The 58,818-nt window shown below is 43.1% G+C and overlaps 2 protein-coding genes across 2 annotated transcripts in view; both read right to left on the bottom strand.

The window, feature by feature from the left end:
• LOC115654979 (pancreatic triacylglycerol lipase-like) overlaps positions 1-6,016 on the bottom strand; it is a 19,666-nt gene extending 13,650 nt beyond the window's left edge. The window contains exons 1-4 of the mRNA XM_030569915.1: positions 5,968-6,016; positions 5,063-5,217; positions 3,953-4,078; positions 291-425 (exon numbers count right to left, since the gene is read on the bottom strand). Of these exons, the coding sequence (XP_030425775.1) occupies positions 291-425; positions 3,953-4,078; positions 5,063-5,217; positions 5,968-6,016 (465 nt within the window). The remainder of the gene's footprint in view (positions 1-290; positions 426-3,952; positions 4,079-5,062; positions 5,218-5,967) is intronic.
• A 26,844-nt stretch (positions 6,017-32,860) lies between these two features.
• LOC115654861 (inactive pancreatic lipase-related protein 1-like) lies at positions 32,861-58,327 on the bottom strand. The gene is made up of 12 exons (XM_030569704.1): positions 58,279-58,327; positions 57,602-57,756; positions 56,499-56,624; positions 52,806-52,940; positions 50,900-51,008; positions 47,284-47,403; positions 46,893-47,012; positions 44,748-44,866; positions 43,697-43,826; positions 42,559-42,670; positions 34,219-34,386; positions 32,861-32,924 (listed from the first exon to the last, which is right to left on the bottom strand). The coding sequence occupies exons 1-12, from the start codon at positions 58,325-58,327 to the stop codon at positions 32,861-32,863; spliced, it is 1,407 nt and encodes a 468-aa protein (XP_030425564.1).
• Between the last annotated feature and the right edge of the window lie 491 nt (positions 58,328-58,818).

The raw sequence follows: 58,818 nt of genomic DNA, 5'->3' as shown, positions 1-58,818 counted from the left end.
TCGTGGTTGAGAAAGGGTAATTTGCCGTGTTTATTACTTCTCTATCTTTAAAACTACCCAACCCTTCACATCCACAAGAGTACATAAAAGTAATCGCAGCATGAAAATATTCAAACTCTGTGTATTATGGGGGAGTTGATAGGAGTTCAAAGAAGGAGAACCGTCTTTTGCTGGGAGGAGTCTTTTGCTGGCTATATGACAATTCATTGTGATTGTCTATTTAGATTAGAATAAATTTCAGCAGCTCTATGACTATAATCCTATTATGGAACGAGAAGAAGTCCCCTTACCTTAAGCACATTTACAAAATAAGCCACTTCAGCACCCACGACACGGATATTGTTTGCTGCCTGGGAATATAGGCACCTTGACCCACCGCTCCAGTCTACGCTGATGCAGTTCACGTCTTCCACTTCAAACATTCTCTGGTGCAAATGTAGATTTGAAAAGAACAGAAGCAAATATTATCAACCCCGGTTCAGCTTGCTGATTACTTAACGCAGTCAGAGACTTACAAATGTCATATGAATTCCCTGCACATTTTTTCAAGTACAGCCCCTATATTACACCAGGGCTCTATTCATATCTTGATTCTTTATGTAAATGATGCGAAGACACAGCCTGTAAATTATAAATTCAGTTAGAAGCATATATTTTTCCATAATAATTAAAAAGTTGGATAATTAAGAGCTTACATATGTTCTGTATTTATCAAACACATGGATTTTTGTTTTCAAGAGGATACATAAGTTTCTGCTGTCAGTTTACATTGGTTTCAAGTTTATGGTTTTGTTTTAGTATCCACACAGTAAAGCATCTGCTCAGCTATCTGTCACATAATATTAGATTTTGCTTTTCTTGCTCTGACCTGTGGAATGGTTTGCTAAAGACACTCTGTTTTAACAGCTGTGATATAGTTTGTATATTATGTTATGCTCTGGATTACGTGGCGGTAATGCCAATGAAAGCAAGTAAAGTACTTCTTGTTGTGAATAAGGATGGCAGAACCTGGCTGTACGTCAGTGGTTCTCAAACTGTGATCAATGGACCACAAGTCTCTTTGGTGATCTGGAGATTGAGGTCATTTAGAACCAAACAATGGGAAATTTGAAGGAGGAGATAAAAGCTGGAGAGAGGAGGAGGATTCAGAACAGGGAGAAGGTTAGTGAAGTCCTGTGTTTGTGTATTGTTGCTTTTGGAGCTGCAAAAGTGTGGTTTTCTACAGAGCTGTCAACTAGAGGGCTCTTTCTGGTAGCATAAAGATAAAGAAATAGCATTTTACTGCTGAATGGAGCCCAAAAAGGCTCCACATGTCTCCTGCACTGGGCTAAATCTTGGGAGTTGGGGAATGCTGGCCAATCAGCACCCTTCTCCCCAGAGGTGAAAGTAAACCGGTACAGGCCAGTACGGAGGACCGGTAAGAAAAGGAGACTGCCTGAGGGAGAGAGAAGCCTGCCCCCTGCATAAGAATAGTTTAAACTCAGCTATTCCCTGAGCAGTTCAGCCCCCCAGGGTTAGGAGTGGTTTCTGGCATCCTTGTTAATTTCACTCACAGCTGGGGGGTGGGGGGAGGGTGTGTTTGACCATGGCAGGGGCAGTCCTTTTCTGCTCCCAGGATGAAGGGATCTCTCCAGTACTAATATACACAACAAATACAAGCATTTGGCTGCACAACTTAAATCAAGAGCTAATAAAAGCAGATGGAAGGAGAAAACTCACTGTCACATTGGTTTCCCGTCTCCTCCCCCCTCCTCCTCCAGCCAGGCTGCAGACAAGGCTCTGAATTCCTTCCCCCCTCCTACGCCCCGTCAGCAGGGGTTCTCCTCTAGGCTGTAGCTTGCAGTAGGGAGACTGGCTGAGATGCCTGCTGCTGCCTGCATAAGGACAGTTTAACCTCAGCTGTTCCCTGCGCAGTTCAGCCCTCAGCGTTAGGATCCGTTTTTGGCATCTTTGTTAATTTCATTCCCACTTGTTGGGGGGTGTGTGTGTGTGTGTGAGAGAGAGAGAGAGAGAGACCATGGCAGAAGCAGTTCTTTTCTGCCCCCGGGATGAGGGGATCTCCTATACACAAAAAATGCAATCAAAATCAGGAACCATTTCCAAGTTCAAATCTATCCCATTTCCTCCCCAGCAGAGGATCATAGTTGTGATGTCCAAACTGCTTGCAGATCCTCTTTGAAATGTTACTGAACTGAGTAGGAAACAGCTGAATTTAAGCCGTTATTATGCAGGAGGCAGGCTTCTCCCTCCCTCAGCCAATCTCCCTGCTGCAAGCTAGAGGGAAGCCCCTGCTGCTGCTGAATGCCAGGCAGGAAGAAAGCATGGAGCCTAGTGTCAGCAGCCTGGCTGGAGGAGGAGGGAAGACACGGAGAAAAATGTGACAGTGAGTTTTCACTTTTTCAGGCTTATTCTAATAGTAAAGTTTTATTACAGACAGTACCGGTATTAGTAATAGTAGCTTTATTTTCCATATCTATGTAATGCAATGGGAGGGATCCATGAAGTATGTAGAAGAGGTGGATTGCTTGTGATTGGACCATATGGGTAAGAAATGTAAATTACTTTCGCTCCTGCCTAACCCCCAGGGCTCCCAGCCGTTTCTGCAGCTGGTAGCTCCGGGGGTGATTTAAAGGGCCCGGTTCCTAGCTTCAGCTGAATCCCCGAGCCCTTTAAATCCTGATTTAAAAGCCCCGGGATTTAAAGGCCCACCTCTTCTTATAGAGGCCATGCCTCTTCCAGTCAATGCCTCTCCCCATCCGCAGGACTCTGGAGTACCGGTAAGTCCTTTAAGTTACTTTCACCCCTGCTCTTCCCCCAACTGGCCAATGGGTGCCAGAGACTCCCAAGGGATGAGCAAACTGTTGTCCCTTGACGAGTGTCTCCCTTCCTTGCCGCTGGGACTGTGCCCCTTTCACCACCTGCCCCATCAATTTCCCCCATCCACTGATGCAGGTGAGTCACAATTGGTGTCAGAAAGAAGAAGAAGTAGCAGAATTTTACCAGATAGCAAGTCAGCTCTTCGAGGAGAATTGATTTTTTATAAATTTTCTAAATTTGAGTTGTTGATATTAATGCCTGTTTAGAAACAGAAGGATTATAACCAGTCATAGCAGCAGTCTGTTTAGACCAATATAAAATATATTTAAAAAATCTGTCTTAAGTGCCAACTTTCAAAACAAAGACTAGAATGTGATTTTCAAATATTGGGCTCCAGGCTTCACTGGAATTAGCTACTGACTCGAGACAAAGGAATAAACTGCACAGCTTTGCCCTGACAGCTCACCCATTCTGATTGCAAATGCTCACTTACAGAAAAACATCTTGTATAAATGTGAAAAGAGGAGATGGTTCCGAAGATGAATAAAAATTCATCGGGGGCAGATGGTTGGAACAGATATATTAGGAGCCATGTCATCTCCCCAGCTATCAGGCCCAGTCCAGTGTCATAGGCCATCCCACCTCTCCTCAGTGGACCTTGCACACTCAGAGCCTTCCTGTCCCATGACAGCTTAATTGAGCTCATTATCGGCAGAACTGGGAAGCAACAAACTTGATCTCTCCCCGTTTAACAAACTCTGGAATCTCCTTAATTTCTAAGCCACATTTTACTGCATTTTTTTTTTGTATATCAGAGAAAAAACATTAATTGGACCAAACTCTGTCATCATTTATGTCTATACAAACCGTTTGACTTCAACACAGAGTACAATTTGGCCCATTTTGTTTAAGATTTTTCCTGGAAGCAGAGCTAGAACTGACTAGATTTGAGGTGAACAACATTTTATGTCCTAATATTGTAAAGATGGATGTGGACAGCTTTCCTCTTCTTGTCAGCCCAGATGGCACGATATGCATTGGTTAGACATAGAGAAAACGATTAATTTACAAGGATACCTTCATAAATGTGAACTAAGTGATTTGAGAATCACAGAATATCCAGATAGTACCATACCTTGCACATGTCCGACAGCCAGGTTTCTTCTCCTTGGCCTAGAAATCCATGGGTAATAAAACGTGTTATTTTGCTTAGATCGAAATTTGAGTAGCCAATCGACGCTGGATTTATTGCAGTGATCTCCTGTTGTAGATATTAAAATAGTAAATGTTTTAGCTATTTCCTATAAAAATCTTGTCAAAACAGCAATGTGAATAGAAAACAACACTGTTATTATGTAAGCCCAGATCCTGCAAGTATTTACATATGCACTTAACTTTACACATGTGACATTAGGTCTGTGTATGTTTGTGGGACAGGGGCTGAGGAGTTTCACCATTGATTTCAGTGGAGCCAGGATTTCACCTTTAATGTGTCCTTTCCATTTCCCACCAAACAAGTTCCAGTGCTACAGATTTTCCTAACATTTCTCAATAGACACAGGAAAAATGTGAAGTGTGGCTAGGGGTGACTTTTATGAGGGAGCCTTCAGTCTCTCGTTTGCATAGGGTTGGGAAAGTCTTTAGGGGTCTATTCAAAGAATCACCTGTTGCAGCCACCAGTAAGAATTTTGTCCCTTGTGACTTAGTGAAACTTGTGGCACAGTCAGGGCCGGCTCCAAGCACCAGCATTCCAAGGTGGTGCTTGGGGCGGCATTCTGCACGGGGCGACAGTCCCTGTTGTTTTGCCCCCAAGCAGTGCACCGAATTGCCGCCCCGGGCAGCGGGGACAGTCCGTGCGCCGTTAGGGCAGCAGATGCATTTCCGCGATGAGGGCAATTCGACAGCAGATTCTATGTTAAGCTGTCTGGGGTAGCTTCAGCTAAACATAGAAGCTGCCCCCGAATTACCGCCACCGTGGAAAAGCACCTGCTGCCCTAAGGGCGCATGGACTGTCCCTGCCGCCCAGGGGGGCAATTCAGTGTGCTGCTTGGGGCAGCGAAAACTGTAGAGCCAGCCCGGGGTACAGTGGACAGGAAATTTCAGAGGGGCTGGAAAATGTTGCCTCCTGACCACATTGGAGAGTTGACCATTTCTCTTACTGGCCTTGGGAATGCCAAGAGCACTAGAAGGTGATGATTCTGTGTGTACGTGTCACTTGCAATATTTAAACAGCAATAGATCTTACTTGAAAGTCATTAGGATTCTTTTTTGTGTAAAGAAGGAAGCGGGTGTTTATCGTTTCTGGACTCCATGGTAACTTTGCCACTGGTCTTTCTGTAGTTCCAGCCCATGGTTTATTATCTGTGAAGCACCCGAGCCTTTCAAAACAAACTTCTTCACCTGTAGCACACAGATCAAATTATTAGGATGTGAATGAGCAAAGATGTGGTAGGTTCTAGTTGTCACATTCTGTCCCAACAGCACCTTTCCTCCAATGGTGTCTCGGTGCTTTCTGAACACATCAACCTGCATTCAGGCCAGTTACAACTGCAGGCATTGCCTTTGGCAGACATAGCAACTGCTCCCCCTGGGCCACAATCCACCCCAGTGGTGCAAAGGCCTTCTGCACAGGCCCACAGAATAGGGGTAGCATGCAGTGGGGAGTATGTATTTCCCCCTGACAAGGTTTGATCTACTCTCTGGGGAATATTCCTCCATAGGCTCTCCCTGGCTCTGCACTGTCCCTTGTCCTGGGCAATTTGCACAATGTGAACCTAATTGATTGCCAGCCAGATTGTGCCCATGCTAATCTGGATGCACAAGGGAGGAAGTAGGAACAAAGATCCTTTCACTTTATCTAATGGCCCTGTGGAGAAGACCAGGATATCAACATTGTGGGGGGAAAGAAATCTTTCCATACTTCCTGTTTTGTAAACCTGCTTGTTAACCTGCCAGGTTCAGAAACTGAGGCTGGGTCTTCCTGAGGGAATGGCAAATCATACCTCTCACCTTCCTTATAAATGAGCTGCAAACTCACATAGTCATTACACATAGAGCCTTCGTCACATAAAGCAAAATCCTGGCAAAGGAAAATGATTGTGATCAGAATAGAAATGCTGTATTGAAATCGACATAAATCCTATGCCTCACCTCTGGCTGTACCAAGTAGAAAAAGTGCAAGAATCCAAATTCCAAGCATCTAGAACAAGTCAAAAGGGAAAAGCTTAGACTGGCTAATCCATGTGACAGGCAAAGCTTTGTATCGATTGCTTTTTCTCATTATAAATCTGTAACTGTACCACACAATGACAGTGTCTCAGCAGCAGCTTTTACTAAATAAGATTAAAAAGTGACTTACTGTTCAATGCTCTACCTGGAGTCTCCAGGAATCGCTAAACAAACTTTGTGTGTGCTTTTATAACCTGACTTATCCTTGAGGCTTTTCTTCAAAAGGAAACTCCCAGAAAGATGGAAAATGGCAGGTGTGTACTTCATTTGTAGATTATCATAAACACACACAGCAGCTCCAGCACATGCATCAGGTAACTTGTTTTTATCATGTTAAATTTCTGGAGCAGAAGAATGTGTTTTGTTAAATGTGCATTTTAGAAATGCATGTGCCAATGCATGACGCTTTCAGAGTACTTAAAGAAAAATAGCTTTACTAAATAAACAGATCTTCTGAATTGGGTTCTGCTGCCTTTATGCACGTGGCTCTGCAATAGTCCCATTAAAGAATAGAGGATTATGCATAGCTGTATAGATTTTAAATCCATATAGGATCATTGTCTTCATCATATCTGACCTCTTGCATAACACAGGCCAGAAATTTCACCCCGTGACAGTGCAGAGTACAAAGAGTCCTGTGGCACCTTATAGACTAACAGACACATTGAAGCATGAGATTTCATGGGTGAATACCCACTTCCTTTTCACCCACGAAAGCTCATGCTCCAATACGTCTGTTAGTCTATAAGGTGCCACAGGACTCTGCCGCTTTTACAGATCCAGACTAACACGGCTACCCCTCTGACACAGTGCAGAGTGCAGTATTTAGTATGAGTAAAGGTCATAGACCCTTAATGATAAATAATCCATATACTAAGCAAGTGGTTCTCAATCTTTCCAGACTACTGTACCCCTTTCAGAAGTCTGATGTGTCTTGTGTACCCCAAGTTTCAGCTCACTTAAAAATGACTTGCTTACAAAATCAGACATAAAAATACAAAAGAGTCATAGCACACTATTACTGAAACATTGCTTACATTCTCATTTTTACTATATAAAATAAATCGAATGGAATATAAATATTGTACTTATATTTCAGTGTGATACTTGAGCTTGTTTTTCACTCATGAGCCTTGTCATTCTGGGGGGCAGTGAAGCTACAGCAACAATTAGGTTTTTCCCCACATTGAGTCTCTTTGTCTTGATTCCAGTCATAGAAAAAAATGAGACGTCAGAAAGAAATGTTGACCCAAAAGGTAACAGACATCCAAAGCATTGTTCCCAAGGTCAGTGTATGCTTTTTGTACTGAACACCAGAACTGCATTAGTGTGGAGTCATTAAATTCATTTGCAGACCACGGTCTGAGGACAGCTCAAGATTTTCATGCTAAGTGGCAGAGAGGTTATTGCTGCTAACATCTGACAAAATGAATGGGTTTCATACCTGGTCGAGTCTGAGCTGAGTTGTGTTGAATGTTGGGGAAATATGACTTGAACTCAGATGGCAAGTGGGCCAAATGATCTATATATGAAGCTTCCAGTGCTTTTGTAGAAGTAGTTGAAGCTGGTTTCATTTTAAGCTGAGAAGTCTGGAACTCAGAAAGCTTTCTTTGAAAAATCTTCTACTGGCTTTCCCACATGCCCAGGGTGTTTTTGTCTTCAAATGTTGTTCAAATGTGCCGGCTTCATAGTGTTATTTAATAGAGTTTCTCTGCAAAGGAAACACAATGAGATGTGAATCCAAAAGCAATATCTTTCTCTCAGAACTGACAATGGATTTTTTTTCCAGTAATTTTCAATTTCTTACAATGTTCACTGTTGTCATTACTGCCGCTTCCCACTCCTCATTTTATAAATCTTCCCATTTTTAAAACACAACTACATACATACCATGACAACTTCAACATCAGTAAATGACCTCAGACTTGTGTGTAGTACAGTGTTTTACATTATCATCTAATATATAGAGCAGTCTGTATGAAATTTTAGTTTGTACTGAGTTTGCTAGTGCTTTTTATGTAGCCTGTTGTAAAATTAGGCAAATATCTAGATGATTTGACATACCCCAGGGAAGATCTCTGCATGCCCGCGGAGGTACGTATAAACCTGGTTGAGAAGCACTGCTCTAAACTGTTATCATATGTCATTTATTTTGGTGGTGAACTTTAAAATATAAAAAATACAGATCTGAATGTGTCAGAAATAGTTTTCTTGTTTGACATATTTTGTAATTCAAAGGATGTTAATAATTTTAGATATATTTACTTACCTATAAGTTTCCTGATGCTATTTACGGTATACACCCAAAAGACCTATTGAAGGGACTTTGAATGGATTACCAGATCAAGCCTATAGTGTGGTTTGGTTCATTAATGGAGAAACCTTATGCATCTGGTCAATGAATGCTGTAACATCCTGAGGTTTTTAGACAATGTCTGCATCACACATTCATCCACCTCAACATGTCCCATCTTACCCTTGTTGCACCTCCAACTGCTGCTGTAGAAGTGGTCATTGATGTTATGGAATTACAGAAGAATTGTGTGACCTGTCTCTAAAACAGACATGAGGACTCTGGTCTGTGCAGGATCTATGTTTCTGACCGTGAGGTGGCCGAGAGAAAAAGTGGCGTGAGGCACTTGGGGATTTTAAAAAATGGCACAAAATTTATGGGATGGCAAAAACATATGGGATATTGGAAAGGAAATTGTGAAAATATGACCCCAAGATTCCATAATTCCCCAAACTCATTCCTGGCATCCCACAATGGAATAGGGAAAAGATCCCAAGGCGCTGAGCCCCAGATGGTGTGCAGGACTGTAAACTGAAAAAAGTTCTGTTTGCCAAATTAAGTTATGCCCTTAGAATGCTCATATTTTACATACTAGCAGCATTATAATAATAATACCACATAAGCCTATGCCTGCTTCATTCTTGACTGTAAATTAAGACTTTTAACTTCATCTGTCTTCACTTGCTCGTGTCTAGTGGTCTGGTTGCATACAGCAGAATTGAGATTTAGCTCTGGTTAAATCATTTGTTGCAAATAGTACCCTGCTCCATTAGGTTGCTATATAGCATTGATAAATTGCACATCACACGTTTAACTGTAAATTTTGCTGTCATTGTTATTAAAAATAAATCCCTCCCGTCGCATTGCCTTGCGGCTGTTGTAATCTGGAGGGGTTTGTATCATTGCTGAGGAATTCTGTAGTTCTGTCTGTAAAGGACATAAGTTTCAGGAAGTGACATTCACACTTGTACAAAGGCCCAGCACCAGGCTTCTGCACCACTTGAGTCTCACTCACATCCTATAGTATTGCTCAGATGTTCCTATCTTTAAATATCACTGGTCTACAATTTTTGAGAAGTCATCAGCTTCAGAGATAAAATGTGATATTCATTATGTATTTTGATGTGCTGAATTCAAATATGACAATTAAAACAACTGATTGGCTACTGTTTCTAAGATATTTAAGTTTTTATATTTTATGTCTATGTATATTGTGTAGATAGTAGAGTTTTAATCATAAACTGTAAACCTAGGTCTTTTCATGTGTTTATGGTTGCTTTACATGATAAGATTTCACCTGTCCTGTTTATGTAACACTTGAAAAATCAGCAAAAGGGTTATATAAATAAAATTTATGATGAAACAAAAGGCAAAAAACTATTATGTACATAGTTTAGTCCTATTCAGTGTCTACTCGGCGTTTCTTGGCTTGTCTCTTGTATTCATTAAATGGAGCATCCCTTGTTACTGTCCAGCAATAGTCTGCAAGCATTGATGGGCTCCATTTGCCCTGGCAGCCTGCCAGGAGATTCCACTGCTGTAGTCTGGAGTCCAACAGCTCTGCCTTACTCTTGGGTAGTTCCAAATCCCTGACAAGGTCATTCAGTTCACCTTGTGTTATGAGGTGTGGTTCAAAGAAGGAGGATGGGAGAAAATGTGGGTCCTGTGACACTGATGGTTCAGGACCAGAAGTTTCATCCTCTTCCTCGTCTGACTCAAGTGAGAATGATTCTGGTGCATCAGGAACTGGCAGTCCATCTCTGTGGGGTACTGGGTGTATAGCTGATGGAATGTTTGGATAATGCACAGTCCACTTTTTCTTCTTTGACACACCTTTCCCAACTGGAGGCGCCAAGCAGAAATAACAATTGCTGGTATGATCTGTTGGCTCTCTCCAAATCATTGGCACTAGATTTCCTTTTCCTGTTCAACCACTGGTGAAGATTTCTTGCACAAGTGTTGCAGCATATGTGTGGGGCCCACCTCTTGTCCTGATCTCCAATTTTGCAGCCAAAATAAAGGTGATAGGCTTTCTTAAACATTGTGGTTATACTGCACTTTTGTGATGCAAAAGTCACTTCACCACAAACGTAGCAGAAGTCATCTGCACTGTTCACACAAGTACGAGGCATCTCTGCTCACTTTGGCTAAACAGAAATGTGTCCCTTTGCAAAATCAAACACTGACAAATAAGAGAGCACGACACTGTATGATTTCTAGAGCTGATCTAGGGCAATTTGTTCAGCAGAGTGATGTAAGCTTCGTTATGATTCCATCATCCATGACTTCTAGGAATAACATGATGCAATTCATATCATGTATGATGCAATACCAGCTTCAGATTGCATCATTCATTGTTTTGCCTAAAAAGCAAGTACTGTCCAAACCAAGTCATAGATTTGTTCATAGATCCAGTCAAAGATGTATTTTAGTCATTTCTGGTTTCAGTTGAGATCCCTTCCCTTTATAACTCACTTATCCTCCGCCATTCCCAAGTCAAGGGTGGCATATACTGACCCAATAGCATATCTTGAAAACTAGAGCCAATCAACAATTTTAAGCATCATTTTCGTTCTTAGTGACCCAGAATTAGTAAAGTTGGACTACATTTATTTCAGAAGCATTTTGGCTGTAGAGCAGTGTATCCTAGGCTGGCTGCTTGCGGTTACCTGTTAACATTTCCAGTTATTAAGTTCATGGTCTGGTTGGGAACCCCAACCCACAATACTCACACTCCATGCTCTACTGACTGAGCTAGCTGGGCATGCTAAGGATCAGGGACCCCACAGCCTCATGCTAATTATGTAAGTTCATGTCTTGCAGGGTGTAGATGTGTAGGTTTCTTGCATTCCTGATAAATAAAATATTGTTAAATAAGCTCTCTGGGTTAAAACAGAAGGGCCTGAAGTGGGCTCAAGAAGTTCATAGAAGTTGTGCTGGTCCTCTGGATCAGGCTGAAGTGGGAAAGAAGAGTTTGCCAGCCTCTTTGTGCCCATGAGGTGTATTCTTAGAACTATCTGACCTTCCAGGAGCTGATATCCCCCAATCTCTACCTGTGAGAAGGAATGAAAGGACACCAGCTGTGCACATACGTATCAAGCTGACAACAACCACAGAAACAAGAGGTTTTTTTAATGACATTTGGACTTCATTCAGGGCTTGATTCTGCCAGTCTTACTCTGAGTAATACCACACCCTGTAAGTAGGCCCATAGGGTGGTAAGGGAGAGGTTTCAGATGTGGAGAGCTGTTGGGACTTGTGCGAGTTCCTATTAAATGATCACATGAATGATAAGAGGGAGCAATAGCCCCTCTCATCAATTTTATGAATCAGTGCGAGAACATGCAGCTTGATTCCTATTTTAACTGATCTGATTCTCCCATTCTGAATAACCATAAACAATAATCATTAGCAAATGTAGTTACTGACCTAATCTACTTGGCCCAAGTTCAGGCAGGTTCAAGCTGCTCATCCACCCTCCATGCTGGCTCAAATTAAAGCAGCTCTGAGGTGGCTCTAAGTTACATTGGGAACTGTTATGGTTCTTGAGACAGGGTAACGGTAGCTTTAGAATCTTCTTACCCTGCCTCTCTTCCCTCAAACTGCTTTGAATGTAAGTGTGGCCTGGCTGATGATTTGGGTTACTGTGTTTAGCTGCAGCAGCCCTTTAAAGTCTCAGTACATTCTCATCAAGACACTATGGGTCACTACCAGTTTATGTTAATATTCTGCTTGTAGAATAATCTTGGGGAGAATTTAGTGCTCACAAAAATAACAATGAGAAAATAATAATTTTATTTACAGAGCTTGTAAACATCTGCCTGGGCACTTGGGTGGTCTGCAACCCCAAAGAACAAATTCAACTCTGGTGTTACTCCTAACCAGGAGCTTGAGAAGCCCACTCTGGGCTCTGAGTCACGCTAACATTGTTCTTATGTCATCATCAGTAATACAGATTCTTCATGCCAAATTCTGCCTTTAGTTTTTACCTGTGTAACCACATTTTGTTTTTAAATTTTGCTCTTAATGCCTGAGCAATCTCATTGCCTTCAGATTCTGCCCTCAGTGACTCCTTTTCAATCCCCATCTTGAAACTTTTCCTGAGCTGCAAAGACTTATATATGCTTACATTTAAGTGAGTGAGCAGTTCCCTTGACCTCACTAGGACTATTCCTGTATGTAAAGTTAAGAGCTGTGATTGTCTGAGGCCAGGTCTACACTCCAGCGTTTTCTATGTCTGTGACGATCCTAGTGTTGTGAGCCGAATATACACACAGTTATATCCTCAATACTGCACTTTTGTCATTATAGCTTATTTTTCTTGTAGGGCAGTTTTATTGGTACAAATAGTGGCCATACTAGGGGTGCTTTTCCAGTACAGTACACCACTATAGCTATACTGGCAAAGCACTCTTAGTGTAGAAAGTCTTAGCTAACCAGTCTGCTACTGATGCATGAGCCAGAACAGACTCCAGCTCACACTCCCATCACCTTGTAGTCCTGCAGAGCTAACAGGAATAAAAAAGTTGTAAAAGTATATTTTTGTCATTATTGTTAGCAGATGTGATTTTTTTATACACTCAGGGACTAGAAGGAGCTATGGTGACAGAGGGGATTTCCAGAGTAGAATGACACTTCAAGAAAGATTAAAAAAAAAAAAAAGACTATTCTCTAAAAAAAGTCAGAGAAATCAAATCACTATTGGGGAAACCTAAAATCAGCAGTAGGGAACTGTGGGAAATTTTTGAGGAGGAAGGGCACAAATGCAGGACCAGTCATAATCAGAATTTTAAAAGGAAGAAAAGTTCTAAAGATGTTGTTCAAAAGTGGGAGAGATTGAGGGGGGGCGAAGGGGGAGGACCACGATGGACTGAAATGGATGTGAGAGGGTTCCACACTCTAGCACCCGCTACAGGAACTACGTTGGCAGTGTTTTGCTTTCCTTTGCACTCCTGTTAAACTCTGATTTGTAGCACTCTTGAACACGGGCCTTCGTAAGCTGAGACTAAGGGTTGGTCTAACGGGTGGTAATTTTGTATGGCCTTTGTTAATAGATTTTAGTTTAGGGTACTGGGTTTATTTTTTTTAAACTCCTTTTACTTACATTTTTATTCCCATCAATTCCAAAAGGTTTGAAATGCATTTCGATTGCTATCTAATAGCAGTTAGCTATAAATACCTAAATGCCTGCAGGTCATTTACCAGGTGTAAGAAAATGAAGGGAACAGGTAAAAGATTAATATGTTTGGGATTTATACTGTGTACTTTAGCAATTTATTTACTTTGGTTAAAAAAGCTCCACTGCCTTGAACTCTTAACAGCTACAACCTCATCACTCATAACAAACTGTGCAGATCTTAAAGAAACCATGTTAATTTAAAATCTGTAAAACCACATTTTTAAAAGCCTATGCCTATGAGCAATTTGTCCAAGTTTGTTTGTTTTTTTAAATACTAGTTAAAGCCATTATAAATATTTTTGCAAAGCTGGATGCCTTGCTGGAAGATATAAGTTTTTGGGCTGAGTACAGAAGTAACTGGATGAAAACATAAGGTCTGTGTTATACAGGAGTTCAAACTAGATGATCTAATGTACTTTGGGCACCTAGGAAATAAGCATTCCCTTGACATGTCTGAACCCCTGATGTTTGAGTACTGAGACCTTATGGTCCTGCAAACCCTTACGCACACAACTTTACGTTTGGGAGCTCAGATGTTATATAGTGATGGGTTCCATAGAAATACCTGGATGGCTTGATAGTTCAGTCATTAGAGAGACAAGACTAGTCACATTGATTTTAATGGGAGAACTGATGTGTGTAAAGTTAAGCACATGAGCAAGTGTTTGAAGGACTGGGGCCTAAAAAACAGTCTTGCATAAGTGGGGTGCACTGCAAGGCCCAGAGCCGTAGGGTTGCCAGGTGTCCAGTTTTCAACCTGAACAGCCGGTCAAAAAGGGACCCTCCCCAGCCGGGTGAAAATGAGCAAGTGAGTGAAGGTGGGGGAGAGTGAGCAACAGAGGGAGGGGGGATGGAGTGAGCGGAGTGGGGCCTCAGAGAAGGGGCAGGGCAAGGGTGTTTGATTTTGTGTGATTAGAAAGTTGGAACATTGGACTGTTGTGGAGTTTTTCATGTAACATTGGGCTACAGAGCAGTATTGCCAACCTGAAGCATTAACAAATCAGGCCCATCAGACTGTCTTAAATATTGAGATGTAGAAAATCTGAAAATTAAATAATAAAAATTTAAAATTAATCTTGGGATTTTTATTTGCTTTCTGGTATTCGAATGTTTAGCTTTCATATTTTAAAACTTTTTTCTGCCATCATGATGTCTAGAAATTTACTTTGAAAGAAAAAATGAGGGGTGAGATTCTCAATTAATAACTGGATTTCAGCAGCTGAGCTCTAAGAAAGTCACTAAATATTATAAAATCACAAGTGTTGGCAATACTGAGAGAGGACCATCTATATAGTTCAGTGTTTCTGGGCTTCTTGGAAAATATGAGTGGTCACAACTTTGACCTCAGCTTAATCAGATGTTTTTCCTGGCAATTTCTTTACATTTTAAAATAAATTTTGCAGGAACACCTGTGACACTTATTGCTGATTCTGGGTTTCTAAAACAGTGTTTGTGCTCAGCTGGATATCTGTGCCTTCCTGATATGGTCTGAACAAAATAAATAACAATCTAGTAATCAAGCACAACACAGCAGTGGATTCAAACAGAGAAATTTGCAATCTTGTTGCCTATGGCTGTGTATATTCTAAGGCACGCATGGTATGAGCAGTCCAATACAGGCCTGAGGGGTTCTGCAGCCAGGAGGCACACATGGAAGGCTGCATGGGACATAAGGTGAACATGGCAGGTGTTAGGAATTAATTATCTTATTACTATGCTGTGGCTATCCTAAGGAGCACAGGTCATGGCAATTCTGACACAATGCAGATTCCCTGCACAAAGACCTAGGAAATACTCCTGCTACAGACCAGATGGTTGCTGCTTGAAAAAAGCTTAGATTGCTACTTTTGATATTTTAAAGGTATGTTTTTATTGAAGTGCCATGTTAAAGTGGATTGACTAAACCATGCCACCCCCGCACCCCTTTTGCTAGCTCAAGTAATAATAACCCCTTGCAAGACACCCAGTTTTTGCTTAGCTACTTCTGCTGTCTTCCTTAGGTCCTGGAGACCCATTTTGTGGGCTCCTGGTTCCACCTCCTTATGGATACAGCCCGTCAGTTTCCTCCACTTTCACATGTTTTAATAGCTTTGTGTGTGTGTGCTTTAGCCCCCACTGCCTAGCAGGAAGCCAGGAGATACTAACACCAGCCACCCATGGAGATATTTGGCAAGAAAACAAGGCAGAAATAGAGAAACTCAACACCCATCAGCCTGTATTTGAAACTTTCTGCCCATGGCAGTGGCAGGGTGTAATCCTGCATTCCTGCCACCATGTGGTGCTGTATGAGGCTATAAATCTGTACCACTGGCCAGACCCATGCTCCCTTCATTCCAAAATGGTGTCCCCCAGCAGGAGGTAGATGTTGCTGCTTGTTCTGTGTCCCCTGGATCCTGAGAAGACGCTGAGCAGCAGGGACACGTGCCCCAAGGTAAGAGAGTGCCTAGGTCTCTGGTTCTGTACTATGGCAGGTAGGAGGGTGGTTTGGGAGCAGATGTGCCACATGCACCTGCCCTGCGCTGATTGCACCTTGGAGTTCTTTAGTAGCTTTGATGGAAAGTTTGTGATGTATTTTGGGTGCCCTTTGGGGTTGCCCCTTTGAGGGTCCTTCACCTCAGATTTTCATTGCCTCCCAGTTAGATTGTTCCAGCACAAATTCTTGGTATACTAGGGCTTCATTCACATTTCTGTTTTTCTGTCTGTTTTTCTTCAAAGTGTTGTATTCTCAAGGTACTGGTCTGACCCCAAATGCTCATGAACAACCACAGGAAAAGCCAGGAGTCGCTCTCTAGGAATAGAGGATTACGGGTAATGTAGTAAGTGTCACAGTTCAGGGCAGCTACACTCATAGTCCTCCTCTATGGGCCAGCAAGGGCTGAACCCACTCTTAGGCTTCTGGCTTCCCTGCCATCACTTTTCTTTAGTAAAGACACACACCTCTCTCTCACTCTTGACTAGGCTGTTCCCAGGCTGCCTGGTTCCTTGCCTACACTGAGAATGGCAAATCAGATTGCCTCAGCAGGCCTGCTTTGCCTTTCCTCACAGGCTGCAAACAACATCAGTTAAGTAACCGCACAACTTTCTCAGCAAGTACCTTTATCCTTATTCAAAGCAATAACAGATCCTACGTGCTTGCTAATAAGCCAATCAGAAATCACCCCAACTCCAACTCGAGCTCTGGCCAGTGAACAAAACCCACCAATGGGTTTTTATGGGGTTACAGGGTTCATAACCGCGTTGGCTCAGACCTGTGAGTCCTTCCTTTATACAGTTGGGCCTCTCATCTTGTCTTGATGTAAGAGGTGATGAGCAGGTCTCCTCCTGAGGGGGGAGTTTCAGAGATTGTGTCTGGAGGTGGGGAATTTGCGTTCCCTCCACCCAGGTATTTCCTAGGGAACCCTCTTAACTCCATAACCCGACGAAGTGGGTATTCACCCACGAAAACTCATGCTCCAATACGTTTGTTAGTCTATAAGGTGCCACAGGACTCTGCTGCTTTTACAGATCCAGACTAACATGGCTACCCCTCTGACCCTTAACTTTGTTTATCCCACCAGTTCCTTCTCATCTGGCCCATTATTTTAAAATAGCCATTTGAAGCTTACATAGGGTTTAAATTAGTTATGTGTGCCTCCTTCATTCACATTGCTGTCTGTCTGTCTTCTAAGGGTTGTATTCCCAGGGTACTAGTGTGGCCTCAAATGCTCATGAACAACTACAGGAAAACTTGTTACATACAATCCCACCATAACAGAGAAACCTTTGCATTTTTAATATAATGAACTCCTAAGACACTTAACCTTACTTTGGTGGGGTTTAATTGAATTCAGTGAGGTTTGTCCAGGATGTGCAAGAAATTGCCACGTCTGTGACACTATTAAATTAGACAAGTTTGGCAGTATCTCATCAGCTTTTTTGGAGGTCTGTGGCTAAAAGAATTATTCTTATTTAAATGCAAATCAGGGGCAGAATTCTGGTCCTTTGCTCTGGTGTGCAAGGGATGAAGATCATGCACACAGAGTTCTCCTCCTCTCGTACCATCAACTGACTCCATTGTGTAGAAGCTAGGTGTGGTGGCAGGTTTTGCCATCAGGACTTCACAGGGTTAGTGCCACACTGTGGTATAAGCCTGTGCAATGGAGGGGGGAGGAGTCAGGGTCATGGCCCTGCTTCTTCTCCCTAATTGCTAGCTGGGCTAGCCAGGCCATTTAAGAGCAGCTCAATGGCTGTGCCATCAGGAGCTTGGCAGAGTCCAGAGTGTCTCCTGGAACTTCTACTAGGCCGGTGCATCTCTGTACTACCCATAATATAAAGCTATGGCCGGGGTTGGCAACCTCTGGCGCGCAGCTTGCCGGGGTAGGCACCCTGGTGGGCCGGGCCAGCTTGTTCACCTGCCACGTCTGCAGGTTCGGCTGAACCTGGCTCCCACTGGCTGCGGTTTGCCTCTTAAGGCCAACGGTGGGGGTGGGGGCGGGGGCGGGAAGCTGCGGCCATCACAACCCTTGTCCTGCACCACTTCCCACAGCCCCCATTGGCCTGGAACTGTGGCCAGTGGGAGCTGCGATTGGCCGAACCTGCAGATGCGGCAGATAAACAAAGTGGCCAGGCCCGCGAGGATGCTTACCCTGGAGAGCCGCATGCCAGAGGTTGCCAACCCCGAACTACGGCTTAATGCTACAGCTTAGTCCCGTCATTTCTCCATAAGTGGGGAATATTTTACTTTGCGAAGTATTTGTGCGATTGCAGCATATAATGGGTAGTTCTGACTTTCACTGAAATGGTGACTTGTTTTTGTGTGTATCTATTCTTACCTTATACATATTGTCTGTGTTAAATGTAATGATGTATTTTAATGCATTAAAACTGGAAGGTAAACTGCATAGGGGTTTTCTGCAGATGCTCCTGGCATATGCTTAGGGCTGTTTTGAGATTTTGTGCTGTCTTAAACACATTAAAGAGAGACAAATAATCCTGTGGATCCTTATAGATTAACAGAAGTATTGGAGCATAAGCTTCGTCAGACTATAAGGTGCAGTAGGACTCTGTCGCATTTTACAGATCCAGACTAACACGGCTAGCCCTCTGATACTTGACATTAAAGAGAGAGAATCTTGCAAATGCAACACAATGGAAAACATTTGTATTTGTCTGTGAGCCTGTTTGAAAAGATTGTGTCAATATTACAACATTTATCAGTGCGCCTATATATATGTACTGTAGCGCCTGCCCCTGTCTCTTACAAGGGAAGTGGACTTTGGATAAACTGAAACAAATGACTTCTTGCTTGAAAAACCCAACAGTGTGTTTGCACAGAGCTGAGAAAACAAAGAAAACTATCTATTTAAGAATTATTTTCTATCAATAGCTGTGTATGAAAACAACCCCAGAGAGAGGACTGATGTGGGGAGGGATAGCTCAGTGGTTTGAGCATTGGTCTGCTAAACCCAGTATTGTGAGCTTAATCCTTGAGGGGGCCATTTATGGTTTTGTGGCAAAAATCAGTCTGGGGAATGGTCCTGCCTTGAGCAGAGGGCTGGACTAGATGACATCCTGAGGTCCCTTCCAATCCTGACATTCTATGAACACAGGAACCATAGTTGATGGGATTCAATTTAGCAAGGTGTAAGTAACTGTGGAATTCCATATTTCACATTTCCATTGCCACAATATGTAGACCTGGAGGAAAAAAAACCAACTACATGAGTCAATATTTCACTACAAATGTGTTTTCCAAAGTGGGTAGGAACATTGGTTACATTTATTGGCTCATCTGATTCTGCCAGCCAAGACCCTGCTCATTTGGGAGGAGGAGTACTCCACTTACATCACAGTAGTTCAGCCAAATAGTATAAAGGGGTGACAAGAACTGATGGAACACTATATATTTTCATCAGTGTGCAGTGCTATCTTCTCTTTTGTTGAATGCAGGGTTTGTATATTCAGGGCCACACTGTATGATGATCGTGTTAGAAATGGGTTTATCTGGGTACTTCCAAACACTGAGGAGCTTGTGTATAACCACTAATAAGTCTAAGCTCATGTCCTGACCTGTCTCTTTGAACAAAAATATGTACAAGTTTTGTTTCCCTGATAAAGCTCCTGGAAATACCTTCCTGGAAAGTAACACATCTGGGCGTAACTTGCACTAACTGGCTGACGGACACTTAAAATGTTGCCTGTAGGGTGGTACTTGTGGAAAGTCATGTCACAGAAATGGTAACCTTAGGGTTCTTTTTTCTAAAAAAGTATTTAACAAGGATTTATACAGAGTGCAATAAAGGAGTATCCTTTAATGCTCTGCGTGCCCTTGTCTATTTTTTTTGATCAAGCCAGGTGAAATCGAACACTCAGCTCTCTGGCATTTTCCTGTCTGTCTGTAACATGATCTCACTGAAACCCCATATCTGACAAACTCCAAAAATTCAAGGAGTGTTCCAGGCATGAATAGGTACAACCCTGTTGATTTTGCTGCAAATCAGAGCGCCAGAAAAAACTGATTTCATGGAAAATCAGGGCTCCAAGACTGCCTCCTGCTGCAGGCAGAAGAATCTCATTGCAACCCTCTGCTGCTGCCTAGACATATCAGAGGCAACAGCTTAACTTACTGTGCGGGTTGATTGTCTATAGCCTGGACTCCAACAGAAATAAGAGAGCCTTACAGAGAGGGCTAGGGGGTGGAAGGAGAAAGAGGGTGAGAGATCCTGGCATGGAGGGAGATGCAGGACCCAGGGATGGTGGGAGCACAGAGACCCTGGAATGGGGGGAGGTGAGAGAGGATGTGAAGAGACACTGGTGTGTGTCAGAGAGGGGAATGTGGGCTACCTAGAGTCCCTGGCATGGGGCAAGTGGTAGGGGGGAGCTGCATGGAGTAAATGAAATGGACAGGGCTGCCCAGAGGATTCAGGGGGCCTGGGGCAAAACAATTTTTGGGGCCCCTGCCATAAAAAAGTTGTAATACTATAGAATACTATATTCTCGTGAGGGCCCCTGCGGGCCCGGGGCAAATTCCTCACTTGTCCCCCCCCCCCGGGCGTCCTTGGAAATTGAGGGGGATGGGAGCTTGTGGGAGAGAATGGAGGGATTCAAGGAGCTTCTAGTGTGCGCAATGAGCTCAGTTTACAGAAGTTACAAAATGTGCACACACACCCCAGTCTAGAAATACGCTGGATCAAACAGAAGCATCAGTCCACTCCATCAACTTGAATACACAGCGATGACATGAGCAACTGACATCAATCAATCCCACACAGAGTCTCCAGAGCTGCTGTACTTCACTGTTGTGTATGCAGTTAAAATTGCTTTTTGGGTGAAATCCATCTCCAAGCAGAAAGCCAGCCTAATGCCTGGGCACCCTTGAGCTCCCATTTAAGCTCTGTTTGAAGGGTTTAAGTGGGACTGAAGTGGGCCTTGCCCTTGTATGCTAGCTCTTTGCATAGGGGAGAATCTCACCGTTTAGGAGCAAACCGCAATGTCAAATTTGGTTCTTTTTATAAATGACAAACGTGTAGTGTAAAACAAGTGTACTTACACATGGCCATCTTCTTCATTGATTATATGTACCATTTCTGCTCCCAGTCGGGCCCAAAGCAGAGTCAATATGTCCAGAGAAATTCAACTTTTGTAATATTTCTTGGGTTAATTTCAACATCAACATACTTGGTATAAATGCTGCCTTGATGAAGGAGTCCACTGCAAATAGTGTCACTCTCCTCATTCTCCTATCCGATACAGTCCAGGGGCAGGGGTTCTCAACCTTTTTCTTTCTGAGCCCCCTCCCGTGTTTTAAAAATACCACAGCCCAGCTGTGCCACAACTGTTTTTCTGCATATAAAAGCCAGGGCCATTGTTAGAGGGTAGTAAGCAGGAAGCTAAGTTTCTCAGGCTTTGGCTTCAGCCCCTGGCGGTGAGGCTCGATGCCTCAGGCTGCAGTCTCATGCAGCAAGGCTTCAGCTTTCTGCCCTGGGCCCTAGCGAGTGTAACACCGGCCATGCTTGGTGGACCCTGTAAAACCTGCTCGTGGCTCCACAGAGAGCCCCAGACTGCTGGCCGAGAACCACTGGTCTAAGACGCTGCGGAGCTAAGACAGGTTCTAAAGAACTTTCAGCATGTTGCCCTTATTATTTTATAACACTTCATACCTTATTAAATAATAATTTGTATTTTTGTAGCATCCCTGGTGCTAGATGCTGTATAGATACAGAACAAAAAGATGGTCCCTGCCCCAAAGAGCTTGCAGTCTAAGAGTAAAACAAGAGACAACAGATGACAACAGACACACGGGTGGAGTTCAAGGAAACAATGAGAAATATTGGTCAGCTCGCTGGGTTGTGGTTCCAGCATGCTGGTAGTTTAACCATTGTCGAGTTTTTTGGAGACATCGTGGGAGAAGAGAGGTTGAAGGAGGATAATGAGGTAGCTTTGTGGAAGTTTACAGGGAGCTCCTCCCAAGCATGAGGGGCAGCATTGGAGAAAACACCAAGGTGAAAATTTAGCAAGTGGGAGGTGGAGGCTGGCATCATGGGCTGAACAGAGGGAGGAGTTAGGTTGTGAAGGTCCATACGCCCTTTCCACCCTTCATCTAAAGGTCTCTGTGCTGTTCTCACATTAATAAAGCTTTGTAATGTAGTCAAGATAGGTAATATACCCAGTTTACAGATTGCGTAAACCAAGGCCCTGAGGTTAAGCAGCTTGCATGAGTTCATACAGCAAGGCAGTGGCAGAGCTGGGAATCATGTTGGCATATGGGAGTGACTATGCTAACAAGCTATCACAATGCTAGCATGGAAGTGACTAGGGCTAGGCCAATGCCTGTGGTAAAGCTGCACACACCCCGGTGTGACCTGAATGGAAGTACACCTCTACCTTGATATAACGCTGTCCTTGGGAGCCAAAAAATCTTACCGCGTTATAGGTGAAACCGTCTTATATTGAAATTGCTTTGATCTACCGGAGTGTGCAGCCCCACCCCCCTGGAGCACTGCTTTACTGCTTTATGTCCAAATTTGTGTTATATCAGGTGGCTTTATATCGAGGTAGCGGTGTATGTCTCTGTCAGAGCTGGCTGGAGCCTTCTCCCCAGGTAAATCAGACTCCCGAGTGCCTGTTAAATGTTAGAGCCCAGGCAAAGGAATTGACTTTTCATGCCCCTGCTCTAACCATTAGCCAATTCTCATAAGCCTTGTCTCTTTTAACGTGTGTTAACTAACATGACTGCAACAATGAACAAACGTTTGTTGCTTGCAGTCTTTAAACATGACTTGCAAACAGAGGTGTGAATGAAATATAGACACACTACAAAGCCTAGTCTTGTGCCATTGAACTTACCAGATAATTTCGTACTGCTTTGTGAACCCGTCTGTACCATGCAAAACTATGTTTAGTTCCCCCCTCACTTTCTTCGTGCCCAACAGCTTGATAGATATTCGGTGGCTCCAACCTACACAACAAAAGCCAAATAAAAGTAGATTGCTGGCATTGTCTAGGTTCCTTACATACTGCAAACAGTGACAGTTCTCTTTAAGTGTACTTTTACTGTTCTTGTCTGAAGAACAGGCAGCTCAAGAGTCTCAGCAAGAATGGACTTTGGTAAACGGTTTAGTGTTTTTCCTTGGTTGTCAGCAGCCGTGTACAAGAGAGACGTGGAAAACTACCACCATTCAGCTTATCAAAGTTTATAACAGTACAGAAAGTTTACAGCTTTGGATCATCTCATTTCAAACCCCCACCTCTTCCCGCCCCCCCCCACATCTATTTGGCTAAATAATTACACTTCTACACGTACTAGTGAAGGGTGGGTGTGCTCCTGTGTTTAAAAAATATTTTTGGTTTATTTTCTCCAGTTTAGCTGGATATTGATCCGCATAGTGACCCATCATTGGGCAGCCTTCTCTGGGACATGGGAAGCAGAGTCCCTAGGGGAAAATAAGAGCATCTGGGTAATGTGGAATATTTTTCTTTTCATTCTAACTCTTGCAAGATTAAAGCTGAAGAGGTGGCCCTGATGCTGCCAAAGCCTTGACCATTCCCTTCCCACACTATTGAACCCCACTGCGTTTCAATGTCCTGTTTCTGATGTCAGTTTCTTTACTGATTATTTATGCTTAACCATCTGAGGATGAAACAAACTAACTCTTTACCCATTACATTGAGGGGTGCACTTAACTTCCAGGTGGTGATGGTCTGAACCCTTCTATTTCAAATACTGCCTTTTTTTCTGCCTAAGATTTGTACAAAACCTGTGCTAGTCAAACCTCCAATGGAACGTGTAGCGTAGGAGACACCTGAGGTTTGACCTATCCCAGTGGAATCATCAGATACCCAGGATCCCACCAGTGGTACGGTGTGGGAGCCAGCGTCTATCTGTATCTATCCTGCCACATGCCTGCTCTCTACCAGCTGGCATTGCTTTATTATTGTTGGAGCTTCATTCTCCCCAAGGCCTGATCCCAGTCAGGCACTGGGAGAGCAGAGACACCCTAGCACCTGACTCTGTGTGTGATGTGTGCACATGAAAGTAGAGTTGTTAATATTTGCAGCTCACCCATTCTTGGGCTGTTATGCTTACCGACCGGAAGAACTCATATGTCCTGCAGGGATATCCAAGAAATCCATTGGGATGGAGAATACTTTGAAAATAAAACTGATGGCTGCGTGAATGATGGCATATAGGAGAATTGGCATCTGTTGAATCAAAATTATGAGTGTCTCTGAAACCATCTTCTATTACATTTGGCCATGTAGCGCAGGGGTGTTTTTTTCTCCTTTATAACAATAATAAAAATTCTGGCTGGAAGGATAGCATGGTCCTGTAGCATTTCTTAAGGGGAATCTTAGGGGTTTCTGGTTGTCAGTAGCATACGAGAAGCCATGGAGACATTCAGCCCAGCTCTTTGGCTCAAGTTGCTGTAGGGAGGGAAGATGCACTCAGGCTTTGTGCCTTTGATCAGTGCCTTGTGGGTGCTGGATGGAGCATGGTGAGAGGTGTCACTTGCAGCCTCTATTCCAGGGATCAGCAAGCTTTCGCACATGGCCCGTCAGGGAAAGCCTCTCCTTGGCCTGTGCTGCTTCCTGCAGCCCTCATTGGCATGGTACAGCGAACCGCGGCCAGTGGGAGCCACGATTGGCTAAACCTGCGGACGCGGCGGGTAAACAAACTGGCCTGGCCCACCAGGGATTTTCCCTGACAGGCCACGTGCCAAAGGTTGCCAATCCTCGCTCTATTCCAAAGTGTGAGCTAGTGCTGCCCCAGTATATGTATAATCATGACCTTGTCCTCACCCTGGCCAGACACATCCCATTATGACTGAAGTACTAAATGATCTCTACCCCAAATCTGCAGTCAAATTATGGAAATTAAGGCTGATCCCACGTTTTCTTTATGACCCATATGCTACCTTCAGGCCATCAAGGCTGTCATTTGGCCCTCATTGTTTCATGCTTTTTTTTCCACCCATCATCAAATATGCAAAAACATTATTTTTAAAATGAAACCCTCAAAAAAGCTCCATTTGCCATGTTCAGAACTATGATATGAACAGACACTGTGAGTTAACGCTGCAGATGTTTGAAGTAGATTTACCTTCAGCGAAGACTCGACAGTCTTTTTTAGTCAGTAAAATAATTACATCATCGCATCCAGGCATAACACTGCCTCCATTTGGGTAAAAGTCAAGGTGGCCAGTGGTATTAACCATTCCAACCCCTGAAATACATACGCGACATGGGGAGTGCCTCAGTTAATTCAGTGTCAGGACTGTTGCTGCAAATGTTTGTGGGATCTTACCTACAGTAGGAAACTGGGCAGCATTACTATGAATAAAGTCAACAAATCTTGCATCCGTAGGGTCCAATCTGACTTTAGGCAGAGTGCCTTCAAAAAAGGGCCCAGCGGGGTCCAAGCCTAAAGAGAAACAAATTATTCACTGTTAGATTGGAAAAAAATTGTGCACACATAGAGCATCAGTTTCAAATGAAGTATATAATGCATGGGGAGTAGTAATGTAAAGATGGGTTAGAACCCCAGCCAGGGCACTGAATATTTTAATGTAATAAACATTTGTACAGGGTCAAAACACTTACGGAAGTCAGAATACTTCATAAAATGTAGTCACTGCAAGGAGAATGAAGCCTCGTTTCTCTTAGTGGGCTTCTGTTTTTCCCAAGTGATCTAGAAGTGAGTCTCAACTCCTAGCAGGCAGCTTTTCTGCAAACTCATCCCAGCACAAGCAAAGTGCTATCGGTTAGTATATAATCGGTTAGTGTATAATAGTGTATAATCATATGACCAAAGATAAGGAGAGATTTTAACACAGTGATCCAGTTTCCTACATTTTCTGCTGATGTGGAATGGAAAGACTAAAAAGTTTTTGATCAGTTATTTATTTGTATTTTAGCAGCACCCATTGGGCCCAACTGTATTAGGCACATTGCAAATGCAAAGGGAGAGACAGTCCTTGCACAAAGGAGCTTGCAATCTAATTAGAGAAAGGAAGCATTATCACGATTATCCGCCTTTTACAGATAAAGGACTGAATCACAGAGATTAAGTGACTTGCTCTAGGTCACACAAGAAGCCTTTCACAGAGCCAGGAACTGATCTATCCTAGTTCAATGCCTTAATCACGAACCTCCTGTCACTAGCAGCGGTAAGTACTACAAATGAATCTGGAGAAGTGAGGGGGGAAAAAACAAAATACAACAAAAGCATGCAGTTATAGCTGTCTGGCTTTGCTGGTTGTGCCCACAAACCCTTAGCAGGGTCCAATAGCTGTACAGGGAGAACCACCTTCTCCCAATACTTAGACATCTATCATAGTTTAAAACGTGGTGCAATGGTGATCCACTCTAGCAGGAACCCCTTGCTGTAAGAGAACATGGGAACTGTGCCACAGGCGTGTCTCACCCTAGGCAGAGCTAGTTTTGTGTCGGAGAGAGGTGAGGCTGTGACCACCCCCTTCCTATTGCTGGAGCAGTGCTTGTGCTCATGGGAGTGCAGGGATTGCTGTCACGCTCTGCTGCTGTGCAGGTGCATGTATGGGTGGAGAAAACCAAGAGACAGCACAGAAAAGTCTTCAGGGGACTTGTGTGGTTATTTCCTCTCAAAAGCCTGGGAAAAGGTCATTTAGTGGGATTGTAGCCTGTGTACCCGCCTCACCTCTTAAACCCATTCAGAGCAAGACATGCCTTAACAATGGCCGTTGGGAGACTCCTTGGAGGCAGAGTGTATCTGCCTTGTTAATAAGTCCCACTCCAATTCCCACTTCCACTGAAAGTATGTTAAGGAGAAACTTAAGCTTCACTTTGCAAATTGATTGTAAGACATGGAAAACTGTGTGTGGAGAGAAACTTGCCAGTCGTATCTCAGGTCATCGTTTGCTTGAGACTACTAAAGAGATCTGCACCAGAATCCTCACTGTTGATATTTTAATACTATTACTATTTTAATACTATTACTAAAGCAATACTGTTTTGCTTACTCATGATAACACCAGAAAGAATGCATAGTGACGTCTATAGGAACCACACACACAATGGGCTAAGCAAGCACCCCAACTCATTGAAGTTGGTGAAGATACACCCCTTTTGCCTGTTTGGCTCAGTGGATCCAGCTTTGCAAACTTCTTTCCTCTTAAATAACATACCGTGTAACCTTCCATCTTAGTGACTAGCCTACCGGTTATTCTTTTGATGCCTCATATTCTTCTTCCCGCATCTCCTGCGGCATGTGCACCCAGACTATGCCCAATGATATGGATATGAGAAGGGCAGTACTGAAACATGTTCTGATGAGTTTTTTGAAAAAAAAAGAAAATAAAACCATATGTATTTAAATTTCAAATGCAGAAGATGCCTTATTTTAATAGATTTTACAGCCAGAAGGGACCATTGTGATAATTTAGTCTGGCCTCCTGCATAACACTGGTCATAGGACTTCCCTGTATTTATTCTTGTTTGAACTAGAACATTTTAGAAAAAAAAAATCCCACCTTGATTTAAAGATTTCCAGTGATGGAGAATTCATCACAACCTTTGGATAGTTGGTCCAATGGTTAATTACCTTAACTGTTAAAAGTGGGCACCTTACTTCTAGAATGAATTTGTCTAGCTTCAGGGTCTTGCCACTGGATCTTGATATTCCTTTGTCTGCTAGACTGAAGAACTCTCTATCAAAATTCTGTTCCCCCATATAGGTAATTATGTACTATGATCAAGCCACCCTTTAAGCGTCTCTTCGGTAAGCTTGGATGTGATGAAATTCACCCACCTCTGTGCTGAGTGACTGTACAAGGTGTATTGACCCCTTAGGTGTCACGTGGCCCTAGAGGTTTAAGTGGAGATTAATTGGTGAATACACTCTGTATAGGGGTGTATTTGACCCAAGGAGTTGCAACTTTTGTGACACTGGAAGTAACAGTGACTAGCTACCTGGAGTCCACAACCTAACTTGCTTATGCATGTACCAGAAAAAGTGCATCCAGCCATATTTGCTTGTCTTCCTTGCTAGAGGAACAGAAAAAAAACTTTGGCTACAGTATTTTCTAATGTTTTTACCTTTAAATGAAAGAGTCCCAGGCTTTCAATTTACAGCGTTACCCACTTTCCTTATCACTTTTGCCAATGATTTTAGTAGGTATCCATGCTAAGTTCAAACCAAATATCTCCTAATAATTCCTGTTGGCCATTCATGAAGCCACAGTGGTTTGATTTACTTGTGACTGTTGCAGGTGAATTGTTCAGTGGCAAAGTCCTGTTCCAGAGTCCTCACAAATACTGTGTTCATGGAAAACATATATAATTAGTATTGTATAGGCGTAGGACAGCTACACTGGAGATCCAGTCATAATACAGTTGTTTCATATTCTGTTAGGCACAAAGAGAAAATATCTGTCTGTGAACTGTCTCTGCTTCAGTTGGTAGCCAATAGCTTGGCCTGGGTTGGATTGAATTTTGTGCCCAAACTCAGGGCTTTGAGCGATGGAAGTAGCTTATACAATTGATGGGAGAGAAATGCATAAACCACAATTTAAAAAAAAAAATCAATTTACATCTTTATAAAGGTCTCAGAGGGAGAAACCAATCAGTGAACAGAGAAAATGGTAGAAGCCCAAGAACCATGTTTGCAGTGATTTCACTATGGCAGTATTTTCATTGTGGAGAAGTATAGGTCTGGACAACAAACACTCCACAGTACAGCCATATTGAATGGAGAGAGGGACACACAAATCCCATGAGCAGCTGGGGCCTCCTTGTCCAAGGAAATAAGATGACTCTATGGAAGGCAGGTCAGTAAGTATCTGGAATCTTGTACAGGAAGAAGACTAGAGGCATAGTACCAAAGTCACCAGGCTGGAAATGATAGGATCTGTCAGGCAACGAGTTTAGAAGGTACTCCCTTGAGATGCTAGTTTTTGCAAAACCTATACTACATCAGATGGAGCCTTATGGTTGCCAACTTTCTAATTGTACAAAACCCAATACCCTAGCCCAATCCCTTCCCTGAGGCCCCGCCCCTGCTCACTACATTCCCCCTCCCTCGGTGGCTTTCTCTCCCCAACCCTCACTCACGTTCACTGGGCTGGGGTAGGGCCTGGGGGCAGGAGAGGGTACGAGCTCTGAGCTGGGGGTGCATACTCTGGGGTGGGGCTGGGGATGAGAAGTTTGGGGTGCAGCAGAGGGCTCCAGGCTGGGGGTGTGGCCAAGGGATTTGGAATGTGGGAAGGGGCTGCGGGTTGAGGCAGGGTGTTGGGGTGTGGGAAGGAGTATGGCTCTGGGCTGGGGGTGCATGGTCTGGGATGAGACTGGGGATGAGGACTTTGGGGTGCAGGTGTGGGCTCCAGGCTTGGGGGTGGGGCTGAGAGATTTGGAGTATGGGAAGGAGGCTACAAGTTGAGGGAGTTGGGGAGTGGGACAGGGTGTGGGCTCTAGGGTGGGGCTGGGGATGAGGGTTTTGGGTGCAGGAGGGGGGCTCCGGGTTTGGGGTGGGGCTCAGGGTTGGGGCAGGGGGTTGGGACTCGGGTTGCGGGCTTACCTCAGGTGGCTCCTGGTCAGTGGTGCAGTGGGAGTAAGGCAGGCTCCCTGCCTGTTCTGACACCATGTTGCATGCGCCCCAAAAGCGGCCAGCAGGTCTGGCACTAGTATGCGGGGGTGGGGGGGTAGGAGGCTCTGCATGCTGCTCTTGCTCGCAGGCACACACCCCAGCTCTTATTAGCCAGTTCCCGGCCAATGGGAGTGCAGAGCCATTGCTTGGGGCGGGAGCAGCATGCGGAGCCCCAAGCACCCCCCTGCCTAGTATACTATAGTAATAATAGTCATTTCTAGCAAGGATTATAAAAACTAAACTACAGTGTAAGGTATTGGACATCAAATAACTCATTCAACAACAAAGTTCTCCCACTTTTGTTTTCTAATGTTGATAATAAGAGACATTTTGAGATCTGAGTTGTATTTCTCTTCCTTTGATGAACAAAGTCAGGTTTTAAAATGCAGTAAAATACATCTCTGAAATGATGCAGGTAAAACCAAAACATTTCTGCATTTAAAGATTCAATCAAAGATTTGCTGTGAATGGTGAGACACTAACGTAAAACAAAAAATCAGTCTGGTATGTATTTTGAACATGATTTGTCACAAACATAATTTCTAATAGATAAGAGTGATTATATGGTAAAGAGCATAATTTATATATCCCAAGCACTGTGCTTTTGTCACTGACATCGTTAAGGAATTTGACACGTTTGCAAGAGAACAATATATGTCAACTGAAATATATACCCATTAGCTTTAAATGGGACATTGAAATGAATGATGCATGCACATGCTATACTTAGAAGTAATAACGTGGTTTAAAGTCACTTGTGTGTTTTCAAACAAGAATTCTTTTTATGTTGTCATTTTAAAAATCTAATATTTCAAAAGGTTCGGAATAAACAGCACCATTAGCATTAAAAGCTAGCAAAAGGGCAAGTAATTTGTTGTCTTAAACAGATAAGTAAGAGTTAATAGAACAGAAGTACTTCATATCTCTTTTGCCTGTAAAGGGTTAACAAGATCAGTGAGCCTGGCTGTCAGCTGACCAGACGACCAATCAGGGGACAGGATACTTTCAAATCTTGAGGAAGGGAAGTTGGTGTGTGTGCTGTTAGTTTTTGGTGGTGGTTCTGTCTCTTCAATCTCTCTGATACAGGTTCTTATCAATTCAAAATAGTAAGTATTGGGTAGATAAGGTGAGTTAGGCTTATGTTTGTTTTCTTTATTTGCAAATGTGTATTTGGCTGGGAGGAGTTCAAATGTGTATTTGGCTGGAAGGATTTTAATTTGTACTTTCATAGATTCTAGGGTCAGAAGGGACTAATGTGATCATCTAGTCCGACTTAGGCTGGGAGGGTGTTCCCAGTGTCTATAGCTGAAAGACCCTGTAACATATTCCATCTTAAATTTACAAAGATAATTTTTACTGTTTTTTCTTTCTTTAATTAAAAGCTTTTCTTGTTTAAGAACCTGATTGTTTTTTTTATTCTGGTGAGACCCCAGGGGACTGGGTCTGGATTCACCAGGGAATTGGTGGGGAGAAAGGAGGGAAGGGGGAGAAAGAGGTTAATTTTCTCTCTGTGTTAGGATTACTTTCTCTCTCAGGGAGAGTCTGGGAGGGGGAGAGAGAAGGAGGGGGGAAGGTGGATTTTCCTCTCTGTTTTAAGATTCAAGGAGTTTCTTGGTGATTCAAGGAGATTCACAGTGATCTTCCAGGGTAACCCAGGGAGGGGAAGCCTGGGAGAGGCAACGGTGAGGGAAAGGGTTTACTTTCCTTGTGTTAAGATCCAGAGGGTCTGGGTCTTGGGGGTCCCCGGGCAAGGTTTTGGGGGGACCAGAGTGTACCAGGCACTGGAATTCCTGGTTGGTGGCAGCGCTACAAGTACTAAGCTGGTAATTGAGCTTAGAGGAATTCATGCTGGTACCCCATCTCTTGGACGCTAAGGTTCAGAGTGGGGATTTATACCATGACAGTTGTTCATTTAACAATGCATTTTATGTAACAGCTTTGTAAAGTGTTCATTTTTATTCTGCTAAAACAAGGGGGAAGCTGTTCCAGTTCATTATTAAAGAAGGATTTTTTTATTATACCATTGTCAATTTTAATGTCCCGATTCTGTTAGGTATTTGTTAAAATTATATGGTCTGCTGGAGTGGCTATGGCAGAGGATAATGCTGAGAATATCACGACTGTCAAAACAAGAGTGTGGGCAAGTTTCTGCTTATACCAAAGCCATGAGGAATGAAAAACAAAGGTAAAAATCTCCCTCAGCATTAGGAAGTTAATATCCCTGTAGAAGCTGCTCTAGAAGGAGTAACTGAAATTTGTGAGCCAGATTCTGTAGGGCAGCCCCGCTGTGATAAAAAGGGCCAGGTGCTGCAATGTCAAGAGGTTGCAAGATGCAATGAGCTCTGACATCATGTTGCAGGGTACGGTGTCCATGCAACCAGGCTGTGTCTGGCTGTTGCTGATTATAGATGGGGTAGCAGCCACTCTGCTGCTGTATGTATTATGAATGTACCCAGTAGCCATGTCCTTCACACATGTACATCTCTCATCCTGTTTTCCTGTGGAGACTTGCTGTGGAGGTCACATGCTCAGTGGGTAAGTGGCTGCAGATTCGCCTGGATGGGTCTTCTGTTTTTTTGACTCACCAGTATGGCCACAATGGAACACGCTCACTTCTTAAGGGGCTGTTATGCCTGCCTGCACAAGCCAGCTTAGTATTGGATCCTGTGTGACTATGAGTGCCCGTATGGAGCAGGATTGTAAGAGTTAGTTATTAAAAATTATGTTTTCACAAATACCCTTTCTCCTTCACTTCTTCATCCACAGCTTGTCCATGTTCACTTGCCTGTGTGTGACCTCTCTGAATGCTCAGACTCAGTCTGTCTGTTTTTACTCATTGGGCAATGTGAGACTTATATCAGTTTGTGGAAACATTAGCTGGGCTAAACTCTGCACTCAATTGTACCTGTGCAGCTCCAGAGACTTCAGTGGGGTCAGATGGGAGTAACTGAGATCAAGATTTACTTCAGTATCTCCTCTGATCTGAGACATCCAATTCACCTCCTTAACAGATGACAACCTCCTTGATCACTATGCTTATGTATCATATCCTTGTTCAAAGATGCAAACATATGGAACATTTTAAGTCCCTCCACACAGGGAGCGTGTCTTCTTGTATATTTGCATAGTGGCCAGCACCTTTTGGGTTCTACCACAGTACAAATAATGATGATAAAACAAGCGGGGCAGTTATGCATTATCAACTTTTATTAATACTAACAGACAGGGTTGACAGTTTTGTGTGTTGTTAGCAAGATGTAAGAGTTTGCAGAACGTTCTCTCGCACAGTTTCGCTGCCACAGAAATTAAACCTGAGGAGAAAAAATATGTAAAGTGTTTTTAGTGTGTCTAGATTTATTTATTTTTTGTAATAGTACCAGTGTTTTTTTAATAGAATAAGCCAACCTAATTTGTTTTTTGACAAAATTATGATAGAATATTGTTACATTGGCACAAAAGAACAAGCAAATGCTTTGAGTTGCTAAATGTGAAATCATATTTCCTGCTAAACCACCAAGGCCTCTCTTTTTTGGCTTCATTCCTTTGGTTTTATACCTTTCCTGTTCAATTTGTATGCCACCAGCATTAGAGAGATGATGATTGCTCGGTGTTTGCCAAGACATGAATAAATAGAATAGCTGATGGGACATTTTTGGGAACAGTATCCCTCAGCATGTTGATCTGTTGAATGCAAAAACCAGAAGTAGACTTGTATGCTCTGCTGTACCATAATTCACTGGTCTGTGAAGATCTCTATTTCAAGTGAATGGACTTTAGTTGTGTGATTTATTTTTTTTTTAATTATATCCATGACCCACTGAATGTACCTTGTACTTCATTGTGTCACCTTTTCTGCCCTTCTGAATGGAAACACAACACCATTGGTGGGTAACTGATTGAAACATGCTGTTTTAAAAGAATTAACTTAATAAGCACCTTCCAATCAGTAACTGCCATGCCGTACACTGCTTCTACAGTCTACAGTCTTAAGGCCTGATCCAAAATCCAATTAAGTCAATGGGAGTTTTTCTGTGGAGTTCAGTGGGCTTTGGATCAGGTCTTTTAAGCACAATTTATAACTACTAGCTCTTTCTGTGGGACCTGAAGACATATTACCATTACCTCTTAGTCTTCCAGAGCCTGATCCAACACGCATTAAAATCAGTAGGTGGGAAGACTGCTATTGACTTCAATGGACAGTGGATCAGACCCCCTGATGTAAGTTTTAAACACTGATGGCCATTTCTAGTATAAAACTTGCAGTACTCAATAGCCCGATATCTGGAAAGAGCTGTGCTGATAACTTAATCATGGTTTAGGTAAATCTTTCCTACCCAAAACACAGAGGTTTTATACAAAAACTTTGCTCCTGTTGAAGCCAAATCCAGATGTTTTTATAATTTTTCCTTGACAATATCTGACAGAAATATTTAATGTACCAGTAAGCTACATCGGTATCTTGTGGGGAAGGAAATTTAAACTTTTCCTCTTTCTTTATTTTAAAACTCTAAATAGCTGTTCTTGTGCAAGCACTATTACCCTCATATGTCATGCTGTCCTTGTAGCTCCTAAAGAATTTGAGATTTTCACAATAAATGTACATACACATTTCCATCTTCTCCAGCTTGTACTGTGACTGCTGCTGCTCCTAGTGTGGGTAGAGTTGGGTTTACGATATGGTTGTTCCAAAGAAATTTAACTTTCGTAATTCTCCCAACATTAAGTTCAACGTCAATGAAGTTGGCATATGTTTCGCCTGGTTTGAGGGTCCCCCTTCAAGAACAAAAGTATATAATGTCCAATGAGGTTTAATATTAATTACCAATACAGTGTAGTTGTTTGAGTAGCTATAGTAGCATATTGATAGTAAACATGGCCTTCAGCTTATCAAAGAGTAAGGATCACAGATTAGGGTTGGAAGAGACCTCAGGAGGTCATCTAGTCCAACCCCCTGCTCAAAGCAGGACCGATCCCAACTAAATCATCCCAGCCAGGGCTTTGTCAAGCCGGGCCTTAAAAACCTCTAAGGATGGACATTCCACCACCTCCCTAGGTAACCCATTCTATTGTCTCGGTTACCTCAATATCATGTAAACCTTCATGTTATATCAAAATTTGTAAATGAAATTTCCCTGTCCTCATATGAAATCAATGTTCATCAGAATGCATTACCTGCTGATCAAAGAGATGTTTGCCTGGCATGCACATGCTCTGTAGTACCTCACCTATATTAAAATATGGTGTTCCAGGAGATCCAGTTACAACACAGTGCCCTGAGGCTTGGCTGCAACATGGTTACATTTGGTAGCGTAGGCAGGGTCTTGGCCATGTTTTGCACATATGTTAAACCTGTTTTATCTTCAATTCATTTACAAAACACAGGCATGGTGCCATATGTGCTACAAAATGTAGGTGTGTAGACTCATCCAAGAGACATTTTCACCGAGTCTCTGACATGGTTGGATTGGTCATGCAGGAACTACCTTAGGGAAAGGGAATCTAGCAAGAATCAAACAAAAAAAAATCGACTTCTTGAAGGCTAAGAAACTCCATGCCTGGCTGGAAAATGTTGGGTGGAGAAGTCAATCCTGGCGTAGTCTTTTCTGTGCAGCTCTTCTCTGACTGCTGTTAGCACACCAGGCCTTTTCTTCTTTTAGAGACAAGGAACCAAATTCTGCTCTCATCTACAGTGGCATAAATCCAGAGTAGCTCCATTTACTTGCACAAATAACTCATTAATGAAGTGGGCTTTGAGAAGTGATTTAAAAGGGAAGAGGGAGGTGACAAGGCGAATGAGGTAAGGAAGGCAGTTCCAGGCATAGAGAATGCATGGGATGGGTGTGGGGAAAGGATACAAAGAGAGACACAAGTTGGCAAAGTATATGTGTGGGTTGCCCATCAAGCAGAATTTACTTGGTAAGTATTTTGTGCCAGAGCTGTGCCTTCTGTTAGCATCCCTTGAGAATCTAAATCAAATCTAGCTGAACATAATTTATAAAGAAAATCACTTAAAATATCTTCCCATTAGATCTACTGCCTTTCCAAATTTCCATGGCAGCATAATATGCCGGCTAAATAGTAATCCAGCACTAACATATTTGTACTGCTAGCACAAAAAATGAACAGGATTGTTAACTCAGGAAATCAAAATAAACTCACATTGCAGCAGAAAATTGCAATGCTTTGCAATGCATAACTTTATTCAATGTGCATTACAGCTGGGGTTTTCAAAAGAGCCTAAGAGAACAAAGCATCTAGGTGCTACTGAGTTTCAAGAGCGTTTGGGCATTTACAACTTCAACTTCAAAGGGAGTTTAGGCTCTTTTAAAAAGTCCAGCTTGCTCACGCTAAACCCTTTGGCAGCATACATTTAAGTTTATATATAATTACACCCCAAAAATTCAAGAGCATTGTTAATGTTCCAAAGTCAAGCACTAGGAAATACCAGATTTAAGGCTGTCCACACAACTTTAATTTGGCCTTTTTGTGTGTATGTATTATGATACAGTCTCAAATTACACAGCTGCATAGTGACAGGTTTCAGAGTAGCAGCCATGTTAGTCTGTATCTGCAAAAAGAACAGGAGTACTTGTGGCACCTTAGAGACTAACAAATTTATTTGTGGGCTACAGCCCACTTCATCAGATGCATAGAATGGAACATATAGTAAGGAGATATATATACACATACAGAGAACATGAAAAGGTGGGAGTTGCCCAGCCAACTCTAAAAGGATAATTAATTAAGATAAGCGATTATCAGCAGGAGGAACAAAAACTTTTGTAATGATAAGCAAGATGGCTCATTTCAGACAGTTTGACAAGAAGGTGTAAGGATACTTAACATGGGGAAATAGATTCAATCCTAAATTGATGCCCCTCTGCCATGTACACTGGCCAAACCAGACAGTCTCTGCACAAAAGAATAAATGGACACACATCTGACATCAGGAATCATAACATTAAAAAATCAGTAGGAGAACACTTCAGCCTTTCTGGTCACTCAGCAACAGACTTAAAGGTGGCAATCTTGCAACAGAAAAGCTTCAAAAACAGACTCCAATGAGAAACTGATGAAACTGAATTAATATGCAAACTAGATACCATCAATTTAGGCTTCAATAGAGACTGGGAATGGCTGTGCCATTACACACATTGAATCTATTTCCCCATGTTAAGTATCCTCACACCTTTTTGTCAAATTGTCTGAAATGGGCCACCTTGATGATCACTGCAAAAGTTTTTGTTCCTCCTGCTGATAATCGCTTATCTTAATTAATTATCCTTTTAGAGTTGGTTGGGCAACTCCCACTTTTTCATGTTCTCTGTATGTGTACATATATCTCCTTACTATATGTTCCATTCTATGCATCTGATGAAGTGGGCTGTAGCCCACAAAAGCTTATGCTCAAATAAATTTATTAGTCGCTAAGGTGCCTTGTCGGTCCTATCCGTGACCCGTTAGTCCCTTGAAAACCTATAAATCAAACTACATCCCAAACCTTTCTCTTTAAAGCAGAGCAGAGCGGACAGGGAGCTGCAGACAGGGGAGTTTGAGAGGGAGTTTGGCAGAGGGAGGCTTACGATGGTTAGGAAGATCCGCAACACGTGCCAGCACTGCTTCTGTCTCCTCCACCTGCACCTGTAGCCAGACAGAGCACCAGAGCATGGATGCTTCTACCCAGATTCTGGTGTGGTTTTGCAAAGACTGTAACTTGCAATTTCCACTTACTGATATCCAGGCTGGGGGTGGCATCCAATGTGAAAGGTGCCTACTGGTGGAATCTCTCAGGCAGCTGGTGGGAGAGCTACAGGAGGATGTGGCTAGGTTGAGGAGCATCCGTATCCACGAGCAATTCCTAGACAGTGTCCATGTGGAGACAGCTGAGGCAGCTGTCCCAGTTCACAGGACTGCTGACACACCGCTGGTGGAGGAGGAGATGTCTCAGGGTGGACACTGGCAGCTGGTTATTTCTGGCAGCGGGCAGTGCTCCACCCCTGCTGCGAACCCTCCTGCCATGGCAATAGGTAACCGTTATGCTCTTCTTGATACAGGAGAGAAGGAATCACCCCCTACAGTAAAGGAGGAAAAGCCTTGTACCCCTAAGGCTGGGAGGTCTGCTGCCACCACTGAAAATAGGAAACGTAGGGTAGTGGTGGTCGGAGACTCTCTGCTGAGGGGGACGGAGGCACTCATCTGTCGCCCTGACATTTCATCTCGGGAGGTATGCTGCCTGCCGAGGGCCCATATCCGAAATGTTACAGAGGCATTGTTGAGGATTATCCGGCCTTCTGACTACTACCCCATGCTACTCATCCATGTGGGCACAAATGATACTGTGAGGTGTGACGCTGAGCAGATCAAGAGTGACTACAGGGCTCTGGGAGTACGGGTGAAGGAGTTTGGAGCGCAGGTGGTATTCTCTTCGATTCTTCCTGTCAAAGGTAGGGGCCCAGGCAGAGACAGATGCATCATGGAGGTGAATGCCTGGCTGCGAAGATGGTGTCGCCAGGAGGGCTTTGGCTTCCTCGACCACGGGATGCTATTTGAGGAAGGACTGCTAGGCAGAGATGGCGTTCACCTTTCGAGGAGGGGAAAGGCCCTATTTGCACACAGATTGGCTAACCTAGTGAGGAGGGCTTTAAACTAGGTTCGATGGGGACAGGTGAGCAAAGCCCACAGGTAAGTGGGGAACATGAAGACCTGGGAGATGGGTCAGAAACAAGAGGGAGCGTGGGCTATAGTGGCAGAGAGAAAGGAGGGTCAGGGCAAAACTGGGAGGCAAGATCAAACCAGTATCTTAGATGCCTATATACAAATGTGAGAAGTATGGGTAATAAGCAGGAAGAACTGGAAGTGCTAATAAATAAATACAACTATGACATTGTTGGCATCACTGAAACTTGGTGGGATAATACACATGATTGGAATGTTGGTGTGGAAGGGTATAGTTTGCTCAGGAAGGATAGACGGGAAAAAGGGAAGAGGTGTTGCCTTAATATTAAAAATGTACACACTTGGACTGAGGTGGAGATGGACATAGGAGACGGAAGTGTTGAGAGTCTCTGGGTTAGGATAAAAGGGGAAAAAACAAGGATGATGTCGTGCTAGGAGTCTACTACAGGCCACCTAACCAGGTGGAAGAGGTGGATGAGGCTTTTTTTAAACAACTAACAAAATCATCCAAAGCCCAAGATTTGGTGGTGATGGGGGACTTCAACTATCCAGATATATGTTGGGAAAATAACACCGTGGGGCACAGACTATCCAATAAGTTCCTGGACTGCATTGCGAACAACTTTTTATTTCAGAAGGTTGAAAAAGCTACTGGGGGGAAGCTGTTCTAGACTTGATTTTAACAAATAGGGAGGAACTTGTTGAGAATTTGAAAGTAGAATTAGGCTTGGGTGAAAGTGATCATGAAATCATAGAGTTTGCAATTCTAAGGAAGGGTAGAAGGGAGTACAGCAAAATAGAGACCATGGATTTCAGAAAGGTGGATTTTGGTAAGCTCAGAGAGCTGATAGGTAAGGTCCCATGGGAATCAAGACTGAGGGGAAAAACAACTGAGGAGAGTTGGTAGTTTTTCAAAGGGACACTATTAAGGGCCCAAAAGCAAGCTATTCCGATGGGTAGGAAAGATAGAAAATGTGGCAAAAGACCACCTTGGCTTAACCACGAGATCTTGCATGACCTACAAAATAAAAAGGAGTCATATAAAAAATGGAAACTAGGTCAGATTACAAAGGATGAATATAGGCAAATAACACAGGAATGCAGGGGCAAGATTAGAAAGGCAAAGGCACAAAATGAGCTCAAACTAACCATGGGAATAAAGGGAAACAAGAAAACTTTTTATCAATACATTAGAAGCAAAAGGAAGACCAAGGACAGGGTAGGCCACCGCTCAGTGAGGAGGGAGAAACAGTAACAGGAAACTTGGAAATGGCAGAGATGCTTAATGACTTCTTTGTTTTGGTCTTCACTGAGAAGTCTGAAGGAATGTCTAACATAGTGAATGCTTATGGGGAGGGGGTAGGTTTAGAAGATAAAATAATAAAAGAGCAAGTTAAAAATCACTTAGAAAAGTTAGACGCCTGCAAGTCACCAGGGCCTGATGAAATGCATCCTAGAATACTCAAGGAGTTAATAGAGGAGGTATCTGAGCCTCTAGCTATTATCTTTGGAAAGTCATGGGAGACGGGAGAGATTCCAGAAGAAAGGAAAAGGGCAAATATAGGGCCCATCTATAAAAAGGGAAATAAAAACAACCCAGGAAATACAGACCAGTTAGTTTAACTTCTGTGCCAGGGAAGATAATGGAGCAAGTAATGAAATAAATCATCTGCAAACACTTGGAAGGTGGTGAGGTGATAGGGAATAGCCAGCATGGATTTGTAAAGAACAAATCGTGTCAAACCAATCTGATAGCTTTCTTTGATAGGATAACAAGTCTTGTGGATAAGGGAGAAGTGGTGGATGTGGTATACCTAGACTTTACTAAGGCATTTGATACGGTCTCACATGATATCCTTATCGATAACCTAGGCAAATACAATTTAGATGGGGCTACTATAAGGTGGGTGCATAACTGGCTGGATAACTGTACTCAGAGAGTAGTTATTAATGGCTCCCAATCCTGCTGGAAAGGTATAACAAGTGGGGTTCCGCAGGGGTCTGTTTTGGGACCGGATCTGTTCAATATCTTCATCAACGACTTAGATGTTGGCATAGAAAGTACGCTTATTAAGTTTGCAGACGATACCAAACTGGGAGGGATTGCAACTGCTTTGGAGGACAGGGTCAAAATTCAAAATGATCTGGACAAATTGGAGAAATGGTCTGAGGTAAACAGGATGAAGTTCAATAACGACAAATGCAAAGTGCTCCACTTAGGAAGGAACAATCAGTTTCACACATACAGAATGGGAAGAGACTGTCTAGGAAGGAGTATGGCAGAAAGAGATCTAGGGGTCATAGTGGACCACAAGCTAAATATGAGTCAACAGTGTGATACTGTTGCAAAAAAAGCAAACTTGATTTTGGGATGCATTAACAGGTGTGTTGTAAACAAGACACGAGAAGTCATTCTTCCGCTCTACTCTGCGCTGGTTAGGCCTCAACTGGAGTATTGTGTCCGGTTCTGGGCACTGCATTTCAAGAAAGATGTGGAGAAATTGGAGAGGGTCCAGAGAAGAGCAACAAGAATGATTAAAGGTCTTGAGAACATGACCTATGAAGAAAGGCTGAAAGAATTGGGTTTATTTAGTCTGGAAAAGAGAAGACTGAGAGGGGACATGATAGCAGTTTTCAGGTATCTAAAAGGGTCTCATCAGTTAGAGGGAGAAAACTTTTTCACTTTAGCCTCTAATGATAGAACAAGAAGCAATGGGCTTAAACTGCAGCAAGGGAGATTTAGGTTGGACATTAGGAAAAAGTTCCTAACTGTCAGGGTAGTTAAACACTGGAATAAATTGCCTAGGGAGGTTGTGGAATCTCCATCTCTGGAGATATTTAAGAGTAGGTTAGATAAATGTCTATCAGGGATGGTCTAGACAGTATTTGGTCCTGCCATGAGGGCAGGGGACTGGACTCGATGACCTCTCGAGGTCCCTTCCAGTCCTAGAGTCTATGAATCTATGAAAGTACTCCTGTTCTTTTTACAGTTGCATATTATCTCTTTTAAATTACTTGACCACGTGCCATCCATCTTCCCCTATCCCTGCCCCGCCACATCAAACCTCCACCCCCTGGCTCCTGTTCCCTCCCTCTTTGCTTCCGTGCCCTTCACCCCCATCCATCCCCCGCACTTTGGCTCCACAACCCCATCTTCCCACTAATCCTGTTCTCTTCCAGTTTCTTGCACCCCCTCACATCTCTGCATTCCAGTTAGGATGTTTCCTTCTCCTCCTTGCTGCCAGGCGTGAGGGAACATTGAGAGTACAACAGACACAGTGTCCCTACTCTCAGTTCCTGGGCCTGGTGCCACAGTGGCTCCTGGCTGCCTAGAGCAACATCTGCAGGGAAAGTCTTGCTCAGCCCCTGCAGCCATGGGATAGAGCATACTCAATAGCTTTGTTGGGATGATGCAATGCACAATGTGGTTGCAGATAGCAGCTGTGAGGGGCTGGAGCATACTCAGTGCAGATGGATTCTTTGGAGAATTTAACATCAAACTCCAACAGGTCTTTACTAACCATGTGCAAACTGAGATTTTTCAGAAATATGGATGAATTTTCATGGAGATGGCAAAAGACACAGTCCTGACACCAGGATGACCCCACTGGTAAATTTAAAGTTTCTGCTCTAAAGCATAAAGGCCTTAGAACTTCTCAGCAAAATGGTTGTAAGGATTTCTTTAACATGGGCAAAACACTGTATTTTCCCCTCATCTTTTTCTCAGAAACGCCTGAACCATTCTAGCTACACTGTAATATCTGCCTGTCTTTCTGTCCAAAACAGACACCTGACATAGGAAATTTCAGCAGAAATGGTTAAAGTTTGGCAAAGTAACGAGCACACAAAAATAGGGTTTTGTGAAAGAAAGTGTCAGGCAACCCTGATTATAGGCCGAGCTGGTAGCACTGCTTATGAGCTAGCACCATAAACTGATACAACATTTTACAAACATGCAAAAGATAAGGGATCAGAATTATATTAATGTAAATCCATAGTATCATTTTAGAATTCGGTTAAGTTACATGGTATAACTGAGATCAGGATCTAGGCCCAGATTCTTGTATCCTTATAGCTATCAGAGAAGTAGGGCTAAATTCTAACTCTTCTTCTGATAGAAATCCAGAGTCAATACAGCTAATATGGATTTACACCACTGGATGTGAGAGCAGCATTTGACCTATAGATTAAGAAGCATTAATTAAAAATAGAAGAATTAAATATTCTAATAGCAGAGAAGCTCATTTTTCATTATAATACTGAACTTACTGAACAATTTCATATTGCCTTGTGTTTCCTCCAGCGCCGTACAGGGCAATATTTACATACCCACTCACTTTACTCTTTCCAGCAATTGCCACAGATACTTTATACCTCCAACCTACACAGCAGAAATAAAATGAATTAGATTGTACCTATAGAAACAAACACAACATGCCAAATTTTCATTTTCTATCAGTACTTTATGTTTCAGGACAAAACAGAGGAAAAACAGGACCGTCGCTTCACTTTGAGCTCAGGATTAAATCCTGACCTAACTGGAATGATGAGAATAGCATAGAATAGAAGAGAATGTTTTTATAGGAGAATACTAGGAGCCTGCTTTTCCACTGCTTTGCACACTCTGCAGTCATTTACAGCTGAGGAAAATGAGTGTCAAACCCTAGCAAATCACAATTCTCCGCTCACACTAGTAGTAGCATTTTATTCCCAGTTTGCACAGCGTGAATGACTACACGAAGATCCAAGGCAGAGGAAATTCACAGACTTTGTGTTTATTTGTGAAAAATAGTCCATGATGTGATGGAAGGAACATATTGCATGTCATAGTGACCAGGAGAGTATCTATTCACAACTTGGGGGCATTGTAAGGAACAACCCTGAAGAGTGAGGACTGGATTTTTTGGCCTATAAGCAGGGCAAAGAGGACTTAGAGCATCCGACGGCCAAAGGAGTATTCCATGTAGGGGAACTTTCCATTGACTTACAGCTGAGAAAGGTGGCTATACTACCTCCTACTCCAGCTGCGTCCCCACCCGCAGAATAAGGGGAAGGAGTTATGCATGGGCATATTTTGGGGGATGAGGGGACATTTCACCCCCAAACTGTAAGCCTTGGGCTGGCATGGAATTTGCTGCCCTCACCCCATGCATAGCTCCATTGGCCAGACTGGAGCTGTCCCCCAAAATATAGAAGTCAAACCACACCTATGGAGCTATATTGGGGGCTTTCTGGGACGGGTGTTGTCAAGACAGGGAAGGAAGGGGGCATGATGATACAGCGCTCTGCTTCTCCACCACGTTAAGGGCCTTTGTCCAGTAAAACTAATTTAAAGTGAGAGGGAAATATTTTAAATTGTGTTGGTGCTCATGTTTAAGAAGCAGCAAGTAAAAAAGTAGGAACTTACGAGCAAAATTGCTGTCCTCTCCAGTGTTCAGATAAAGTTTCTGGATCCCAGAAATAACTCTGTCCTTAAACTTATCCGCATAGTGACCCATTTGGGGGCACCCACCTTTGGGGCACGGGAAGCAGTTTTCCTAATTGGAATACATGTGCCAATTAATGAGGCTCTATCCCAAGGAGACAGGAAAAAAATCATTTGGCCACAGAAAAATGTTGCTAAGCCATGTCTATGGGCTAACTCTAACTCAGCTTGAAATAAGCCGCTCTAGAAAAAGCAGGAGGTCGAAGGGCCCTGTCTGGCACCTCATGGATTTGAAGGGATGGATGTCTCCTTTGTACTTCATCACAGTTTGCTGTTCACGAGGAGGAGGCGTCTCCATTTCTCTAAGTTCCCTCTCTTAAACTCAGTGCTTTAGAATGGGGGTAGCAGACAGGAATCATGCTCTCCCCAGCTCTTCTAATGACTGGTTGTAAAGTGCTTTGATGGTGCAAAGGTATTATTGTTATTTACCCATTGTGTGTGAAGCTCTGTTCCCCTCCAGTGGTGGGTGGGCCACATAGCTAGGTTGATGAGCCTGCCTCAGTATTAGCTAACAGAGCGGGATCATAGATGGAGCTATGGGACAAAGGAGAAAGCAGTGGCTTTTCGCCACATCCCATCTGTATTTGTTCCTTGAGGCCATCAGGTCGTCAGGAGAGTCACTGAGCATGCACTGAACCTTAAGGTAAATGATTTTATTTCAAAATTCTTTGCTGTGCTCACTTCTCCTTGGATGTGCGCAATAAATAATTACCGGGGCAGATTCTTCGCCCTGCCTGAGCCCCTCTTTGACCCAGCGGGGTGAGAGGTTGCAGGAGCAGCTCTAATGTATGCCTGGCACCATGCCCCTTCTGTGCCCCATCCCCATCCCCCAGTGCCCCAGCGCACCCCTTCCTTCCCCTTATGCCTGCACTCACGCAGTGCAAAGTGTCCTGAGCCAAATAGACCCTGGTTCTACCGCATGCAGATGCACAGACAAGTGCCACTCATCCGCTGGGATGTGAGAATGACTTACTGTCTGAAAAATGTCATATGAAGCACAGGTGTATCCTAGAAAGCCATCGGGAGAGATGATGCTGTCAGAATAATACTTGTAGCTTCGCAAATGATTACAAGCAAAAAAGTCACGAGTTCCTGTGGAAAGAAGCTCCTATTACATATCGTACTGCAAGGTTATTGGTTGTTGGGTTTTTCTTTTGTGTAAACTATTTAGATTGGATTTGTGGTATTGAACGGATCATGTCATTTGAATGATTTGTAAATCCCCAAGTTACATTGTCACAATTCTGGGCAGCACCTGAGTTGCAGTTTGAGACCTATTTCTTCAGTGACTATATTAATCCTTTGTGAAATGCATGTAATACAGAACTTGTAAAATGCAGATGTGTAACAAACATAGGAGCTGATTGTGCAATCCTTGTTCACGTTGGTGAATACTTACTCACATGAGTAGCCCAACAATGTGTGATTAATTACATTACTGCTCTCCAGAATGAATAAAGGACCTCTGTAGGAAACAGCTCACCTTATCGTCATATAAAAGGAAACAAAATGCAGTGTTAAGTATTATGTCCTCCTTAACACTGAGCTTCCTGGAGCAATGCTGATTTATGCAGACTGAGGATCTGGCCACCTGATTATTTGTGGGGGGAGGGGACGAAGGGGTGTGTTGTTCTTTTAAATGTTATTTTGTACTAAAAATCCTTAAATGTTCTGAGTTTAGGTTAAAAAACAGAAGCAATTAAGTGCAAGGGTTTTTTGTGCATTGTTATTAATAAAAAGTTTGATCTTCATGCTTACACAGGCAAGAATTTGTGAGTAAAGACTGCAGAAATAGGCCAGTAATTGCAAGAAATTCATAAAATCATAATTTTTAGGGTGCTCATAATAATGTAGGAAAGGGCTAGGAAAGAAATCCCAGGAAAATGTTCAGGTTTTATGAGAGAGAAAATATGTCTGCTATAGCTGGGGTCTTGTCCTTACTGTATGTTTTGATTTATCAGTGTGATTCCCCAAAGGTGTAAAGGTTCATGCTTGCAGATCCTTTGGCAGTTTTGGGATCTTAGACTGCAAGTTTTTTGAGGGCAGGGTTTGTGCTTTATTTATGTCCTGTCAGGTACAATGTAAATTTATGGCACTATGTACAGGATTCTTAACAATAACAACAACAACAACAGGATTTGGAATATACAAAATAAGGAACAAATCTGAATGTGCATGATCTATCATAAGCCAAACTCTTTCCAGCTGCCTAATAATAGAAATAAAAATTACATTGTTCCAGTGCAATCCAAATTGATCACAGGTAACAACAGAACAGAAACACATTTGAATTTAACTGCCAAAGCTCACAAAACAATTGAAGCCAGAGATTCCATAGCAGAAATAGGCATGAATGTTATTGTTCCCACTCCTACCCAGTGCGGCTGCCAGGTGACTACATAATAGAAACAAAGTTGAATGTTGTTGTTCCAGAGCTAAACTTCTGGCACAGTTTGAGTAGAGTTTGTTTCTCTGAGTAGATAACTGGCAGCAGTGTCTGATGAGAGAGACCAATTAATGAATATTTGTTTCTACTGTGGAGTTACCTGGGAACAGAGCAAGGGGCACTGGAACAATCACACTGAAGTTTGTTCCTGTTATTTGGCAGCATAATGGACTATTTACAATAAACTCCAGTTAATCTTGCTCCATTAGATCCAAAGCTGGATAATTTAAAGAGTGGGTCAGCCAAAGTCCTTGAAGGAACATGGCTGGTGGGATCTGGGTCTTTGCAGACCCATGGAGCCCAAACACACATGGGAGGGGAGCAGGAACTATTGTTATTGCTCCTCGCCCCCAACCTTGTACAGATACCCATTACCTGACAATGCAGACACTCTGGATGGTTGGAGTTAGAGACACCAAATCTCAACCCCATCAAGTTTTTCCCAAAGCAAAACCTTCGTGCTACTCATTCTTTGATCCCTCTACCAGAATGTGTCCCCCAGAGTACATTTGGACCATACTATCAGTTTCATTGTTGTTTGTGGCTGTAATTGTTGGCATTCGTAAAGAAAAGTATCAAAAATAGTTGAAATAAGAAGATTGCTGCTATGTTAGCTCAATACATTTTGATGTTGACCCTCAATAGAAGTCATCATCTGCTTAACATATTTACCTTCCCAGATTCCATCAATGTCAACAATCTGTGAAACAGGATTCCTTGTGCATCCTGGCATTTGTACTCCTCCATTTGGATAAAAATCAAGATGTCCTATAGCCTGGCTCATTCCAAAACCTGCAATGTTTGTAACGGGAGGAAGCAAATTTTAATTTAAATAGTGTCATGTATTTCCTGGCAGCAGCTCTATTTAATGCTATTGGCTATAGTTTGTAAGCTCTTTGAGGCAATAACTGAGGTTATTTATGGTTGTGTGTTTTATTTTTTGTTTTTTTTCCCTGTATTTGTACAGCACCTAGCACAATAGGGTCATATTCTGTGATTAGGACTCCTAGGTGCTACCACAGGACAAATCAATAATAATAATACAATGCAGCTGGAAACTTACCCAGATATGGAATTGTGGGAGCTGTATCAGTATGAATAATATCAACAAAGGCTGCATCAGTCTTATCCAGTCTGACTCCAACTGGAGTATCTTGAAAATAAGGCTGAGCAGGATCCAGTCCTTAAAGAAATATATCCACCATTAAATGTGCGTGCAAATAAATATAGCTTGCTAGCTATACTACTGTAAATAATTGAAGATGGGTCTAAGGAGGCTACATAGTTTTATTTACTTCAGAATTAGAGTCGCTAAGAAATATATAGTGTGATCGATCTCTCAGTGGCAAATGCCAAGGCTGTAACCATAGCAGGATGAGCAGGGTAACAGCCCAGGAAGCAAAGCTGGGGGTGGTGGTAAAATGGGGTAAAAAATGGTAGAGGTGTAAATATGCGCGTTCCCCCGGGCGCTAAAATGCCTAGTTACAGCACTGGTAAACAACGTGGGACAGATCTCCAGCTGGTGTAGATTGGTAGCGCCATTGAAGTCAATGGGATTATACCAATTCTAGCCAGCTGAGGATCTGGCCTTGTAAATGTTTAGTCTTGAATCCCAACAACTGCAACATAGATTGTTGTTTTAGGTTAATATTTTTTTAAGAGTGCCTAAAGTGAGGCTCCTAAATCCATATCCTGAATGGTCTGTTTCTCAGAAGTGCTTGAAGTGAGTGGGAGCTGTTGGGTGCTCCGCATGCTTGAAAAGCATGATGCTTATTTAGGTGCCCTGATACAGATTTTGGAGCCTAAGCCCATGTCTACATTACACAGCTTTTAGTAACATGGCCGTGTTGCTAAAAGTCGGGCTGTATGAATGCTGTTTGTCGGCACTTTTGCGGACAAAATACATCCATCCCCAACAAGTGGGGTTAACGTTGTCGACAGGAATGCGCTTCTGCCAACAACATTGTCTTTCAGGGTGTGGGGGGCTTAAGTAGCTGTGAACAACAAAAGTTTTGTCCTTTTAATTGCAAGGGTAGACATAGCCTAACTTTAGACACCTGCTTTTCACATTAGCATGAAACTGAGACTCATTTTCTTTCTCATTCACTGCATCCATCTCAGGTGCTTGTAAAATCCTGTAAATTACAAAGCACTTATTATCCTGTGCTGGTATCTTATGCTTTCCCTGGGCACCAGCTTTAGTTTTGTTTTTAAGTTGAATTTTGCAGATTACTAGTCCAAGGGCTGGCAGGCCCAGGCTTTTTGAAAGATGCTATAATGGAAAAAAGTTAAGTTAATAATATCTGAAATTGGCTTCTGTGCATGAGGGGCAGCTTTTCTGCCTAATGCACATCCCTCTTGGTCTGGCCTGTGTGCTGAACAAGGAGTCCAAACAAACAACTTGTCCGGGTGAGTGCTGAATGTCTGTAAAACAGCCTGACACTGAAGTCCAGGGGATACATTAGCTGTATTTTCAGAAGTAGGTAAGTAAATCTGTATTATGTGATAGATTGGTTTGCTATGCAGGAGCTCTCTTGGCATAATGATTAACATTACTAAAAATAGTTGTAGCTTGTTTGGACAATATTCATAAAACGTGAACGCCACAGCCCTGGCGTAAAGGAGCTTTGTATGAGTTACCTATGTGGCTGCTGAAAGGAGGGAATTCTCCGCCCATCCATCCAGCCCAGTGCCAGGATACTGAACGCTCTGTCTGCAGCTATTACTCTGGCCCATGAGCTGTAGTAATGGCCACAGGCTGTTGTGCTCTCTCTCTCTCTTTTAATTCAAAGAAGGTTTTGCAGCCAGTGACTCTGTGCAGTTGGCAGACTCAATGGCCATGCTGGTGTCACTCTTCCCATGCACTTATGAACCCCTTGCATAATCCCCCGGAGACAGCTACCATGGAGCATTGTGCTGGGGTTATGCAGGTGACTGTGGAATCCTTTTGCACATTCTGTGATGCTGCTTGTTCTCCTCTGCACAATGGAACAGTGGCATTTCTACTGCAGTTCAAGCCTGCTGCATCCAAGGAGCTTAAGGGAGAGGGGGTTAGGGTTTGACCTAATACCTTAATGGCTCATGGGGCCTGATCCTGCAAGATGCTGAGCGCTCTGTCCATGCTCCAGCAAAGCTCTTTAGCATGTGCTTAACCTTAAGCATTGGAGTAGTTCCATTGAAACCAATAGGAACGCTCACAACGTTTAAGTTAAACACATGCTTAAATGTTGACTAGATTGGGGCCAAAGTGCTCAGCCTTTTGCAGGATCAAGCCCTAAAACAATTGCTATGGTTAGTTTCACTGCACATTTTTGTTTTCCTGTTGTTTTTTAAAACCTAAGAAATTAAACTAAAAAAATCTGCTGGAAAAATAACATAAACTAAAAAAATGTGTGTAAATGCATTGCCCAGATGTGAAGGCTTTGATGTAAACCTAGCAAAGCAGGGAGAATAAAGGGTTACATTTGAAGGCTCAACCTTCTTTCTTTACTACATCAATTTCAATTAATCCTTTTCTGGGAATGGATATCAGACAGCATAACCATGGCACCAAACAATTAGCTCTGCTCACTACTGTGCTGCTTACAGCACACTTTGCCAGGCCTCCAAACAGTGGGTGATCTTAAATACTGGGCATACTGCTGCACCCGCACAAGCTGGCTTAATGAGAAAAGGAAATGATAGGAGAAAATCTACCAGGATAAGGAAAGTGGGAATCACCATGTCAAGCCTACATTGTCATAATAGGGTTGGGCAAATGCTTTGAGAAAAATCAGACTCATTAACACTGTTTCAAGTAAATAAAAATCTGTCAAATGAACCTAGATTATTGTGTGTTTGCACTGTGCAGCCTGAGTGGCATGCAGAATGCCACAGTGTCAAGTCATCATGTATTGAGCCAGAATAACCCATGCTCCCTGGGACCATCCTTAGAGCACAGCTAGAATCATAGAATATTAGGGTTGGAAGGGATCTCAGGAGGTCATCTAATCCAACCCCCTGCTCAAAGCAGGACCAATCCCCAGATTTTTACCCCAGTTCCCCAAATGACCCCCTTAAGGATTGAACTCACACCTCTGGCTTTAAGCAGGCCTATGCTCAAACCACTGAGCTATCCCTCCCCCTGACAAAAGAGGACCTGCTGTACAAAGCAGAGGCCAGCCATATCCTAGAGATGGGATACTGGTGCAGATCACTACCTCATGCAGCTAACCACCTCCTGCCTACTGCACTTCATGCAGAGATTCTTGGGGACAAATTCAGCCCTGAGGTAGAAGGTCTCAGGGACATTCTTCAGGGGGTATATACCTCCTCCCCCAGAGATTAAAGTTAGGACAAGAACACCATGAAGGGATCCTTATGGAGATTCCCACCTGGGTAATACCTTCCTGAGAGTTGGATGGTGTTATTGAGGGAGGGCACAATTTTGGCTGATAGCAATATGAGGTTATGATACAGTTGTGCAGTTCTGATTTCATCCTGTAGGGGGCAGTGGCAAACGCACCCATGCATGCGCGTGCATGCATACACATACTCACCAGTTCATTACACTGTGGGGTTTTCCTTCAGTCAGATACTGTAGTTGTTTTTGTAAAAAAACATGAGGTAATATTAAGGTCTAACAATGCTCTCTTCAAATTCTTCATTGGTAGAGTCTGAGCTATAATTCATTAACCTACCAGTTATTCTTCCGAGGCCTGGACTCCTTCTCCCTGCCTCCCCTGCAGCATGTGCTCCAAGGCTATGGCCAATTAAATGGACTTTGGAAGGAGAGTATCCATATTGTTCCTGAGGAAAACATCAATTGTAACAAAAAGGAATCTATATTTTCTCTAATATGAGGCCTAGAGAGAAGCTCTGGTTCACACAACTAAAGCCAGAAGTGGGCTGCACAGAGCAGAGGTCCATGGAATTGGAATGAGGACAGAGTCCAGGATGTAGAGCAGTAACAGAGTCTTTCAGTAGCTGCTACTACAGCCTCAAGGCATTATTAACCTCTGCAACTTCTGCACACATGTGAGATTTTGGCAGTGGATAGTCATGATTCCACCAGCCAGACCCCTTATTCCCTGCCCCATAGTGAAAGGAAGTGTATTTGGCTTCCTATAGACATTGTTTTAGGCAACTCATGAATGGCAAAGGGAAAAAAATTCATGGCTGCTCTTATGTAAGACATCCTCACTTTAAGGCCTGATTCTCCACTGCTTTGCACCTTGTGTTGGAGTGAGCACCAGTGCAATGTGAGTGTTAAACACTACCATTCTGATTTGTAATTTGCACTGATGTAATTGACAACACAAGTTGCAAGGGAATGGAGAGCCAGCCCTCTAGTATTTATGCTAGCCAGAGGCAAATTAGTTCAGAAAATATTAGGAACCATCCCTCTCCTCATAGCTTCACTCAGGACTGGTTGCAAGCATTTTTAAGTCATTAGATTTAGGGACAGAGGGAGAGATTTTCAAAGGCAAAAATGGCAGTTAGGTGCCTAATTCCTACTGACTTTCAACTGGAATTAGGCCCCTAATGGCGCTTTGTGCCTTTGAAAATGCCCCCAAGAGCCTCATGTGGTTTAAAACGGTGAGTTACATTGACATCAGTAGATCTATAAAAGCAGCAAAGAGTCCTGTGGCACCTTATAGATTAACAGAGGTATTGGAGCATGACCTTTCGTGGGTGAATACCCACTTCGTCGGATGCATGTAGTGGAAATTTCCAGGGATAGGTATATATATGCAAGCAAGAAGCAGGCTAGAGATAACGAGGTTAGTTCAATCAGGGAGGATGAGGCCCTCTTCTAGCAGTTGAAGTGTGAAAACCAAAGGAGGAGAAACTGCTTTTGTAGTTGGCTAGCCATTCACAGTCTTTGTTTAATCCTGAGCTGATGGTGTCAAATTTGCAGATGAAGTGAAGCTCAGCAGTTTCTCTTTGAACTCTGGTCCTGAAGTTTTTTTGCTGCAGAATGGCTACATTTAGATCTGCTATTGTGTGTTCAGGGAGATTGAAGTGTTCTCCTACAGGTTTTTGTATACTGCCATTCCTAATATCTGAGATCTATGTGATTTGCACGAGCTGAACATCTGGCCCTTAGTTTGATTACAGACCGACACCCCATCTCCCTGCCCTAGGGCAGCTGGGAAGATCCCACCTATCCCCAAACACCCATACCTAGGTGACACTTCTTCATGGATTGGGGAGAGCACCCTGCTCTCTCCCCCTGGGAGGTGGGTGTTGCTATCCAATAGCCAATTATTGTAGGCTTTTGTATGGGTATACCTTAAGATGAGTCCTATAGCTTTTGTGGCTGAGAAAGGGTAATTTGCCGTGTTCATTACTTCTCTATCTTTAAAACTACCCAACCCTTCACATCCACAAGAGTACATAAAAGTAATCGCAGCATGAAAATATTCAAACTCTGTGTATTATGGGGGAGTTGATAGGAGTTCAAAGGAGGAGAACCGTCTTTTGCTGGGAGGAGTCTTTTGCTGGCTATATGACAATTCATTGCGATTGTCTATTTAGATTAGAATAAATTTCAGCAGCTCTATGACTATAATCCTATTATGGAACGAGAAGAAGTCCCCTTACCTTAAGCACTTTTATAAAATAAGCCACTTCAGCGCCCACAACACGGATATTGTTTGCTGCCTGGGAATATAGGCACCTTGACCCACCACTCCAGTCTACGCTGATGCAGTTCACGTCTTCCACTTCAAACATCCTCTGGTGCAAATATAGATTGGAAAAGAACAGAAGCAAATATTATCAACCCCGGTTCAGCTCGCTGATTACTTGACACAGTGAGAGACTTACAAATGTCATATGAATTCCCTGTACATTTTTTCAAGTACAGTCCCTATATTACACCAGTATCAGAGGGGTAGCCGTGTTAGTCTGGATCTGTAAAAGCAGCAAAGAATCCTTTGGCACCTTCTATATTACACCAGGACTCTATTCATATCTTGATTATTTATGGAAATGATGCGAAGACACAGCCTGTAAATTATAAAGTCAGTTAGAAGCATATATTTTTCCATAATAATTAAAAGGTGGGATAATTAAGAACTTACATATTTCTATATTTATCAAACACATGAATTTATATTTTCAAGAGGATACATAAGTTTCTGCTGTCAGTTTACATTGGTTTCAAGTTCATGGTTTTGTTTTAGTATTCACACAGTAAAGTATCTGCTCAGCTATCTGTCATATAAGATTTTGCTTTTCTTGCTCTGACCTGTGGAATAGTTTGCTAAAGACACCCTGTTTTAACAGCTGTGATATAGTTTGTATATTATGTTATGCTCTGGATTACGTGGCGGTAATGCCAATGAAAGCAAGTAAAGTACTTCTTGTTGTGAACAAGGATGGCAGAACCTGGCTGTATGTCAGTGGTTCTCAAACTGTGATCAATGGACCACCAGTCTCTTTGGTGATCTGGAGATTGAGGTCATTTAGAACCAAACAATGGAAAATTTGAAGGAGGGGATAAAAGCTGGAGAGAGGAGGAGGATTCAGCACAGAGAGAAGTTTAGCAAAGTCCTGTGTTTGTGTATTGTTGCTTTTGGAGCTGCAAAAGGGTGGTTTTGTGCAGAGCTGTCAACTAGAGGGCTCTTTCTAGTAGCACAAAGATAAAGAAATAGCATTTTACTGCTGGAACAGAGCCCAAAAAGGCTCCACATGTCCCTGCACTGGCCTAAATCCTGGAAGTTGGGGAATGCTGGCCAATCAGCACCCTTCTCCCCAGAGGTGAAAGTAAGCCGGTACAGGCCAGTACGGAGGACCGGTAAGAAAAGGAGACTGCCTGAGGGAGGGAGGGAGAAGCCTGTCCCCTGTATAAGAATAGTTTAAACTCAGCTATTCCCTGAGTGGTTCAGCCCCCCAGGGTTAGGAGTGGTTTCTGGCATCCTTGTTAATTTCACTCACAGCTGGGGGGAGGGTGTGTTTGACCATGGCAGGGGCAGTCCTTTTCTTCTCCCAGGATGAGGGGATCTCTCCAATACTAATATATACAACAAATACAAGCATTTGGCTGCACAACTTAAATCAAGAGCTAATAAAAGCAGATGGAAGGAGAAAACTCACTGTCACATTGGTTTCCCGTCTCCTCCCCCCTCCTCCTCCAGCCAGGCTGCAGACAAGGCTCTGCATTCCTTCCCCCCTCCTACGCCCCATCAGCAGGGGTTCTCCTCTAGGCTGTAGCTTGCAGTAGGGAAACTGGCTGAGATGCCTGCTGCTGCCTGCATAAGGACAGTTTAGCCTCAGCTGTTCCCTGCGCAGTTCAGCCCCCCAGATTTGGAGCTGTTTTTGGCATCTTTGTTAATTTCATTCCCACTTGTTGTGTGTGTGTGTGTGTCTGACCATGGCAGAGGCAGTTCTTTTCTGCCTCCGGGATGAGGGGATCTCCTATACACAAAAAATGCAATCACAATCAGGAACCATTTCCAAGTTCAAATCTATCCCATTCCCTCCCCAGCAGAGGATCATAGTTGCGATGTCCAAACTGCTTGCAGATCCTCTTTGAAATGTTACTGAACTGAGTAGGAAACAGCTGAGTTTAAACTGTTCTTATGCAGGAGGCAGGCTTCTCCCTCAGCCAATCTCCTTGCTGCAAGCTAGAGGGAAGCCCCTGCTGCTGCTGAGTGCCAGGCAGGGAGAAAGCATGGAGCCTAGTGTCGGCAGCCTGGCTGGACGAGGAGGGAAGACACGGAGAAAAATGTGACAGTGAGTTTTCACTTTTTCAGGCTTATTCCAATAGTAAAGTTTTATTACAGACAGTACTGGTATTAGTAATAGTAGCTTTATTTTCTCTATCTATGTCATGCAATGGGAGGAATCCATAAAGTACGTAGAAGAGGTGGGTTGCTAGTGATTGGACAATATGGGTAAGAAATGTAAATTACTTTCGCCCCTGCCCAAACCCCAGGGCTCTCAGCCGTTTCTGCAGCTGGTAGCTCCGGGGGTGATTTAAAGGGCCCGAGTGCTAGCTTCAGCTGAATCCCCGAGCCCTTTAAATCCTGATTTAAAAGCCCCGGGATTTAAAGGCCCCACCTCTTCATATAGAGGCCATGCCTCTTCCGGTTGAGGCCACTCCTCCTCCACAGGACTCTGGAGTACCAGTAAGTCCTTTAAGTTACTTTCACCCCTGCTTCTCCCCCAAGACGCCAATGGGTGCCAGGGACTCCCAAGGGATGAGCAACCTGTTGTCCCTTGACGAGTGTCTCCCTTCCTTGCCGCTGGGACTGTGCCCCTTTCACCACCTGCCCCATAAATTTCCTCCATCCACTGATGCAGTTCGTGTCAGAAAGAAGAAGCAGTAGCAGAATTTTACCAGACAGCAAGTCAGCTCTTCCAGGAGAATTGATTTTTTTATAAATTTTCTAAATTTGAGTTGTTGATATTAATGCCTATTTAGAAACAGAAGGATTATAACCAGTCATCGCAGCAGTCTGTCTAGACCAATATAAAATGTATTTAAAAAATCCGTCTTAAGTGCCAACTTTCAAAACAAAGACAAGAAGATGATTTTCAGATATTGGGCTCCAGGCTTCACTGGAAATAGCTACTGACTCGAGACAAAAGACTAAACGCACAGCTTTGCCCTGACAGTTCACCAATCCTGATTGCAAATGCTCACTTACAGAAAAATGTCTTGTATAAATGTGAAAAGAGGAGATGGTTCCGAAGATGAGTAAAAATTCATTGGGGGCAGATGGTTGGAACAGGTATATTAGGAGCCATGTCATCTCCCCAGCTATCAGGCCCAGTCCAGTGTCATAGGCCATCCCACCTCTCCTCAGCAGACGTTCCACACTCAGAGCCTTCCTTAACCATGACGACTTTATCGAGCTCATTATCGGCAGAACTGGGAAGCAACAAACTTGATCTCTCCCCGTTTAACAAACTCTGGAATCTCCTTAATTTCTAAGCCACATTTTACTGCACTTTTTTTTGTATACCAGAGAAAAAACATTAATTGGACCAAACTCTGTCATCATTTATGTCTATACAAACTCTTTGACTTCAGCACAGAGTACAATTCGGCCCATTTTGTTTAAGATTTTTCCTGAAGTGGAGCTAGAACTGACTAGATTTCAGGGGAACAACATTTTATGTCCTAATATTGTAAAGATAGATGTGGACAGCTTTCCTCTTCTTGTCAGCCCAGATGGCACGATATGCATTGGTTAGACATAGAGAAAATGATTAATTTACAAGGACACCTTCATAAATGTGAAATAAGTGATTTGAGAATCACAGAATATCCAGATAGTACCATACCTTGCACATGTCCGACAGCCAGGTTTCTTCTCCTTTGTCTATAAATCCATGGGTAATAAAACGTGTTATTTTGCTTAGATCGAAATTTGAGTAGCCAATCGACGCTGGATTTATTGCAGTGATCTCCTGTTGTAGATATTAAAATAGTAAATGTTTTAGCTATTTCCTATAAAAATCTTGTCAAAACAGCAATGTGAATAGAAAACAACACTGTTACTATGTAAGCCCAGATCCTGCAAGCATTTACACATGCACTTAACTTTACACATGTGACATTAGGTCTATGTATGTTTGTGGGCTGAGGAGTTTCACCATTGATTTCAGTGGAGCCAGGATTTCACCTTTAATGTGTCCTTTCCATTTCTCACCAAACAACTTCCAGTGCTACAGATTTTCCTAACGTTTCTCAGTAGACACAGGAAAAATGTGACGTGTGGTTAGGGGTGACTTTTGTGAGGGAGCCTTCAGTCTGTCGTTTGCATAGGGTTGGGAAAGTCTTTAGTGGGTCTATTCAAAGAATCACCTGTTGCAGCCACCAGTAAGAATTTTGTCCCTTGTGACTTAGTGAAACTTGTGGCACAGTCAGGGCCGGCTCCAGGCACCAGCATTCCAAGCTGGTGCTTGGGGCAGCATTCTGCACGGGGCGGCAGTCCCTGTTGTTTTGCCCCCAAGCAGCGCACCGAATTGCCGCCCCAGGCAGTGGGGACTGTCCGTGCGCCGTTAGGGCAGCAGATGCATTTCCGCGATGAGGGCAATTCGGCAGCAGCTTCTATGTTTAGCTGTCTGGGGTGGCTTCAGCTAAACACAGAAGCTGCCCCCGAATTGCTGCCGCTGCGGAAAAGCACCTGCCGCCCTAAGGGCGTACGGACTGTCTCTGCCACCCAGGGAGGCAATTCAGTGCGCTGCTTGGAGCAGCGAAAACTGTAGAGCCAGCCCAGGGTACAGTGGACAGGAAATTTTGGAGGGGCTGGAAAATGTTGCCTCCTGACCACATTGGAGAGTTGACCATTTCTCTCACTGCCTTGGGAATGCCAAGAGCACTAGAAGGTGATGATTCTGTGTGTACGTGTCACTTGCAATATTTAAACAGCAGTAGATCTTACTTGAAAGTTATTAGGATTCTTTTTGGTGTAAAGAAGGAAGCGGGTGTTTATCTTTTCTGGACTCCATGGTAACTTTCCCACTGGTCTTTCTATAGTTCCAGCCCATGGTTTATCATCTGTGAAGCACCCGAGCCTTTCAAAACAAACTTCTTCACCTGTAGCACACAGATCAAATTATTAGGATGTGAATGAGCAAAGATGTAGTAGGTTCTAGTTGTCACATTCTGTCCCGACAGCACCTTTCCCCCAATGGTGTCTCAGTGATTTCTGAACACATCAACCTGCATTCAGGCCAGTTACAACTGCAGGCATTGCCCTTGGCAGAGCACAGCAACTGCTCCCCCTGGATGCACAAGGGAAGAAGTAGGAACAAAGATCCTTTCACTTTATCTAATGGCCCTGTGGAGAAGACCAGGATACCAACAATGTGGGGCGAAAGAAATCTTCCCATACTTCCTGTTTTGTAAACCTGCTTGTTCACCTGCCAGGTTCAGAAACTGAGGCTCGGTCTTCCTGAGGGAATGGCAAACCATACCTCTCACCCTCCTTATAAATGAGCTGCAAACTCAGATAGTCATTACACATAGAACCTTCATCACATAGAGCAAAATCTTGGCAAAGGAAAATGATCAGAATAGAAATACTGTATTGAAATCGACATAAATCCTATTCCTCACCTCTGGCTGTACCAAGTAGAAAAAGTGCAAGAATCCAAATTCCAAGCATCTAGAAAAAGTCAAAAGGAAAAAGCTTAGACTGGCTAATCCATGTGACAGGCAAAGCTTTGTATCGATTGCTTTTTCTCATTATAAATCTGTAACTGTACCACACAATGACAGTGTCTCAGCAGCAGCTTTTACTAAATAAGATAAAAAGTGACTTACTGTTCAATGCTCTACCTGGAGTCTCCAGGAATCGCTAAACAAACTTTGTGTGTGCTTTTATAACCTGACTTATCCTTGAGGCTTTTCTTCAAAAGGAAACTCCCAGAAAGATGGAAAATGGCAGGTGTGTACTTCATTTGTAGATTATCATAAACACATACAGCAGCTCCAGCATGTGTATCAGGTAGCTTGTTTTTATCATATTAAATTTCTGGAGCAGAAGAAGGTGTTTTGTTAAATGTGCATTTTAGAAATGCATGTGCCAATGCATGACGCTTTCAGAGTACTTAAAGAAAAATAGCTTTACTAAATAAACAGATCTTCTGAACTGGG

Source organism: Gopherus evgoodei, chromosome 7 (assembly GCF_007399415.2).
Source record: "Gopherus evgoodei ecotype Sinaloan lineage chromosome 7, rGopEvg1_v1.p, whole genome shotgun sequence".
NCBI classification, from domain to species: domain Eukaryota; kingdom Metazoa; phylum Chordata; order Testudines; family Testudinidae; genus Gopherus; species Gopherus evgoodei.
Note: the sequence above shows the minus strand (reverse complement) of the source record. Positions and strands in the feature narration are given on the sequence as shown.

What these genes read in the sequence shown, in the direction of transcription:
- LOC115654861 (XM_030569704.1), bottom strand. Translation starts at nt 58,327, where the DNA reads ATGCTTGGAATTTGGATTCTTGCACTTTTTCTACTTGGTACAGCCAGA. An exon ending in GGCTGTCGGACATGTGCAAG is followed by an intron (nt 52,941 to 56,498) that starts GTATGGTACTAT and finishes TATTTGCACCAG; the next exon opens with AGGATGTTTGAAGTGGAAGA. An exon ending in GCTGGAGAAGATGGAAATGT is followed by an intron (nt 32,925 to 34,218) that starts GTATGTACATTT and finishes TTTTCTCCTCAG; the next exon opens with GTTTAATTTCTGTGGCAGCG.